This window comes from Chroicocephalus ridibundus, chromosome 1, assembly GCF_963924245.1.
Source record: "Chroicocephalus ridibundus chromosome 1, bChrRid1.1, whole genome shotgun sequence".
Lineage (NCBI taxonomy): Eukaryota > Metazoa > Chordata > Aves > Charadriiformes > Laridae > Chroicocephalus > Chroicocephalus ridibundus.
The window spans coordinates 196033232-196093168 of NC_086284.1; the positions used below are offsets into that span (position 1 = coordinate 196033232).

At 39.6% G+C, this 59937-nt stretch overlaps 1 protein-coding gene across 1 annotated transcript; it reads right to left on the minus strand.

The window, feature by feature from the left end:
- Positions 1–1826: 1826 nt before the first annotated feature.
- Positions 1827–59514, minus strand: ATP6AP1 (ATPase H+ transporting accessory protein 1). Its single transcript, XM_063323285.1, has 10 exons — positions 59178–59514; positions 51573–51699; positions 51400–51468; positions 43893–44086; positions 42811–42854; positions 37412–37497; positions 15272–15513; positions 14612–14665; positions 7783–8020; positions 1827–3149 (listed from the first exon to the last, which is right to left on the minus strand). Exons 1-10 carry the CDS (start codon positions 59306–59308, stop codon positions 2940–2942), a joined length of 1395 nt encoding a protein of 464 aa, XP_063179355.1. The 5' UTR covers positions 59309–59514; the 3' UTR covers positions 1827–2939.
- Between the last annotated feature and the right edge of the window lie 423 nt (positions 59515–59937).

A 59937-nucleotide genomic window follows, 5' to 3' on the forward strand; every position in this document is an offset into this window, starting at 1 on the left:
CTTTATTCAGCAAGGTAAACAAACACAGGCAGGTGCAAAATCCTGCTAGAATTTCCTGAGGCCCACCCCTGTTTAAAAGGAAGGAATCCAGCCCTGCTGAAGTCAGTCATCAGTTGTCTTTGTTTCTGACCTCGGGGCAGCATGATTGGCAGCTGCAGGCGTTCGAGATGGCATGGGGACTCCAGCAGCACACATGGCCCCTTGATGTGGTGTATTGGGTGTCCATGTTCAGGTGCTGGCAGGAGGGGTGGCCTCTTTGAGAAGAGGCCAGAGCTGCTGAGTAGGCGTCTGACACCCAACCGAGGTCAACCCACCACATGTGGACAAAGAGCAGTTGATCCTCTTCCAAGAGGAACCGGCTGTTGTTCCCAGAGCCCCGTCCACCCAGCCCCCAGGACGGCTAGTGCTGTGGGTAATTCCTTTTCTGCTGTTTTTCCCAGCACAGACTGCACAAGGACAACCTTGCCACATCAAGGGCTACAACACATGGCTTGAGCCTTCCATCACAGGGATATCCCAATGCACTATAGAAACAGAGTATATGCCCCTACAGGCCCTATTTGCCTTACTCATGATATCATTGTTGTGAGAGAAGGTAAAAGGAAAAAGCTTTCCCCCCAAAAAAACGCCTTCCCCTTTGCCCTGGAACGTGTAATATCAAACACAGCAAACAGTTTAGTCTGGTCTTTTTCTAAGGTCTTCAGTTTTACTGTGTCAGTGAAAAGCTAATCCAACAAACATGTCTTCCAACATCTGTTCCAGTTTGATCTCTTCTGAAAGAGGCTTATCTCTTCACCATGGTACAGCCTATATGAGACTGTTTCCTCCTCAGCAAGCAGCTGAGAAGTTCAGCCCAGGCAAGCGAGGGAGGGTACAGGTGTCCCCTGTGCCACACTACAGCCAGGACACTGTGAGCTCTAGGAGAGTCCACAGGCTGAAGGGGAGGCTGGACAAATTAATGAACTATAACTATACCCAGAGTTATTAAATAGAAAAACGCCACTTCTAAGTCTGAGGAAGTCCCTGAGCTTAACTGGTGGAGACTGGTAAAACATCTGCAGGAAGTACTACCATGTGCTTGCCATACTCATACCACTGCTGGAGATAAGATCCCGAGCTGGCCTTGTAAAGCTGTTCTTCGGTTCCTATATACCATCACTGTTGAACAAAATCTGTTCCAAATTTTGTTGAATCTAGATAAAAGTAATAAGAATGTTGTCTTCTACAAACCAAGCCCTTTGTAATAGCCTTCCTGTCTTCTAGCTATCAGTTACGTGACTGTTATATCAATTTTCAATGTCACATTCATGTAATTTGCCTTGAAGGTTGAATTAATAAAACAAGTCCAGTTGTCTTTTCTGGTGACTAGTTTTTTGCAAAGAAAATGTGCCTTTCTAACACAGCCTTTTTGTGTAGATCAAATGCCAGCATTCTTGGAGGTTTTGAAAAACATTTGGGAAAAATATTACAGCAGAGGAGTCACCTCTGCTAGTTACATGCCAGCTTTCATTTTGTTTTCCCGGTCAGGATTGAATGATTCAGGAGGAATAGCTTCAGACAGCATTTAATTTACTTCTTTGACTGCATAATAAAAATGTGACATCCAGGAATGATGGGTAGAAGCTATTGTTGGTTTAGTTAAATAGCAGATTCTAACTGTCTTTCCTCTGTATCATTGTCCTATGGCATGGATCAAGATCAGAAAAGTTAGAATTTTTCTCATGTTACAAATGTGATTTTGTCAAAATGATATTTTTTTTGTTCTTTAACTACTAATAGAACATGCACAGTCATAACAAAACATTACAGAAGAGAGAATGAAGATGTTATTTGTACCATTTTTTTACCAATTTATTATTGCTCTTTTACTATTTCCTAGCTTTTCATAAGATATAGTAAATCATTCCATAGTGAGATTGCCCAATGAGAAGATGTAGCATCTTTCATTAATCGCAAAAGAATCCAGCACACTCTGAATGTTTTCAGGCTTCTGAAATCGAGATGACAATAAACATGCTCAGACTTAAACAGTACACTATCGCAGTGCTTCTAATGACTTCATATGTTCCTTTTTTGTACAAACTTCATAACTATTCCAAAGATACCTGGAAAAGGAGGGGTGCTAAGAAAATTACCTTATCTCTGTTAAGGTGCTGTTAAGGATTTTAGGTTATGACCTTGAAAAGTTGCATTCATTGCCATGACACCAAATACAATTTTGTGATCAGTTTGGACAAGGAACTATCTTGCTTAGTAACTCCATCAGCTGTCCATGGCTAAAACAAACATAGGAGTTAGTGTTACTTAACATTATTCTCACAGGCATAAACTGACATTCAAGGGAAGGTAAACCTTAATCCATCCATTCTCATTTGTGATACCACATCTGAACAAAGTGATGTATTTTGAAAAGACTTTTCAAGACCATTTATTTAGTGACTTATACTTTGTTAGTTCTGTACTTTTCTGGGTGGTTTTCTCAAGAGAAAAAATGCCAAGACGCAGTTCAGCCTTCTTAAGATGTAGCGTCAACATGATATACTTACTAAAGAGCTGTTAGAGAGACCAGTATTTTCAATATATAGTTTCTTATCAAAGAAGTTATTCATCCTTCCCATTTATGTCTGTTGCGATATCCCTTTTTTGCCAATAATAGTTAATCTGAAGGCAGTTTGTACTGGTCTTTCTAATAGCCAGATAGAGTAATAACCTCTACAGCCTCACGTCAGATCCTTAACGGAGAGAGCTATTAACAAATGATGGCAATAACAAGCAGAATTATTATTGTTGCCAGGCATAGGTATCCTTTTTATATGCAGTTTAATTACCCCTTTCTGCTATGATATCTTTTCAGGTTACACATATTGTGAAGTAAAAGGTTGTAAAAATCATAAATATCAGAAGAGGAAAAGCTGGAGCAGCATTAAATCAGTCCATGGCTATTCTGTCTGAGGAACTGACAGAGCTGGACCTTTGGGATCATCAAATCTGCTGTTTGTTGTGAGCTGCATGATCATATGGATTCCATAGGTCAGGATCCACAGTAAAATTATAGATGTCACCAAGCCCATCCAGATTCCAGGAGAGAAGAAGCCTGTACAGTCACTTGCATAGGAAAACTGGTTGTTTTCAATGTTGAAGCCTTGAATCTGAGAATGAAGAAAAGTAGATAGATGAGTGCAATTAAACATGGAGTGGAGGCCCTACTTTCAGGATGTAATTACAAAAAGCACACCTGTCAATTATCACTCACACTCTGCCCATTAAAAAAAGAGTGGGAACAAAATCCTCTGCATAACAATTTTCCAGGTGCCCTTTTCACCCAGGAAATTAAAGATGCAGAATTAATTTGTTTGGCAAGAGGGAGGTTTCCCACTTCAGAAGTTTGCGTTACTTTTAGAAGCCCCAACGGGGACGTGTGATCAGTATAGCCCAATGACCGCTTGAGAACCAGGACACTCAAAGGCATGAGAGTTAAAGCCCCCACAGATCATGGGATTTGTTGAAATACTCTGGATTTTTAGCTAATAACCGCTTGACAAGCAGAACTCCTGAAACCTACTTTAAAATCCCTCTAATGAAGATGACCTTTTTGGCTGAGTTTTAGTGAAAGTTCAAGGAGAAAACAGTTGTGAAACCTTTCTTCCCCCCTCCTTAGACATCAGAGACTCAAAACAGGAGAAAGGGCTTCCTTTATTGAGGTGTCAGGTCTGTGTGGTCTATTAACATACGAAACCCATATAAACTTTTCCAGCAGCTAGATAAATCTGTAATGTCTCTCCTTTGACTGGATTCTGGAGGTCTGCCACTGGCTGAGCTCCTGCCATATTTTTTTCCTCAGAAAAATGGACTAATTTGGGCCTAGCCACCAATTTTGCAAAAAGTGTCAAGAAACTAAGCACCTTTGAGACCATTATCCTTCTAAAAATTCTATTAAAACCAGTCAAAGGATTAGAAAACTATGAAGAAAGGGAAGACAATCCCCCCTCTAAACCCATGCACATAATGACATATGCACTGATTCCTTCAGAAGAAAGGGAATCTGGTGGAATGAAATGAAGGAAGCAAAGAATTAATCTGATCTGCGTTTTTGAGTCTTTCTTAAATAATTTTATAAAGAAAAATGAAGACTGGGATTCTTACATATTTGCAGATTCTTTGAAATGGGTGTGTAAGGAAAGCACCAAATATCATAAATCCACCAGTAAAGAAATAAGACCTTAGAACTGACTATTTTCTATAAAATATTATAGAATAAAATAAAAAAAGGATTATTTCATTTAAATCACTTCCCTTACTAGGCAATAAGCAAGGAACCAGAAGATTGTGGATTTCTACTTTTCTGTGTTCCCACTCCATGATTACTCGATGCTTTACGATAAACTAAAAGGAAAGCTTTGTGGTGCTAAAAGGGTTTGTACTTCCTAGGAAAGGTGTTGGTACAAACATTGGAGAAATTAGCCTGTGGCTTGCATACCATGCTACTCTGGGTTTGAGTTCATTCATGGCTCAGGCACCTAAAGTTAACGTGTATGTAATATGTGTGCGAAGACCAACGTCTATACCTTCCAGGATGCTGATTAATAAAACTATTATCATATGCAGAACTATGGGCTATTTAGGTGCTGTGGAGGTGAAGACAATTTTAGCAATTCAAGCATTTCTGGGCCTTTTAGAAGAAAGTCAGATCTTTCCAAGTCAGATCATGGTACCTAACCTGCAAATGCTGCCTGTTTCACTTTAGGCAGTCAGACTTCTGATTAAAGCAGGATTAACAAAAATAAGCTTTTGGGTTAGATAACAGTTTTAGAAAATACAGGTGATTACCAAAGCCTTCGCTTGTTAAGCCACTGCTTTGACAACAGATGAGAATGTGACTAAGAGTCATGAAATGTAGTCTGAAAGATTTATTTACAACAAAAAAACGAAAGCAGGTGATGATTTATGTCATTTATGTTCAAAGAATGGATTGAAATTCTGGAAAACAATACACACTTGTTACTACATTTACAAGAACTCTCTGAAGCACTTAACAGGTATATTTGGTTTAGAAAGGCTTTACCACTTCTGATTTAGAGCCAGAAATACTTAATTTTATTATGTCAATCCTATTGGGGCTTTTTTGAAGCAGGATTATGCTTATTGAAGCTTTGAGGTGAAAGCTTTAATTGTACGTTCTTAAAAGGCTATGTCTCCTTTTAGGCCGGAGATGAAATATATGCAGGGTTCTTTTATTGTTTTCCTGAAGCTTTATCATTTCTGTGGGGGTGTTAGATTCCAGGTGGGACATAAAAATGTGACTCCTAGCAGCATTTCTACCTATAGAAAAGTTAAAAATACTTACATGCGATTTTCTAATTTTTATGAATGTAAATGCCTTTTGGGTATAGGCCTCTCTACTGCGGAAGTTTTAATTTTAGTGTTTGGACAAGCGTCATTTTGTCTTGGTTGTACTGGTCTGCATTTACTGTTAATTTTGTAAAGATTTTTTTGAATGGAGTTTTCTCATCATTTAACCTTTGACAAAGCCTTCAAGTAAAATCTGTTGTTTTCATGCTTCTAAAAGGTACACTGAGCATCTAATTTTTGAACTTAGAAGTATTTAACCACAAAAAATCCTAATATTCTTGGTTTCAAAGTTTTTGGCAGTTTTTCTTAGGAACAAAGAGGCTTCTAAACCACTATGTCACACACTAAAGAAAAGCAGCGCTTTTGTTGGCAGCCTCCTCTTTAACTTCATGGACAAACCTGAGATCCTCAAAAGGATAAAAGGTATGACGGTAGAACAACCAGAACAACCAGAGCAGTTTTGGTACTGTGTACAGCTACGAGTGGTGACATCCCAGGCTACGGGCATCCCACAGAGGTTCTTCAGGTGGCAGTGACTGAGCTATCTCCAGAACTAAAGTAAGAAACCGCATCTGTTCAGCCTTGCCTTGAAACAAGCTGTACAAGGCTTCACTGTGCAGCCACCGTGTCCTTCTAATACAGCGGTACCGTTTTCAGGTCCTAACAGAGCAAAGTGCAATTGTACCAGCTAGATTGGCATTGGATCCTGGTTTCTAATTCATTGCATAACATTGACATGAAAATCATGTTCCTCAGTTTCAGTAACAAGATTTTCTGCTGGCTGCAACCACTGAGCACATTCCATGTTCTTTTTATCACTGCGTAACAGAGCTTGGGGATTTCCAAACCTCATTCTAGAACACTACTGATATTGAGATCAGATTTCACTATCGGTGGAAGATACCTGGAAAGGTATGATCTAGTTGAGATAGAACTTAGAAACAAGCCCAGAATGGTGACTTTCTGTTTTCTCACACAACACAAAAGATCAGACCAGGACTTCTGCGGTTGTGTTCCATGCTTACAACTTGATCAGAGAAAAAGGCCTTTCCCAAGAGGAATTGGAAGTTCTGTTGTCTGAACAGTGGAAGCAGCTGCTGCTCTAAATCAATAAGGAAGGTGGGAAACCTACTTCTGCTCTTGATCCAGACCCCAGTGAAAGGTTGCCTACTAAGGATGGAGCAAAGCCTCTCTCTAAGCTTTGAGAAGGCAGCAGTATCAATGCATATAGAAATTCAAGGAAAAAATACGTTTTAAGTGGATGCTTTGTATTTTCATAGCCCATGTACTTTCATAGCCTAGTGATGCCAAAGTCTAACTTCGAAGAGTTGATGTGGTGAAGTACAGTTGCATAGACTCAGGTATCTTCAGGCTTTTCTATAAAAAGTACCATCAGGAGTAACCTTTACAACATTGGTGCGTATCACATATTGCTTCTCAAAAAAACTGTGGAACTTGATCCTGGAATTTGTGGAAAATAAATCTCAGCACCAATGCTGTTCCTTTGAGATTTCCATTGTTTAAGCAGAAATGTCAAATCTGGACTCAGACTATTGAGATTTGGTTTGTTATCAAAATCATAAATATAATTATATCAGCATTTGTCCACAGTTATCATGGGGTAGCTCATCTTTAACAAATAGAACTCAGTTTGGAATTATTCCTATCATTTCCATGATCCCTTTAATCAAAGAGGTCCCTTAGTGCAAGAGCAGTTTAAGATTTAAATGTTGATGTGTTTCTCCCAAGTCAAGATCAATGCTCAAAATAATAAAGATCCAATCATCTACACCTCACATATGCTGTACTACAACACTAAATAGACAGGAAATCTATGTCTCATTCAAGAAAAAAAAAAAAAGGCCAACTGCTTTCTTTCTGGGCCATGCGGGACTAGTATTGCTCCTGATTGAAGTCCATGGCAAACCTTCCATTAAATCTAATTGCAGCAGGCTTTGTTTCTGTCTGTAGGAGTACAGACAGTCTATGTCACTGAAAACAGTAACCGCACTAAGCTGTACTTTCCCAGGTAAACAAAGTGCAAAGAAATCAAATAAAAGCAAAGTAAGCAGCATAAAGCCACCCACCTAAGAGGCCCATGTTTCCAACAGCAGCCCAATTCATTAAACAGGCATGGGGACTTAGTCATTCTTTGCCTGATTAAGCGCATTTGGTTTTATTGGTTTTTCTCTTCTGTGGACAACTTCATAGTTTTTTGTTTTTCAAAGCTGTGCTTTCATGTTCTTATTGTTCAGCAACTGGCGTCCTTTTTACCCCTTTATTGAATAGCTCACCTAGGGGGAACGGCTTTTCTTTTACATTTTCCCTCAGGCTGAAATGAAAGTGAGGGCATTATGAATATGTGTCGTTCAACACTGACAATAACAAGTAATCATTCTTGGAATTATCTCTGAAATGTCAATGTGTACTCACTTGCAACCTGGAAATGAAAACATCCCAGTTTTTTGCCTCATTGTTGGACGGAATCAGCCTTGCAGGATAGAGATTGCTTGTTCCCACCAGCTGACAATGAAATGAATACTCTGCAGGAGCAGAGATGACAGAAACGTTAAATTTAGCAAACTTTTCTCCATCTTGTATGATCTCAACTGAATCTAAAGTGAACCAATTTCTAGCCGAGCCTCCATAGAACTTGTTGGTCATTAAAAACCTAGAAAGACAACAGAGAGAAAAAAAAGGTCAAAATGACAGAAGGAAAAAGTTAACATTCATTTGATAAAGTACTGGTGGCAGATAAAGCTTCACCACTGCTAGCTGCAAACATCACAGTTAGTATCTTAGCTTGGCCTCCCACGTCATTAGGATTCTTCATAAGTGAAGAGATACTGTGAATATGTTTTTACTACTTCTTAGAGTCTCATCTCACAAGCACAGCTTTCCATAGCTGTGGCAGGCAAGGAGCAAACGCAGTTCCATTCTTCAAGGGCCTCTGCCAGTGCCGCATTTCATCAGTTACCAACAGTTTATAATCAGCGGAGCAGAACCTGAGAGACTGTCAGTAGGCCTGCGGTGGCGCTCAAGAAATGTTTCATGGGATTTTTTTTAAAATTGCTTTTATGATAGGTACAGGCATGATAACCATTCTGATTTATCATTGCAATTCTTCCTTGGCGCAGATGCCTAAATGGCAATTTGCCTCTGCAAATGCCTGAATTTGCAGCAGAAGACAGTTTTCTCTCACTGGAGGGTGGGGAGGGGTCGTCTGCCCTAGTTTCTCAATTTGTAGCGCGTTAGGCACAAATAAATATTTTCTCATTTTGAAAAAGCCTGTGTATGTGCAGTATTGCAGCAATTTCCAGTGCTTTATAATCATGGGATTTATATATACGTTACTACCACTGCAGCCTGAACGCCTCCCAGATGTTCTGAAACACTACCACTTTTTACCCAGTTACCTTTAGGTATTCAAGTTATCTCATAAGGAAATGATAAGCATTTCTCCTTATTGTATGTTGCTTAGTACTTTAACCCTACTTGGTCTATGTATGTATTGTTCTATATAGTTTGCTGAAGACTTTTTTGGTTTTTTTGCTTATTGATAACCACAAACAATTTAGAAGTTGAATCTTTTTAGCAATAAGTGGGACTGAAACGAAACATTCTGTTTATCCACAATGGGCAACACTGTATGTGAATTTTAAAATTTGGGGTAATACTTAGATGCAATTATGACAGGTTTGAAAAATAAGCAGTCATCTATAAATGTGGCACAATATAGAATAGTTTATGATCTATAGGGTATATGTATATATAGAGAGAATATTCTCTTTTGTAAAATACTGTTTGTTCAAATCAGTTGCTTTCAGTACCATGTCATTCATACAACACTGAGTCTAAACTCAACACAAACAGTGCTCTTTAGGATTAACACGCAAAATCTGACAGGTTGGGTTGCTACAATAATTGACTAATTTTTTGTAATAATCTCTGGCTTTTGATTCATATAACTTCACAATCCTCAAGGGTTTAGAAATGCTCAGTAGGAATCCTAGAAGTCAAAGCATCATTCAGGTGAGAAAAGGATGTTTTGTCTTATGGCATTCCTTATGTTTTGAGCCTAAACAGCTCGTTCCATATGACATTCAGCTGCAAGTATTAGTGAAAAAGAAAAAAAACATTTTAATTCCATCTAGAAAGCTTTCACAAATATTTATGGAAAATATTTTATTGTTATAGTGATTAAGTTACAAAATTAAAACATGTAATAGCCTAGATATTAATTGCTTTTTCTGATCTAGAGCACAATCAGAATAGAATTTCCATGGTGTCTCAGTAGCAATGCTATAGGCACTAACTGAAGGCCAGTTATAAGCACAGAGAAGTTTACTTAAATGTTCATGCCAAGCAGAAATGCTGGGTGTGCTCTGTACTTCCACTGAGAAGATAAGAAAAGTGGTAAACAAGGAAATTCTTTGGAGACTCACCATATGAACAAACAAGTTTTATAAGACTGTGTATGTAAGTACAGTCTATGTGACCTCGGAGAGAACAGTGTCTCTTCACGTTGCACCAAAGACTAAAATCTTATGTTTCTTGCAAATGTATGAGAATTAAGATTCTAATTAGTGACCTATGGTTCACTTACTAGAGGAGCATGGTGAACTGAATAATACAGGCTTTTACCCTCAGCATTTTTCCAAACTACTGATATTGAATAGCCTTCAACAAGCACGCACTAAACTGATAACTGGTGCAACTAGAATTCATTAAATTACAAAAAAAAGACATTCAAACAACAAAAATCCATAGAATTACTTCATTTAGTTTAATATCTTCTCAGATGAGTAGATAGCAAATAGAATGAGCGCAATATAGCAATGAATGACAAGGGGAGGAGAGAGAACAAAGATTTTATCTGCAGAACTGGAAGTACCTTGGTTTTACAGAAAATGCTGTGTTCATGTTAAACATTAGAGCCAATACAGGAAGGAAACCTTCACCCGGACATTATGTACTTGATGTTTTGTGGCACAACCAATTCCTGGTCATAGGCCAGACTCCCATTGTGCTAGATAACCATATGAACTCTAAATGCCATCACCTGTTACTGATCGCCATCTCATGTGGCTATTCTTTACGAGGACAGCTGTTTCTGAAAAGGAAGCTAGCTGGAATTACTACTGTTTCAAAGACACAAAGAGAAACACAACTGTTAGGTAAAAGTTCTTGGGTCAATTCTGTTCTCTTATACGCTATAAGCAACAGCAGTCAAGCACTTACCAATGCAAGTGGCAAAAACACTAGGAAGTTTTGTCCACCTAATGCTCTGCATTTCCATCCACTTTGACACCTTTTCCCAGAGAAGACAGACAGGTGCTTGACCAGCTGGATGTCAGCAGCTGCCGAGAGAGCTGACATTATGCTTTTTCCAGCAAAAGCTACTGCCCACTGCTCCTACCCTTGGAGCAGCAGTCGTTCACTTTCCTGAAGCCAGCACAACTAGAAACACTGTACTACCACCCCCTACAGCTCACCTCTCTGTGGCAAGCACAGGAGGATCATAGAATCGCCTAGGCTGGAAGGGACCTTTCAGATCATCTAGTCCAACCATCAACCTAACTGACAAAAACCATCACTAATCTAAGCACTATGTCTACCCATCTTTTAAATACCTCCAGGATGAATGGGACTGCTGTTTTGCTGGAGGGAGGAAGAAGGAGATGGCAGCTGTTTGCATAGGATGAAGCAGCTATTGTAGCTGAAAGTAGGAGGTGGGACACGACCAGCTGCTCCACACGAGGTGGTAGACTAATGGTGGTAAGGGCAGGTTCTGGATCCAGCTCATGCTGCTGAGATTAGAGCCTCTTTTATTGAGAAATGAATTGAGCTATTTGAATGTGGTCCTCTCTAGTGTCACTTTCTGTCTTCAAGGGATGTTCTCCTACACGTAAGTAAACGGCCTTTACAGGAGGAAAAAATGCAGTCATGGCTCTAAACTCTCTTCCTTCCCATCTCTTTGCCCTGCTTGTGTCCTGTCTATTGAGGAAGACTGTAATCTTACCAAGGAGTCATCTTGATCAAGAAATGTAATCAAAGTGAACCAGAAGGGGAAAACGGAGCTTGTAATGTATCTCTGTGAATTTTAGAAGCTCTTGAGAATAGATTTGCTGAGATAAACAAGGTGAATAAAGTGTTCCTGAATGATTAAAAGATCAACGGATTGTTCTGGTTCTGTTGAGTATATCTTATTATTTGCATTATATGCCATGCAATGTTTTATTAAGGCAGCTAATAGAGGCCTAAAAATGACATGATTGTCTCTTAGATCAAGAGATAGTCCAACATAAAGTAGCACAAATAACCAGGTGCATCTTTAGCAGAAAGCTACCTTTATAAAGACTTCTGAGGTGGTGTGGGTAGATGCCAGCCAGCAGCCAAGCACCCATGCAGCTGCTTGTTCATTCCCTGTCCCCAACAGGACGGGGGGTAGAATAGAAAGAGGGAAAATAAGGAAACTTTTGGGACAAGATAAAGACAGCTTAATACGTAAAGGAAAGAGGAAAAATGGTAATGCAGAAGCAATCACTTGCTACCTCCCACAAGCAGACCAATGCACAGCGAATGCCCGAGCAGTGACTGACTACCCTGGAAGCCATTCACCCACCTTCTTCCTCTACTCCATTTTTTATTGCTAAGCATCTGTCACACATGGAAGATAATCAATTTAGGCATTTTTGTGTCTAAATGCCCCGAGAGGCTATTAAAAACCTATATCACACCTAGACCAATGGAATAAATCAAATTCTTCTGCAAAATACAGCCAGCCTATGCTACTTTAATTAATCGCTGGGCTTGACAGCACACAGGACTTCACCTACTCTCTTTTCAAGTCCTCACCTGTTGTGGAGCCTGAGTTTCTTATCCCAGCTTCAAGGGCTGTTTATGCATTTTGATATATAGTTAATAATGTATTCAAGTAGAAGCACAGGTCAAGAGAAACTTTGTGAGTATTTCTGCCTTTACTATAACAGACTTAAAGGATGTAAAAAAATATTCCAGAATAAGAGAGAAAACATGAACCATTCACCTTTTGTACTGATATTCTCCTTTAATTTACAGTCAGTCTATCTGCAGAGTTGCTCCAAATTTCATCTCTTCAGATGCACCTCAGATTCGTGACCACATTAAAGTTTTCTCCCAATAATTAAAATTATAAGATTTTAACAAGCAGATGACTAAACATAAATCTGAATAATCCTCATTAAATCCTTATGTGTGCACTAATATCACATTTGATCTTCTTATGCCTGATGCAGCAATCAAAATCTAAGATAAATATTTTAACTGCCGAAGTATTTTTTTCTATAGTAGCATCCTAAGTTTTACAATTTGCTTTTCTATAGTTGAGCAAAACCTGTTGACTACTTTAAAGAAGACAACCCCTATGAGATCTATCAATTAACTTGGTAGCTCGTTTTGCAACACAGTGTCACGCTCCACAGGATTTTCAAGTGCTTTATGATTCATATTATTTTCTTGGAACTGCAATTTTACTAGAAAGCATGGTATTATGTGGAGGATGGTCATATTCAGGACAAATGTAGAAATCAACCAGATTCATTCATACAGAAAGAGATTATGGGAGAGCAGATAAGACCTGCACCGGTATGAGCAAAGACGCAGAATGAGAATCCAGGGAACTGCTTTGGTGGGTCTGTCTGTACGAGATGGAGACAGGAACAACAGACAACGGAAGACAAGGAAGCACCAGGGAAGCATCAAAGAAAGCGATTATTTTGTGACTTGGAGTAAAAATAAGTTACAACTTGGGCAGAGTCTTGGTTTGAGAACAATATTTTTGGAATAGGATCCGAGGAAAATGTTTCCTTAATTCCCCGTGGTGCTTAGGGAAATGCGCGCACCTTTGATAATTTAAAGTAGCGAAGACGAGAAATGCTTGACGCCATCACTAAGGACAACAGTCTCAAGGATCTCATACAAAGCTAACTACAACAGTCAAAAAGTAAAAATACTATACTAACAGCAATCTTATCCATACATTACATTCTTTCCCAAAGCCCTAGATGCTTGGGAAGGGAGGGGAGATGTTAAATAACAAAGCATGTTTGGTTTTTTGCCACCTATCATGGTCTCTCATGATGACTGAAAGTGTCTCTATGCTCTCCAAATACAACTCCAAACACATCACTGACTTTGTTCAACACAAGTACTTCTGGGGCTCCATTTCCCTGAATGTAGAACGTCCTTCTATCTTACTGTAAATAATGCTATTTACTCATTCGTGCTTATCATCTTGGCACCCTGTGCCTCTTTTACTCTCCTACCAAAATGTTGTTCAAGCTCTGATTGTCTCCTGCATTATTACTTTAAACTACTTCTTTTTGGTCCTTGGATTTCAATTTCCCTTATTCAAGACCTCAAAAGCATTTGAGATGGACAAAGCCATTTGTCCTTCTGCTGCCGAAGCAAACATCCAGTTCATCCTCTGACATATGCAAATTTAATTCAGTGCAAGTTCCCCGGCCCAAGTCCTTCCCAAATAAATTTAAGCCATTGGCTGAGGTACCTAAATGAAAAGAGCAGGCCACATTATTCTAGCCAGAGCTTAAGAAAATAATTTTAACTGCTGTTCCTGCTGCTGAGGGAAGAACTGAGGTTTGTGGACCAGCAGCTGTATGGCAGCCCTCAAACAGTAGCAGATGCTTTCCCCATCCCCAGAACCCACTAGCAAAAGCAACAGCAGCAGGTTCTCCCTTTAACTTTTCATCCCAAGTCTTCCCATTCCCTAACTTTTCTTCCCTTTTCTCATGGTAGAGAAATGTAGTCTTGTCACCATCCATGGAGCAGAAAAAGTACGAGTTTTTGCACCCCTCATTAGCCACAAGCTAGCTCTGACAGACTACGCTGGTAACCCACACAAGGACTAAATACAACCCCGGCCATGCAGGTAGACTTCAGCCCCTAAAACTGATCACAGTTAGGTTTCCCTGAGATGCAATTATAGTCTGATCCTGTTAGCAAAACAGGATGTTTCATATACCAGTACCTTACAGTATAGTTGTTTGCCTATACCACTTTCTCAGAAATCTACCTGAGCGTATTTATATATTCTCTATATAAAGGCTGTATTATCATTCTCCTGTATAGTAACTCCTCAGGACAGAAATCAACCCATAATTTCAAAAACATTTTCACTTAACTCCTCCTCTTTTTTTAGTCCTAATTTACAAACAGGCTTTGTAAATCACAAAGGTATATTTAAAAATAAATCATGACTTACCTTATCTCTAGGCTGCTGATTTTATTCACTGGCTCTGTGTATTTTAATGACAGTCTAAGAATAAGAAACAGATTTTTAATGTTAGAGTAGTCAGTTTTAATTAGATCACTGTGACATTTCAATCGGAGGGAATATTCTAAATCAATACGCAATTACAAAAGTCATATAGCAAAGGTTCAGTACACAGAAAAATATGACAAAATATTTATATAATTTTTTTTACCCAAGAGCAGGTGCTTCAAAGTAAAGGAAAGCAGAGATCATGTTTCATTAATATATTTCCAGCTGAATTACTACCTAGTAACTGGCAATACTTTCCTTCAAGGGAATTTTACAATGAAATTATGATCTCATTAATGCCAGTGGAGATGTCTGTGATTGTAAGATCGGGCACAGGGAAACCTGTTTGGACCAAATATAAGCAAACAAGGAAGTAAGGAATGTAAGAGGAAAAAAATTTTGACAAGAAGAGCGTGCATCTGAACAATTTCTGTGGTCTTGACTCAATCTCTTTCCTCTAAGAATACCCAATTTAGTATTTTTTTATTTTGGATGCTTTAGAAAAAGAAAATTAAAACAGCATTAACTTGAAATTGTACCATTTCTGAGTAGCTTTCAGAATCACACGTACTATAATATGAAATTTCTTGTGCTACTCACGTTCTGTTGAAGTCTGAGCACGTAGAGGAAGAAGTATCCACAGTTTGGGTTACAAATGTTGCATTTGTCAAATCTATAAGAACTGAACTGTTGGCGTTGAGGCTGAAATTACTAGCATAAAAAAGGATGCATGTTCCATTTCCAGTGGTCACATTCAGAGGAGGATATGATAAATTGTCTTCTTCCTCAGTGGCCATTAATTGCCGCCTTAATTCCCACACCACATCTGTTCTTCTTGAAATCTGGAATAACAGCATAGTAACAACTCATCCCTTTTGCAAGAGATAATATCGGTTGAACACAGACCTTCACCATTCTGTACTATGAGCATCCGTCCTTCTTAAATCCTCAGGCAACCTCAATATTTATTATTGTCTGTCTGTTTAATTGGCAGTGTGGAGGCAAAGGTTAACCGAGGTTCCAATGGTCAGGTGTCCACAGGTGAAAACAAGTATCACTGACATTGGGCAAATGAATGGAAAATCACGTTGTTAATGCTGCCTTAAGATAGTAGCACCAGTGCTATCAAGTAAAAGAATTTATTTCTTTTTACAGAATATACTGAAAGAAATTAACTTTTTTTCTGTGATAAAATCACAAGAAAACTTCAACTTGCCAGTTCAGTGACCACCCCCCTTAGTCACAATAACAGATTTTCCGCTCTTCCTTTTAACAGACATAGAAAGCAGGCTACTTAACTACAGCAGCAGTGTTATGTTTAGACTCTCCTGATGGCTTCTGGAAAAAGAAGATCTATGCTTATTTGTCTGATATGGTGAACTCCCACAAGAGACTTCACTGCATAGACACATTTTCTTTTAGGAGGTTTCCAGGAATTCCCTTTAATAGGTAACACCTTTTTACAAATGCGCCCAGGGCACCCTTGGTAAAACAGCCGATATCAATGTTAAAAGCTAGCTGATCTTATCAGACAAGAACTTAATCCTGTTGTTCATATCTTACTCTTCACTTCTTACTCTGTTCACATCTGGGCTAGTCCATCTATTTTTAAGACCCATGTCAATTTTACAACTTTGTATTCTACAAGCGGCCTCTGCCCTTGGATAACTTTTGGATACAAGACATGAGAGGCATCACAGGGCATACACAGAACTGTAATTATGTGGAGCTATTGCCTGGAACCACTTTTAACAGGTTTAAAGACAAGCAAGGACCATTTTCCAGTCTGGAACAAAGGCTATAATATCGCTTTATAACCTGCCTGTGGAGAGGAGCCCCAGAAGATTTTGTCACCTTAACCGCTGCTCTCTAAACGCTATGGGCCATCTGTTATTTACGGGTCTTTGCAGCTACCTCATTCTACGAACAAAGCAGAATGGACTGAGTTAAAAAACTGACTAAACGCCCGAATGAAGATTGCGATCTTCCTCTCCCATACATGCATACTTTATGAATTTCTTTTTAATTCAGAGTAGTGCCTTTTCAAATACATCAGAACATGAATTATTTTAAATGAATACCATTTTCTTTAAAAGAAGAGTGTACAACAAAAGAAAATATTCAACTTTCGATATAAAACTTTTAATCTTCCCTTAGGCTCTCCTGAAATGTAATCATTTTATTTCGAACTGAGAGGAAGAGCTGAAGTCTAAATTATATCCTGTCTAACAATTGACTTCACTATGTGGGCCCCGCGTATCGTCTAAAGAGGGCTTTAAAAACCACCTGCTAATAGCTGAAAACAATGCTACATTGGAGACTGTGATTGGGCTAACTTGGGGGATTAGGTTTAAGTATCTTAAAATAAAAAGAAAGCTATTAGAAGATAATCATGAGACTACAGCTTTATTTCTCTTGCTCTGCTGCCAGTACTTTGCTGAGAGGCTCTCACATAAAGATTCCCTTTTGTCTCTGAAAAAGCATATGAACCGAAAGAGCATTTGCCTGTGAAGAAGGGGTGTCAGGGACTAAGAAATCGACTAGTTTCCCGTGATTAAACTTGTTTGAAAAAGTTTACCCATGCTGAAGAAGGGAGGCAACACAGCTTGCCAAAAACATTTATAAAAGTGGGCTTTGTTTTGGTCATACTGTTACAATGAGGGACTGAGAGTCTGGTAAATTGGTAAATGGAACTCCTTGTGAAGAACAAACAGAGAAGAATACCACATCCTCGAAGAGGCTGGAGGAACCGATAAGAAGCTTGCAAAATAAATGGGGGAGTTGCAACAGCTTCTGCATTTATCTTCCCTAATCCACACAAAGAGATCCCTCTATTATCAGCTCAAACCAGCCACTGTACACCACTACAAACCACCCAAAACCTACCATGAAGACCCTAACAGACTTAACGCGCATGTGCCAAGGTGATGAGAATATGGAAACGAGTTCTGGAAATGTAAAGAATATGGAAATGAGTTCTGGAAATGTAATGAATATGGCAGTGAGTGCTGGGAAATGTAATGACCATGCGTATTCTGTATGGATATAAGTCTCTGTGAATCTTGCATTCAGTGGACGTGTTAGGTGGAGAGATCCCCCATGTCCCCGGCGCTGAATAAAAGAATTCCTACTTCTTAAGACTACGTTGGTGTTAAGAAGTTCATTCCCGATTTCAGTGACAATATTTGTGGCTGAAAATACAGGCAGTCATGCTATAGGCAGCTATAGGCAGCAGGATGGCTGCACCAGGCACCACGTCTATAAGAAAGCTGGGGAGGGACTGTTTGCAAGGGCATGTAGCTATAGGACGAGGGGCAATGGCTTTAAACTAGAGCAGGGTAGGTTTAGATCAGACATTAGGAAGAAGCTCTTTACAATGAGGGTGGTGAGACACTGGAACAGGTTGCCCAGAGAGGTGGTGGAGGCCCCATCCCTGGAGACATTCAAGGCCAGGCTGGATGAGGCTCTGAGCAACCTGATCTAGTTGAAGATGTCCCTGCTTACTGCAGGGGAGTTGGACTAGATGATCTTTAAAGGTCCTTTCCAACCCAACACATTCTATGATTCTATATTCATCCTTTCAGCCTGGAGATGCATTTCTCTGACTTACCTGTGAGTAACACAGAGATTCAAGAAAATTTAGTCTCAAGGATGGAAAGAGGACACCCCAGCCTGGGACCCACCGGGGACCTGAAAACAGCAGTCGCTCCTTCCAGCTGACCTGCAGCGGGACGCAGAGAGCTCCCCCCGTACATCCCCGCCTCTTCGTTTCTGGCACATTTTCTTTTTCTTTTGTTGCTGCACAAACATGAGCTTACTGAATTAAAATCTTTCTCCCCATGCCCTATATTTCATGCTAAACTATAAATGACAAGACACTTCCTTGAGAAAAGGATTATATTTACACTGAATTCTTGTAAATCAAATTAGATTACTTAGGAACAAACTATGGTGGCATGTTTGTCAATCACTAAACCATATTTTATTCTGTTAATTAATGCCCCCTTTGCCCTTACCTAACCTGAACCATGGGATCTGTGAGTCACTGCCTTATTCCTCTGGATTTATCAATGACATTTTTGATCTCAGATACACAGTGAACAATCACAAGACCTGATGAAATGAGATACAGAAAAGAAAGGGTGCCACTTACATTGTCCTAGACCAGAATTGAACTCTGTAATTACTAACTGAACCTGTAATAGAAGTAGCCTGGACAAAATTCTTCCCTTTGGTCTGTTCCACAAGCCTCCTAATTCAGAATCATCTCTCTTGGAAAGGAGAAAGACAGCTGATCTGGCAACATTTTGATGCACCAACATACCAATCTTTTTCAAAGCAAACAGACCTTACGTCCAAAATCATTCATTTGTTTTGTTGTTGTCTCTGGGCTTTTGTTGGCTGTTCTAAAATAGAATGGCTAGAGACAAGAAAAAAGATTCGGGGCCCATTTATATGTTTGAAATTACAAACAAATATAAATCGAATGGTAGCAAACACATATCAGAAAAATACAAAATACTGGGAAAATAAAATTTTCATTGGCTGAAATGACGAATGGTAATGAACCACAGAAACAGGCTACATTTCACACTAGTTTCAACGTGGGAATTTTGGATATCAGTTCAACAGATGGTTCTGCCTTCTTTTTCAGTCCTGTACTTCTTGACTTTTTTAGTGCTATGTTTAGGTGTGCACATCAAGAATAAGAAAACTGTTCTGGTGGTGCTTGTGGCTCCTTTTCCTTTCTAACAGTACGGGTCTATGACCACGTCCTCTCTGCGGAGCTGTTGCTCTTCTTGCAACAGCTCGGGCAAGGGAAGGTCTTTCTGTACTTTCAAGGAGGGAGACCAGGAGGAAGAGGGGTCCACTCCCTTTCTCTTTTTAGGTCGTCTCTTAGCCTAGTCCCTGCCTCCATGCTGTACTGTGCACATTACAGTGCATTCCCTGTATATACCCTACATAGATGGCAATTGGTAATTTTTCCAGATTTAGTCATAACGTGATCAAACCAGTTGTTGGAATCGCAAAACTACATGGAAACCTTAGCTTCTAGATACTTCTTAATAGGATCAAACTTCACAAATGCAGAAAAGAGACTGAAAATATTTATGGCATGCAGGTATAGACAAAAGTTCAAAATGCATTTTGAAATGGGAAGCCAAAGAATCCTTTTGGGTCGCTTACGATGGCTTGAGGTGTAACATCCAATGAAGGGACAGCAGGCACTGCAGCTGCTACCATGGCACCCCAAAGATAAATACCTGCTGTCTCAACCAGGTTTTGGTTTGGGTAGCTTGAACTGCATCTACCATACTGTACCATCAGTAATTCTTTTGACAGGATACCAAGTTGCACGCTTGCATTTTCTTAATTCGCTTTACAGTCTTTTTTTTTTTGCAAGATAGCGCTTCAAAAATGACACCAGGAGGCTGCTGTGTGCTGAGTGCAGCGGGGGCTACCCCCACCAGAACGGCAGATCATGCTGCTTGCTGGGGTTTGGCTGCGGCACATCAGAAGCCACTCAGCATTCACATCCCAGACAAGCGGCAGCACATTTCAAATCCTTTATCTGAAATAACCATTTCAGTTTCCTTCCCACACAAACAGGTCCGTTTTCCTCCATGTTTTCTAACTGGTGTAGCATCATGGCCTTGCTATGGACAGCACCACCCCCCCTGCTAATACGTCTGTTTTTCTGAAAGATACTGTACCACAATCTGTGATGCAGGCAATGGCTGTTTGTATCTCACTGATAAAGGCCAAAAATTCGAAAAGCAAGCACTAGAATTTGGTATAACCACAAAGACGTTCTTTGCAGTGTAAAGCTTATAAAATCACACATGTAGCAAGCAGAAAGAATGTATTTGATTACACTTATTTCATTCATCTGTCAGTGCAAGACTACAGCAAAACAGTGCTTTGAGCTGTTAAAACCTAGAACATTAAGCAAAGAGTTACCAATTATCTCTATTTTTGAGAGCTTGAACTGTTTATATTTTTATCATTTCTAACATTTTGTGGGGTTTGAATTTTGCTTCCCCTCTAGGCTACCTTAAAATATAATTTCAATTTTGGGCCTAGATTTGGTGAATCTTGCATTCCATATAAACTTTAAGCTCTCTCCCTCTGTATTTATTCCTCTTGGATTCATCCTCTGATACACCAGAGGGTTGTGCTGCCATCCAGAGGGACCTCCACAGGCTGAAGAAATGGGCTGACAGGGACCTCATGAGGTTCAACAAGGGGAAGTGCAAAGTCTTGCACCTGAGCAGGAACAACCCCAGGCACCAATACACACTGGGGGCCAACTGCTGGAAAGCGGCTTTGAAGAAAAGGACCTGGAGATCCTGGTGCACGCTAAACTGAACATGAGCCAGCAATGTGACAAAGGGGCTAATGGTATCCTGAGCTGCATTAGACAAAGTATTGCCAGTAGGTCAAAAGTGGGTGATCCTTCCCCTCTACTCAGCACTGGTGAGGCCACACCTGGAGTGCTGGGCCCAGTGGTGGGCTCCTCAGTACAAGAGGGACACGGACATACTGGAGAGAGTCTAACGAAGGGCCACAAGGATAAAGAAGGGTCTGGAGCATCTCTCCTATGTGGAAAAGCTGAGAGAGCTGGGACTGCTTAGCCTGGAGAAGAGAAGGCTCAAGAGGGGGATCTCAAGAATGTGTGTAATTACCAGAAGGGAGATTGCAAAGAAGATGGAGCCAGACTCTTTTCAGTGGTGCCCAGTGACAGGACTGGAGGCAATGGACACAAACTGAAACACAGGAGATTCCATCTGAAGAAACACTTTTTTTACTGTGAGGTGACTGAGCACTGGCACAGGTTGCCCAAGGAAGTTGCGGAGTCTCCATCCTCGGACACGTTCAAAATCCAGCTGGACTTGGTACTGGGCAACTGGCTCTAAGTGGCCCTGCTTGAGCAGAAAGGTCGGACTAGATGACCTCCAGAGGTCACTTCCAACCTCAATTATTCTATGATTCTGTGTGATGCTATCCTAAATCATCTACAGATCTAGACCTCAGCATGACCTTAGTAGGATGCAAAATAAGGAAGGCTTCTTCATCACAATGGTCAAAGCTTAGATTCCCAGTTTTCAAAAGATACAGAAGCCCAGTCATGTTAGCATGTATTTTCCTGCCTACTAAGTGAAGAACACATATTTTACCTACTACTTTTTCCAAGTTCTATTGTTTGAATTAAGTTATCAGTACAAAATATGAACCATGAGATACTGTCTGTCCATCACCTACAAAGATATGAAATTAGGGATATTTGCTGGTTTTGTCTGGGACAGAGTTAATTTTCTTCACAGTAGCTACTATGTGGCTGTGTTTTGGATTTTGCTGAAAACAGTGTTGATAATACAGAGGTGTTTTCATTATTGCTGAGCAGTGCTTACATAGAGTCAAGGCCTTTTCTGCTTCTCAAACCGTCCCACCAGCGAGTAGGCTGGGAGTGCACAAAAAGTTGGGAGCTGGGACAGCTGACCTCATCTGGCCAAAGGGATGTTCCATGCCTGTGAAGTCACAGTCGGCATATAAAGCTGGGGGAAACAGAAGGAAGGGGTGCATGTTTGGAGTTATGGCATTTGTTTTGCACCCCAGATGGGACTTGAACCCACCATTCCTGTCTTACTGGACACATGATGGAGCCCTCCTTTCCTGGAGATGGCTGAACACCTGCCTGCTGATGGGAAGTGGTGAATGAAATCCTTGTTTTGCTTTGTTTGCATGTGTGGCTTTTGCTTTACCTATTAAACTGTCTTTATCTCAACACACGAGTTTTCTCACTTTCACTTTTCCGATTCTCTCCGCCATCTCGCCGCAGGGAGTGAGCGAGTGGCTGCGTGGTGCTTAGCTGCTGGATGGAGTTAAACCACGACAGCACAGTACTGAAAAAACTCACTGGTTTGGAACAGCACAAAATCTCGAGTAAGTTCAAATTCAAATGCAGGCTTTGATGCGGCAACTACGGTCTTTTGTGCTCTGCTGCAAAGGATCTTCCCCCCCTGCAACTAATTTTGACTTTCATTCTTTATCATGAAAACTGACAGAAGCAAAATTTCTGCTCTGCTGCAAGTGAACCCAGAGGATGTTTAAACTGCATTTTCCACCAGGAATGTTTGTAGGGTGACCTAGTTATACTCAGAATCCACCAAACGTTCCTAGTGGAGATGTTTAGCTTATCAGGAATTACCAGAAGCTCATTTGAATACACCTTTCTTGCCCATTTATCTATCTCATTCAAGGTGGTAGGTTATCACTACTTCAAGGTAGTTTTTCAAATTTGAAAATTCTGTTCATATTAAATCACCTGAAATTTTACAATTTGCATATAATACAGTAAACCATACATATCTAAAGACTGCACAAATCCCGAGTAATTGCACTTGCGGGTGTTATCAGAACCAGACTACCATTTCTGAAGTTGTTCTTTCCTTCCACATTAATTCTCTTCAGTGCAAACAGCATGAGGTAAAGCTACAATACAGCTTTCAAGGGAAACAAAGCAGGTAAAAGTGTGCATTGTGTAGATTCAGGAAAATTTAGAAACCTCATTTAGAAAAATCAATTTTTGTATACATGCATAAGCTGCAGTAAGCCCCTTCGACTGCGAGAGCCAAGCCCTTACATTTTCTACTCAGTCATATTTCCTGTCAACGTTAATGAATTTTTTTCTAGGTAGAAACTTTAAACTGAGAAGAATCAGCAGACTGTGCGGAAAAAGCAAGCAGGTATGCAATGTGCTTCTCTTCAGTGAAACACAAAATAGAAGATTTGTTGTAAGTTATAAGCAAAGAGAGAAACTCGCTTTAAAGTAAAGATAATCTAAATCAAAATCCATACATAATTGAACTATGACAATACTTGGCATAAGTATGGACTTGGATACCTGTATTGCCCACATACGTATGTGCATTCAGACATACAGAGATACAGAAAGAGTAGAAATATACTCAGAAGCAGAGAATTTCTCAGAAATCCCGTTCTTTTCCCTGCTGACTGCGTGGATCTACAGGCAGATCCAGACGGAGAATGCAGATCTGAGGGCATTTACAAGAGGATCGAGAGGAGGAGCTTAAAGTGGTCACACTTAAAAGCACACACAAAGAAAAATGTTTTCAAAGCAGGATTAAGTTTGGATTGCCGAAACTGGAATGGACTCCTCACAAAAAATTGAAATTAAACTTCCAGAAAATGGTCTCCTTCTTAATGCTGTACTTTCTCCTTTTCACTTCCAGTTCAGCAGCTGGTAGGGAATCATTAGGCTACTGCTTGCTATCACACTGAAGTGAATTCTATGCTATTTCACGTGTTTGTGAAGCAACTCTGAGCCTAACCAAGACATCAGAATAAGTGTCAGTGGCATGGCATTTTGCCCAGAGGAATCCTTCGCCTCTTTTTCCCTTCTTTATTAATATTCTGATAAAGCAGGGGAAAAAGAATGCACAGAAATGAGGTACATTATAGCAATAGCAATCATTTATTAACAATGATTACTGTCATTTTAGTGCCCTGCGGGATACATGACCGAGCTTACGGGCTCACATCATCGTCTGATGGCTCCCCTGTCCAACCGTGTGTACTTCTACCAGCAAGTCAAATGGCTCAGGGACTGTGACATTCAGGTCCTACCTGGGGTTCTGCTTCTCCTGGGGTTTTTCACAAAAGCAAGGCTGGGACACGAATGTTAAAGTCAAAATACACGTCTCACTGTAAGAGATAATGATCTCACTGTAAGAGATAATGTTCTCTTTTATAATTGATAGTACTGTTATGACTTGTGGGAAGCACCCAAGTCATGACCGAGCACTTGAAGATCTTCTGTTAGAAGGGGCAATAAAACTGCAATATTTATTACAGTGCTCATTTCAGTGGCCTGTGTAAACACAAACTGCAGTGTCAGCTCGTATGTTTATGACTAGATGTGTTTCTTCACAGGCCTGTCCTTTTGCAGCACCGGGCTGTATAAGAGACCTCTCCACTGTCATCTCCAGACAATGTGAGAGCTCTGTGCGACAGTGCGGTGCAGAGAGGAGGGAGTCAGCAGGGACCGTGCAAGGGACAGAACCCAGAGCAGAGGAAGGCGCTGTGACGCCGCACTTGTGATAATCATTCTGCTTGAAAGGTCTTAAAATGCGGCTAGGAATTTTTGCGTGTATGGGACATACAAGCACATCCATAATCGCCACAGCAGTCTCAGTTTTCTGAAGAAAATGGTGATACTTCCTGTTATTTTCTCGCTCCGACTTTTAACAGATTCTTTATACCAAACTTTTTCAGCTAACTTCAGAAAGAGCGGGAATTGGCCTATAAAAAGATCTAATTTTTAGAAAGTAAAAGAAAATATGTATAAACTGGAGTAGCAGTGGAAGGAGATGCTACACTTAATTCTCCACCTTAAATTTCACTTAGGACAAATAACCTAAATACAATTATTCCAATGCAAACAATCTAACAGACTGTTAAAATGCATTTACATCCTTTTAGCTAACCAGATTTTTCAATCTAATACACGAAAGAAAAAAAATAAATGTATTAACAGCTTGCACTGTAAACCAGAATTAATCCTGAAAGGAATCTACCAGATGTATCATCGAAGGAGTATCCACTGATGCCAATCTCCCCAGGTTTAACACTAGATTTTGGGACCTCTTTCAGGCAATTCTGCCATAAAGATAAAAGAAGGCACAGATTTTACATCATTTTTAGACTGCTAAGGGGAATACCCACTCCAACTGGTTGTTTTCCCTGCCTTCTTCTGTCCGTATGTGGAATCCAAGTTGCCATGGGAGGTGTGAAAAAGGATGAGGAGCCCCTGCTGCAATAAGAGGGAATGGCTACGTAGTGAGGGTTGGACTGAGGTTAGACATGGGTCTGGTGGGTTACCTAGTTGAAAAATGCAGACAGAGCCCAAAATGTGTTCCTCACAGTGCCGGGAGAGCTGCCAGCACTGTTTGTCCCAGATGTAGGCTAGTCACGGGGAAATTAAAAATCCGAAGATCCATAAAAGTCTCCCTCCCTCCACTGAATATTTTGATCTTGCAGCACTGTGGAGGACTAATCTGCAAAATCAGGGAGCCCGTCTCCCTATTTATCCTAACTTGAAGAAAGAGGTGTGGACAGGATGATAGCATTACATGTTACATTTTGAATTTTTATTGAGAATTCAGGGAAATTAAATTTTATCTTTAAAAAGTTACATGCCATTGTTACAATTCCTCAGGTCTGTCTGTAATAAATTACAGTCTAAATGCCAGTATGTTTCTCAGATGGTCAGATTCTTTCTGTAAAAATACTGTGCTCAATGTGACTAGACCATTCTTTGCTTTCGGCATCTCCATCAGTGTGTGACAACTCTTTTGGAGACAACAGAGGAAGCCAGAACTTGCATGGCAGGAACTTGTGAGGGGAGTTTGGCTCTGTCTTCCTAGTTTTGCTGAATCAAAATGGAAGGCAAATAATTCCAGCAAACTGGATCCCTTTGACAGGGAAGTTAAAATAAGCATTTTTTTTTCACAGAAAATCAATAAAAAGCTGCTTACCTTCTACTCTGCTTTCTTGCTGTCAGTATCCACTTATTTTTTTCTGACAGTAGTGCATGTAAGCTAGAAGGTATATATGTATAAATGAAACCCACATCAGAAAGTCTAGACAAAGCTAATCTTAGAAATAACATCCATGCTTTTTTGAAGGAGATTACCGTGCTTTCTTTTCTCTTAATAAACTCTTTTTCCTCTTCCAAGTTTGTCTCAAATTAGACCTATTTCCACCAGAGCCTAGTTAACCCTTCCAGTTACCACATCTCAGTCAATGTCATCAATCTCAATTTCATAATTTCCTTCATCTCCTTCCAGTCTCTAGCCCATCAGCTGAAACAAAATGAGACCAAGGCATGCAACCTTTGCCAGCAGGTACGTGTAACAGCCACCTCGCTGGCTGGTAGTCATGATGCTTCGATATTAAACTTCGGAAAACTGAACTTTATAGCGTTAGGGGTATTAGAAAACAAAGACCAACTTCCTTCCATCACTCCTGTGGGATTGCTTTAGCAGCTTGATGCCTGCTGCTGTTCCTACACCATAGCTAAGCTTCACTGCCAGGTAATGGCAAGGCTGGCTGGGGATTTGGTTCAACCACAATCAGTTGCTCCTGCTGGCAGTTCAGAATCTGAGAAAAACTGTGGAGCAGTAGCAAAGAATATTGTTAGAGTCATAAGGGTATAGCGGAGGAGGAAGGGGTTTTCGACAGTGAGGAGGCAAAGTGGGATCCAACATTCACCCTGCAATAGTTCTGCTTAACATAAGGCAAGAAACCCTCCTTATTCTGCTCCAGGATTTTGGAAGTGATTTGACTGAAAGCCCATCTAGCTGTTAGAATACTCGGGGTTTAACTTTCATACTGTCGTGCGCTAAAATGTAGAATGATACTTTTTATGCTTCATTAAATATCTGTCTGTGAAGTCACACAATCATTTGAGCTAAACCGGAAATCCCATCAGAGAAGAACAGCTGCAATGTTTCAATAAAATTGTAAACACTAAAGTTTTAGTAAAATGAAAAGGACAGAACAAGAACAAAATATGCCATGTAATATAAAATTTGATGTCAGGCACCACTTTGTGTATGGCTTTTACAGCAATGCTTCCATTAACAAATTAAATAAGAGGCCTGTGGCATTTTGGCAGGAAAAGGATGAGTTTCTTGCCTTTTTTTTTTTTTTTTTACGAGTGACACTAAGGACATATGTCATACAACAATAACAGAGATTCCCATGCAAGGTTGGAGTGAGCTGATAAGCCCACATGGATCAATACAGTGCTACAATACTAGGTTGGATCCCAGAAGAAACAAAGACTGGCCAACTTCATGCTGGGCAAATTTGCCTCTTCTCTTACAGCATCCCCCGCCAACAGTCCAGGGCTCCACTGGGAAGTCCCAGAGCCCTCCCACCGTGGCCTCTGGGTCTGCTGTAGTTGGGCTAGTGGTAACACAGGTGACTGCACAGGGGTCTGACCATACAGGGCTATTTCCCCAAAAGATATTAGCACCATGAGTTTCTGTAATCAGTTAATATTCTAATTAGACAACTTTCTAAAAAGAAAGATACCATATATTAGGTGACTGAAATCTGATTCGATTTCAAGTGGTTAGCTACAAGGGATGGGGTAATAAGGTTCTCAGACAGAAATAAGATCTGTATTTCAATACACAAACACTGCCGTAACAGTCTGTCAACATTATATTAACACCCTGGCCTAGTTCTTAGCTTTGTCTGCTAAAACTCTAATGTGCAAACTTTGTGAATAGAGGCTTGCATCCAATTCCAGGTTCACATATTTTTATGGAAAAGCCCGTAGGATTTAATGAAAGTAACTTTTAGAGAGAACATTTCAACAGAACTATCCATCACTAAAGCAAGGATATATTTCTCTGTTAAAGTCATAAATATGCTTGAAAATTGCACAAAAAAATTATCATCCTCTATCCTATTTTTAGAGGCATGTATGTCGTACTTAGGAGCTTAATGGCTGCATAGGCACAATGGCTATGTATGAATAATGATGGCCTCTCTGTTCTGTTTCAAATGACAGAAAATCATTAGCTGATGGCTTTCAAAAGAGTCTAATACTTCAGGGGATCGCAGGCAGGGCAAGAGTTAGAAAGCAGAGAAAAACACAACCACTACATGCATAAACATAGCAGATCTAGAACTGGGCAACAAGATGTCTTCCTACCACAAAATGTTGAATTTCTAAAATTGAAACATTCTGTGGCACTATGTGAAGTGAATGAATTCTTTTCTAAAGTGAAAAGAAAGATAGGATATGATATGCCAGCTCCAACTAAAACTAAATAATCCAGGTTTCTTCTAACTAGTCTTAACTGCGTTATAGATTGGATGGACTAAAACTTAGGGGTTTGTTATTCTGCCATCAGATCACACACACTTCCCAGGATCAGGGGTCTGCATTTTAACAATTATTGGCGATTTTTTTTTGTGTGTTGGCAAAGTGTGTATTTGTTCCTCTAACAGCTATTCCTTTAGCACAGGCACCAGAGGCTGCAATAGAAATCAAATGGTGCAGGATACAAATGCTTTTGCCAGTGCACGGGGTACCCCAGTGGTTGCACCAGCTGGTTCTTTTACCAGCCCCATTCATTTAATTTCCTACAAAGGGAAGGAAGACAAGGAGCACTTCAGGTAGATGTCTGGGGCAAGGCTGCTCTGACCACATGCAGGAGTGACCCTAGCCACACAGCTCCGAGCTTCTGGCTCTTCAGCCCTAGGAACATGTTGGGAGGAGACACAGAATCACACAGAATCACAGAATGGTAGGGGTTGGAAGGGACCTCTGGAGATCATCTAGTCCAACCCCCCTGCCAGAGCAGGGTCACCTAAAGCAGATTGCACAGGAACGCGTCCAGGCGGGTTTTGAATGTCTCCAGAGATGGAGACTCCACCATACACTGTGATCCTACGAGCAGATGGTCTGACCCTTTGCTTCTCAAAAATGGGAATGTATTTCTGCCTCTGAAAAAGGTCATGCCCATGGGCTTTGGTGTCTGGAGAAGGTGCTGAAGACACAAGTCTGTGCTCACCAGTAGCAATGAATGGGGAAAGGATTCAGAGTTCCCAGAGGCAACTTGCAGATCCTCAATCGCAAGGAATTTGAGAATCGAACCCGTTTCACTGCACCGGAAGTAGGGGAAACTGCACCAAGCTCAGGGTGCTGCCTACCAGATTTCCAGATGATACCATCATTTCTTGTTATGGATTTCCTGGTTGCCATCAGAACAATGATTTACATGCAGCAGGCATTTTTTTTGATGCAGCAATGATTTTCATTTTTGAAAGTGGCAATTCTACAACGATGAGCACAAGCGGGAAAGTCCGTGAGCTTCCTTTAGTGGAGCTTTGTATAGTTTGTAGGCTGCCTTTTCTGGCTCATGGCCTTTAGTTAAATAAGTTACGTATTACCTTTCACATTCCTGTCCCAGAGAAATGCTATGTCAATATCCCAGCCTCCCACTGCCAAGACACGAGACCGGCTGAACTGTGTCAGACCAAAGGTCCACCTAGCTGACTGCCAGTGCTACTGATAGTAACTGGCAGCTAAAAATAAGAAAAGGGTAAACACAAACAATACTTGTCCCAGGGTACCCTCCTTGATTTCTATAAACATTGGGTTAGAAACCTTCAGAGCTGGAGGTTACATTCAAATGAACACATGTAATAGGATCTTCCTTCCTTCCTTCCATCCATCCATCCATCCATCCATCCATCCATCCATCCATCCATTCTTCCTATCTTTCTTCCATTAGTTCACAAAATCACTGAAATCTATGTACTTTTGTCACCCAAAAATAGTTTCTTTTGTTTCTTTGGTGCTCCTGAATTCCTGCATTATGTTCTATGAGCAGTGATAATCGTGAATATTGGCCAGAGAAAGTGAGTAATTATTTCCTGTTTAGCCCATCCATGTCATTGGTGGGCTTATTCAATATTTCCTTCTTGAATTACCACTTTTCCCAGCTAAAATATTTTAATCTTGTAGCTCTACTGTATCCCTTTAAAGATGGGGTGGCCAGAATCACCCACGCTATTCCTCTGGCAGACTTGCACTCACCAAAGGTTTAGTGAACTAATTGGTCCTTGCTGCTTTGCCCCCTTCCTTTCCAAAGGATTGGTAACACTCTGCTTGCTCTTCATCTCACTGCGGACTGCTGGGATGTCCCAAGGGATCTACCCACACTCTCGCATTGTAATCCCTCTTCTGAGGAACAGCAGCCACTCACCACAGTGTAATACGCATATTGAAGGTTTCCCTTATGTGTGTTACCTTCCCTCACACTGGGTTTCATCTGTCATTTTACCACCCAGTAATGCAGTGCTCTGAGGGGTTTCTCCTTGTCAGTGCATCAGCAAACTTTGGCACCTTCGGATTTCCACCCCTTCCCATACTAACAACGACTCTGTCGAACAACACAGGCATCAACATCAGTCCCCACAGAATCCCACTGGTAAATTACTCCCCACTGTAAACATCAGTTCTTTAGTTTTATCCTTTGCTTCCTACCTTTAAATTCTTTATTTCTGCACCAAAATAATTTCACTTCTTTATCATTTTTAGTGCAGCAACAGGATCACTTTTACTAACACATTTTATGCCTCTCAGAGAATACCTACTCCATATTATATTTTCTTCATATATCCACATATTTACTACTTTAGTTTCAAGCAATTTCTTCAGCCCAGAAGGTAAGTTTCCTGGTTGCATTCCTCCAGAGACATGGAGCCTCTTTTCAAACCCCATGTCACACTTGACATTTCCTGCTCCTCTGGGATTAAGGTTGAACGAATTTATAATTTTTACATATATATATAAAATATAAATTATAATTTAAGTTGTACATTAGAAATCATGGCAATGGATAGTTTGGCAGTATCTTGTCTTATTCTAGTTAAAACTTAGGTGAAAATTTTTCTGACCTTGGTGATGTGATACTATTCATTTTATTGATGTATTCAGAAATCTCTTCTACTACAGTAACCCGCAAAAGTTTTTGAGGCTCAATCATTACTGAAAAAATCTTTGAAGCGAGACCTTCTCTGTGTTCCACCACAGAGATGATCAACACACAAACTCATTTGGCTTTGTGCTGTCTCTCGTTTTTCACAGTTCCTCTTTTTTATTAGATCCAATGCTCTCTGGAAGAATTCCTGCTTAATGTGTTTTTATTAATAGTTTTTATGTCGTTTGCACATTATTACTCTGAATCTTTTTAAGTCTGCCATATGAATTTGCACTAAAATTGCGAGAATTTATATTCTTTTTAATTTTCTGTCTGCATACAGGACTTTGATTTTTGAAGCATGGCTTTATTACCTTTCATAGCTTCCCTCTTTCACTCTGCTGTTTAGTTATGACACAGTTTGGGATGTTTCCATGTGGGGAGGAGGGTGAGAGGAAAGAAGCAGTCTTTCAAAAATGCTTTTTGACATAAAATTTGAGCTTTTAATATGTTGTGTTCAAACAGTTTGCACTCCATCTACAAACATTTCCGGTTAACATAATTAGTGGAGCTTACCAGGCAATTCACCAATTCACAGATACGCGGGTCACTTCAATCTTCAGGTTAAGCTCATATCGCTCGGATACTATGTTGGCCCTCAGTCTTCGAAGACTGTTCTTATAATAGGACTCTAGAATTCCCAGAATACTTATCTTTGTCTCCTTGAATCCAAAATTCCTTTAAGATACCACAGCAGTCCTTTACAGATCTGTTCTGTCATTCTAATAAATTTTTCACCTTGGCATTTTTCTTCCAGAAAGTTTTGAGCATGCCTACCGACATGCCATACCAATGTATTCGTTTACAATTACACATTCCATTTATTCTCTCCTATTTTAGTCTTATATCTTAATTTTATTCTGAATTACTATGTTCGTGGCCTCTGACAATATATGACTGTATTTTTAAGACTATTCATTGCAATTTTTATGCCTGCATTTTGCCAGTTTCTGTTTTTTCCCTAAGACAGAATTCATCCTCCCCTATGACCTTCTCCACCATCCCACACCAGCTTTCCTGGTCCTTAGTTTTAAATGCTGAATAAATGCAATTTTCTAATTTGGTGCATATGGAACACCTGTACAGGCTTCATCTATGCCTTAAAAGGTTAGTTAACAACTGGAAATAAAAAAAAAATATGTTCTGATCAGATAAAAATAATAGTTTAGTTTTGTGCTGCCCTCATTTCCCAGTGAAGTCAATAAGCATATATATAAAAATCTAAAAATGTGAATATAAAATGAAAGCTAAAGCTGCAAAAATGTTTAAAGTAACTGAATCTTAAAGCCCTAGTACAAAGTCTAGAGTTAAACGTAAAACACCAGTTTTCAGTTATTTCCCTGAATTCCCCACTAACACATGGAATGAATCATACAGAATTGCTAACGAGCATTTCTCACATTCTTAGCATTCATTTTCCAAGCTAATTTGCCTAAGTGTTTGTTCACTTTTTTTCTTCTAGAGTGACAACTAACTGGCTTCAACCAGACTTAAGCAGTTCTTTTGTAATTATTTAAAAAGGCTCTACCTCTATTAAGTAAAAAAAAAACAAACCAAAAAACAACTGAGTTAGCTGGGAAATAATTAAGTGCATATTCTTCATCTACAAGTTAAAGTTTATTTTTTATTATAATGAATTCTTTAAGTGGAGAGAGGAGAGGACTAAGGATGTCCAGGAATTCCTGCAGTTTCTTCTTTTAGGTTGGAGGCACTGATGCTTTATTATGCTATGTGAAACTATGATTGCTCCTTCGAATGTGAAAAATACAAAAGTAAATTAATAAAGCAATTCCTATATTCAAGGATGCATAAGGGCATTAATCCTACAAGCCCAACTCCTGGAAATGGCATTAATAAGCATTTTTCTAACATTTTGTTAATGGGAAAACTCCCGTTATGTAATGTTTGAGTATATTAAATGTTGAAAAGCATTCCATTAATCAGATGCTGTGAAGTCAGTGGGGTCGCTGTTACAAAGTTTAGTCTGCTCAAAGCAGGGAACTGAATAGTCAACAGAAAAGAGAGGAGTTGGATGTAAGAGGAAGATGCAGCACTGCAAATTGTAATGCAATTTTACAAATTTACAATTTTAAAAATTGCATTAGGTAGAAAGCAGAAACGAATAAAATGCAACCACAAACACCTGTCAAAGAAGATGAAAGCTTTTCGTGCTCTTCAGCTGGGGTGCACATGAATAGCACCTGAGGATACCTTCAAAAAACACTTTTTAAGACTCAAATGCAACTACTTGCGTTGCAGATGTTCACGTTACTTAGGCTGAGTAAAGTTCCTGTAACTCATATCTTGGCTCTGAGTAGGATCAAAGACTCAACACACTAAAACGCCAACTAGAGCAGACTGCTTGTAGAACGAAGCAGTCAAAAGCCCACGGTAGGTGAAGCTCTCTGAAAATGTGGAGGCAGTAGAGAAGGTTTAAACAGCACTTCACGATGCATGTGTAAAAAGCGGAGTCAGCAAAATGAATATCTGCTGGGAAGTAGCCACAAATCTCCTTTTTGCAATATGTGATTCCTCGGCATTCAATCTAACTGGGAAGAGAGAACAACTATAAAACTCTCTTGCAGAACTTTCAGAAGCAAACTTGTAAAAATGTGACGTGGGCACCACAAGGATCTGAAGGATGGGAAACACGATGAGACGTGTGATTTGAAGCATATCTATCTTTCAGGCGTTGCAGTCTTTCACCTCTCCAATTACAACACCACAGGTAAAATATTGCATTAGAACCACAAGTCAAAAAAACTAACTAGCAGCAAGCACAAGCAGAGAGATGACTTTGATGATAGTCCCCAAGAACACAGAAATTCATACATTCACGAGAGCTCCTGATGCAAGAGTGGAACAAGGATTGCAGAGGGGTGTGATTCTCCTGAAGAAAAATAAGCTATTGAATTAGTTTCAAAGGGAAGAAAAGTCTTGGGGCAGGATTATCCTCAATTCTTGGGATAAGTTTCTGGGTTTTAACGGAAAAGAAGATGAGAAATGTTGAATGAGAATTGTCTGAGTAAATGTGTATGTCAAGAACTGACCTAAGCATGAGAACTGCCTTTATGGTTGTCAGAGACAAAGGAGATTATGAAGGGTGAGTTTCACCTCATCCTGCAGCAGTCCCCTACAAATCAGGTCAGAAGGATCATACCCTAAAAAGTCTTTGATTGTAAAAAGAATCCTGGCTGATGACCTCATATGTGTACATTTACACTTTCCTTGCCCAGAATTAGATGATACAAATCATTCTTTCAATGCCTGCATAACTCAAGGCCTTAAAGGCAAAGCAATTTAGAGCAAGAGTCACAAGATGTGTCGTTTGCCTTGGAGGAAGGCAGCTCCTTTGTGACGTGATGCGACATTCTCTAGAGGAATCATCAACTACTTAGTGAAACCACTTCATATAGGTCACCAAACAGGTTCTTTTTCAGGGTCTTAATTTTGTCTTCCAGCTTCAAATGCTGAAACTGGAACAGAACAAGAACCAGCCTGAATAAATCTCCATCATGCATTGGGGTGATTAACTGATAACTATGGTAGCCCAATGGGAACTGTGGTTGCACTGACTAAACTAAAGAGCTCTTTCTCACCAAATCAGAAAAGAGACTCAGTCATAGGGCAGTTTTGCTTCCTGTCTCATTAATTCACTTTCTGTGAAGCCAATAGCAGTTTGGAATCTTTTCTGATATGTGCATTTCTCACATTTATTTTTCTCTGCTTGAGGGAACAGAAGAACGAGCAAATGTAACATGATGATGCTATGAAGCCATTAACTGCCCAACACCAAGGACGTAGAGCTATTGGGACACAAGTATCTCATAGCCCCAGTTTTTGGGAGCTTCATTGCATAAAATTAATTTACCTGATCAGGAGCTGTCCTTTTTTTTTTTTTTTAAAGTGTCATGCTTAAAGCTCATTTCCTTCATCAACGAGAAAAAGCCAACTCAGTAAATGTAAATCTTTCATATTGAATGATGGCTATTGATTTTCAAATGTGCTAAGTAATGTAAACTCTTTTCTCATATGATCAAAGCCTTTAACTTCTCATATATAGTGATCTTGGTTATCACTGGGGAGTGACCCTGTGAGTTCTAGATCACGGAATACAATCCCTATAGCTTAAGCAAAGGGGTTAGTCCTTTAGCTTAAGGTTACGAAAGAGTTCACGTCTTCTGCAGTTCAAGAAGAGCTAAGGATATGCAATACATACTAAGAAGAGGTTACATGCAAATGTACAGACCCATGAACCCTCAAAGGTACTTTCTCTTTTGCCTTTTCTAGCTCTTTACAGAAGCTGATAATCTTGAATGCACTGAAATAGCTGAAAGTTATGGTGGTGGTGGGGGAAATACACTTCAAATGGTTTTATATGGTATTGAATTTACAGAATTAAGAAAAGTTTAAATTGCTTATTTTTTTTAAAATGCAGAATGTCTTAAAATACATTGTTTTAATTATTTAAAAGTGCTCCAGTTGCTCAAACTAAGTCACTTTAATTTAGAAAGCCAGTTGAAATATGAATAGCTTTAAAATTCAACAAACTTTAAAAATTGCTCATAAAATTCTTTCTCTTGACACCAATTCTTTCATTAATTAAAAGTATTTTTCATTCCAATTGTTCTAAGTGCAATTTTCAGCTAAGAATGCCCGTGTACCTTTAGTTTCAACCAGTAAAGAGCTACAATAACTAAATAATTTGCATTTTTATTTTGGATCTTTGTTAAGAAAATTTACAAAAAAGGCAGACCAAAAGTCCTGGACTCATGTCCTGTCCTTTACCACAAAAACATAGAGCACAGAGAATATCAATGTGAGCTTCCTTCCTTGTGCTGCTTTGTCTTTGTATTCTAAGTCCGGTCTTCAAAACCCAGTCTCTGGAAATGAATTTCACAGGTTGGATTGCTGAAGAAAGTTCTTGTTTTTCTCAGTAGAACTAGCCTTTTTCCTAGAGTCTGAAGGTACTATTGTGATCATCTTGTTGGATAGTTCAAGACCCTACTCCCTGAAAAATCCCAGATTATTTCTGATCAAACACAGAAAACCTTTGGGGGGCTCATCCACTTTTGCTTTAAAGAACACTTATGAAGTACAGTCAAGTTGCCTCGTACTCTTCTTTTGGATCAGCTAAAGGGACTTCACTCCATACCCATTTAAAACAGGTTTTCTAGGTTTTGTTCTTGTGTTAAGAACAGTTATGAATTTTTCATAGTGTTCCCTCCTGAAAACGCTCCAGCTTCTCAAGACCCTGTCAGCGGTGCTCATGCTAGATCTAGATAATCCCACCAATGGCTTTCCTGCCTCCTAAACTGAGGAAATTATGTCTTCTGTATTCTCAAATGACATTGTCTTGAGTTTGAATTAAATTTCAAATTAAACTAAGCATCATATTAGGAGCTCAGATGTGCTACCACTGGAACAGATACGTATGTTCCTTTCAAAGCTGCTGATTTTCAGCATACAGCCCATCCCTCATATGCCTCTCTTCTTAGTGAGAACTGTATTCTGATTTCCTCAATGCATGACTGTCTTCCATTTAATCGCATTAAAATTAAAATTTGAATATTTCTTGATTACAACCTGTATGTCATACAAAAGAGACAACTCCATAAATAACTATTCTGCATTGTTACATGCTGCTGATATAATATGAAGTGATCTATAAATGATGTTCTGGCTATCAGCAAGGGTGAAAACTACCTTCCTGTTGTAAATACCAAGTATTCACTAAAAGGAATGAAACCAGTTAATTTAAAAATTGATATATTAGTAGCCTTCAGTTAATTAACAACATTCTGTCTTTACTGACCAGCCACACTAGGAAGCTCAATAAGCTTCCGCGTAGAACTTATTACAAAACCATTAGAGTTAAATGGACAAAAAATCTAAAATTACAGTCCTTAAAAATAATAATAAGTTCTAAAGACAATGGCAGATTTATGGCCTCCAAGAACAGTAAAATTTCAATAGTTATGTGATATAGCTATCCTACACGAAAATTCATGCATTCAGTTCTGGACAAAACCTCATATAATACAGATTGCTTGCTTGTGTAATCTTGAAAATCATCTACAGCATTCCTCTGTAAACATTAAGTTGTTAGATGCCAAAAATCTGACAGTTCTAGGCACTGAAGATTACTCACCCTTGAAGGTCTCACTGCAGTATAAATTACTGAAAAATGAATCCCTCGTTCCTGCAGATCCATGGTCAGTCTTCCAATTATTTTGTCTATAAATAGAAACATGTATAATTTAACAAACTCTGTAAGCTGAGAAAGCTAAAATCCTACAGTAGTTGGAGAAGTAATGAGCTAAATGTTTAAGATTATTTAGTTTATTTGAGAAATTTAGGTGCTCATAGAATTTATATGTCAATAGGTACAAATGGGATAAGACATGTTCAGTGTCTTGAAAAATGCACGATTTCAATGAGACAATACAAAGGAAATAAATTGCAACCGTTCAGAGAAGGGGGTGATTTTGAGACTGAAAAGTAAAGACCGTAGAAACCTGAAAGGTTGAACTTTGGGTAATTAAAAGAAAGAGCAGAAAAAATCACCTAAGTGATGAAAGCAGGATGCATATACTGTTAGTCAAGTGACCAGTTAATAAATAAATAATGAAGCTTAAGTGGTATTATTCTGTGAATTACAAAGTACAGAGAACCAATAACTGAAAAACAATACTCAAAACGTAGTGCTTAGTTTGGCGCATGATACGCATCATATTGGCAGAAAGATTCCTTGGGACTTAAAGCCTGATTCTACACCCTCAACAGGATATGGAAAATTTTGCTGTTGACTGCAATGGAGGCCAAAGGAGAAATACGGTGGAATATTTCTGAAAAAGGAAGGAAAAGTTGAATAAGGAAGAGGTCCACAGACGGCTCTACAGAAGATCCTCCTTTAGTTCTGAAACCACAAATACTGTTACAAATATGTGACAAATACTTACAACTGATAAATGTTTTCAAGCTGTACGCAGAAATATTAACATCTGCTTATGACAAGGAGCATAATAGCTATGAATCAAGAATTATTATTAGTGCTGTTATTGGGACCGATAGAGAAATAAGCAAGCAGACTCACTTTTACTGTTTCAGTACCTTCCCGCTTCTCATCCATTTACCACTCTGGTGAACAGATATTTTATAGCCTGGACATACAGGTTTCTCAGATTTCAAGGTTATACTTTACAGAAATTGTATTTCATTTTCATGTACTGGAAATGGAGCTTATATTATTATCATCCTTTTTAACATCTTCTACTTACAGTAATTATGGTCTCCTAGCTGAGTAAAACGTTTAGCTTTTGTAAAAATGCAAGCATTGCTTTTTCTGCAGGGTTTTAACCAAACTGATTTTGTCATATCAGTCAAGAATCATAGCTGTGTAAATTTTCCTTCTAGAAAATTATTTGTAAAAAGATCCACTATAAGAAACAGACTTACTCAGAAAAACAACTGCTCATATACCACTAGTGTAATTATATTGGGCATGGAGGTCCATAGGCGCTACATAACGCAGATTTTGTATTTTATATGCACAGAGTGCATCTCACTGCAAATACTCAGCAGCCTCAGCTAAAGTTTGCGGAAGCAAAAATAATACACAGAAAATTGCATAGATCGCCTTTGTTTTTTCTTTCATTAAAGCAACCGATTGCTTTCTGAAATAACATGTTATTTGCATTTCGTTTCAGTAAGGAGCTACATGTAACTATAGTTACCAGTAACATCTATAACTCTTGCCTTTGGGAAGATTCTAGAGGCAATTCCTTCATTCAGAGAAGCTGCTGTGAATATCTTTATGACAATAGAGTTGACACAGACCTTTGTCTGTGATCAAAACTCTACCTTGCTTATGAAGTGCTTGCAAATTCTCCAAGTAAAAGGGCCAGATTGCCCACCATATTTTAAAGCACCTAAATTACATGCCTACATGGGAACGTTAGTCACCCCAGGCTCTTTCCTTAATGGAACAAGAGGCATCTCCAGATGGTGATATTGATGTTAGAGTGATTTTAGAGATGTTCTAGTGAAGGTTGTGGGGTTTTTTTATTTTAGATAGCATGGATCAAGGAAACACTACATAGCTGTATGAATGTAAAACAGTTTGTCTAGGATAACACCTTCCAGTTAGCATAACTGCCTGCATCTATGCCCTGGTGAAAGGGTTAAGCCTTTCTAACTCATTGAAGATACATCCCTTGAATTTCAACAGGGAGTGCAGGATTAGTGCTATTATTAATTTCTAATCTACTTTAATTTCTTTGCATGGTGTTACACATGGATGGAAGGGATGGAAGAAATGAACTGAGAAGAAATGTTCTGAAAGGGGAAAAGTGAAAAGGGAGCAAGAGTATAAACTATGAACAAAAGAGAAATAACAGAACAAAACAAGATGAGACAGGGGGGAAATGGGAAAGAAGAGAAAGAGCAGAAAGAGGAACACGCTGAGAATCAGAGTGGAAAAAGGAATACACATGTGTCATGGTTTAACCCTGACTGGCAACCAGGACCACACAGCCATTTGGTCACTCCCCACCCCAGTGGGACAGGGGAGGAGAATCGGAAAAAAAAGGAAACATTGTGTGTTGAGATAAGGACAGTTTAATAGAACTGTAACAGAAGAGGAAAATAATAATAATAATTAATAATAATGGTAAAAGACTATGCAAAATAAAGTAATACAACACAAGTCGCTCTCACCACCCAATGGTCAGTTGCCCAGTCCGTCCCAAGCAGTGATTGCAGACTCCTGCCCCTCAGTCAACCCCCATTTATATACTGAGCATGATGTCTATGGTATAGAATATTCTTTTGGCCACCTTGTCCTGTCTATGCTCCCTCTCTGCTACTATGGGAAGCTGAAAAATTCTTGACTTAATATAAGCATTACTTAGCAAAAACTAAAAACCGTATGTGTCACCAACATTCTCATACTAAATCCAAAACACAATTACCAGGAAGAAAATTAACTCTATCCCAGCTGAAGCCAGGGAAATGCAATAGCAACTAAAGGGCCTCATCTTATGCAGATGGAGTCACAGGCATTTTTGCCTTTGATTTTGAGATATGCTGGATCCAGCAGGTGAGACTGACATGACAGAATGCAGCCTTCTCCTGAGCATAGAATCACAGAATCACAGAATGGTTCGGGTTAGAAGGGACCTTAAAGATCATCCAGTTCCAACCCCCCTGCCCTGGGCAGGGACACCTCCCACCAAACCAGGTTGCTCAAAGCCTCATCCAGCCTGGCCTTGAACACTTCCAGGGATGGGGCATGTTTAGGAAATATTTAGGAAAACTGGCAAAAACTGAGTAATAACATCAAACTGAACCTCATGCAAAAGAAAGAAAGAAAACATACTGAGAAGAAGCCTAAAGAAAACAGTAAGTATGAATCCCTTGAAACTTGAGCAGATTTGGATTCTGAATTCTATTTTGGATTTCGTAAAGTGCCTCATTTTAATAACACGCTAAAAACTTCTGCTTACTCCAGCTTCTCGATATTTCAGAACAGCACATTTCCCTTGGGCAGAATCTGAGCCCATTTGTTCTGTCTTACAGAGCTTCCTGTCTGCAGTGAGTAAAACAGCAGGAGAGATTTCTCTGACATTTTATTATATCAAATTTTAAAACCCTCTACAGCGGAAAGGAAAGAAATTGTTGTGACAAACCTAAGAGGCTTTGTGAACTTCTAGGCAACCTACTACAGGTCTGCAGTGATTTTCTGTGGGTTAACAGTTGATACTGCGAAACAAAATTTACAAGCAACGTTTATGGGTTAACAATTCTCTTGTCACGTGGCAGGTATGTGACAAGTAGCATTTTTTGTTGCTTACCCAGGTAGGATCTAGCTGCAGTCCCTCTGTAACACCAATAACTCACGACCTTGCAAGCAGTTCTGAATTTGAAGGGTCTCCTGACAGCAGTATTTGGTAAATGATTGTGGTTGTGCTGCAAACAGTACCTAGACCTGCTGGAGCTCAGATTGCAGGACTTGGAAGATGTGTTTGGGACACTTATCTCCTACTTTTGTAATGACTCTCTTCAGACTCTCTCCCATCTGCTGCACAGGCCTCCGGTGAGATAATTTTAAAGAAATGTGGCTCAGTAACTTTCATTTGAATTAAAACGTCCTGATGACGTTATTTCAAATTTTTATTCAGCAATGCATTGAGTGGCTGCTTTGGCAAATAAACTAGAAAGGGAGGATCCAGCCCACGCTCCCACTTGTCCGGAGCACAGCCGAGACACAGAGTGCTAAGTGCAGATTTTGCACTTGGCCATACAAAGTGGCACGTCTTCCCTGATCCCACACCTTTTTCCTGATAACAGCTACTTGACACAAACAGGAAAGTTGGTATAGCCTGTTCCTCCATCATCCGCAGGTCCCCTGTTAACTTTGCTGTTCCAAAACAAAGTGGCCTGAAGCAGGGTTTGGGAAGCTTATTCTTGACTTTGTGCAGCTGATGAAAGAAATGTCCCATAAAGCTAATGTTTAGCCAAGGCTTTTCCTATCTAGTATGCTCTGGGGACAAGAAAAAAGAATTAAATAGCTCTTCTGCAGTTCAGAGATGGAAATCCAGCTGCTTATTGGAGTACAAAAATCACACTCACTTTGGAGTAGTGCAAAAACAAAGAGAAAGGACACACCACTGATGTATTTTCCCCTGATTTTCAAATCTGCTTCTGATTTTACACCCACAGCTCTGGGCAGAAATAGTCATAGGCATTAGGGACACTGTTTAATTATCAGCCCCTTACACTAGACTAGACTACAGTAGACTACATGACATTACACTACACTGCACTACACTGGGTGTCCCTGGAACTACTACTACAGTGATCTGCAGACTTTATAAGTCGATCTCTAATTTAGAGTAGTAAGCAAAAGCCCTGCAAAAAACAGATGCCTCTCAGTGCCTCTTTGGTGCACGGCACCTCTTTTTCAGACAGATGCTAGTCAAGAAAAGTTTTATTATAGTGTTATATGGAGAGATTCAACTTTAAGAAGTAGTCTCTAATACCTGTAAAACCAATTAAAGACTCTAAAATCAAAGGCTGTGAAGGGCATCAATACTGTTTTGCAAAGATTAGAAAAACACTTCCTATTCACTCAGATATCCTCTGTTGAGATCAAGACCTTCAAACTGCTGGACGGGCCTGACACCTCCAGCTGCTGGTGTGCAAGGAGAGATCCAAGGAGGCAGCCCGAGCTGCACGGAGCTGCAGGGTTCGTACTCTGAGCTGGGAGGATCTCAGAGCACGAGCAAAGGCCCATGCCTGAAGCAGGGGTGAACTGTCATTACATTTCAGGTCACAGAGCTGTATCCATTTCAGTAGATTTTGAATTAGACACTCAGTACTTCAACACTATGATAATTGACTGCTTATAAGTACTGTAGATGGGGGGAAAGAAAACCTTTAAATAGTAGCATTACAGCAAAACCCAGGAACTAGAGAATACAATCTGGTCAAGTGAAAACACAGACTTAAATGATGAAATGTTAGTTATATCTTGGTCATACTGCTTACCATTTTCAGCAATTGCTTCCAGGGTGGAAATCTCATTTAAACCACTAGAAAAAGAGTGGGAGAAAAATAATTAAAAATCTTTTCTAGGCAAGAACAACGTGAACGAGAAATGTACAAATATACTGACTAGTTAAAATGATTACTGTGTCAGTCCCTCCATCATTCTCTCATTTCCTCCTTATGTCCCTTTTCTTCTACAAAGACATTAATAGTACAAGGAGCACATCTTCAGATGATTTCTCAAACCCTTCAAACTACCTTAGCTGCAGAGAAGGCAAACTACTGATTTTCTTTTCATTTGGAGTTGGCCCCTTTTCTAATATTTGTACATGAGCTCCTTAAAATGGTTATCATCTTTTCTTTGGTGTAGTGACGCACAGCTATAGCTGCACTTTCTTAGCACCCACTGACACACGCACCGTCTACCGACACGTACAAATGCCCAAGTAATAGGGCTAGGAAGAAGAAAGAGCAGAAGATGAGCAGAGGGACCCAATACACCCACACCTCATATTTTCTAAATATACGTTCCCCTGAAGGAACAGTCTCTCTCTACCTCTTAGACCTCTTAGATCAGTTGTCATAGGCCTGGAAACATGAAGAATTATAGCCCTCCTATTCCTTCTAGAGTGATGAAAACCAGTCTCTTTATTCATACTAACTTCGGCCTTCTCTGTATGTTTATTTGCTTGTTTATTTATCCTGCCAGTTTTTTTGACTCCTGGAATGCCCTCTAGCAATTAATTCTGCAGGTTAATCATGTGTTGCATAAAATAATTCAGCCTTTCTGCTAAAAGTGTGTTGCCATTTAGTTTTAATAGTTGTCCCTTTGTTCTCATATAATGAGGCAGACAAAATAGGAATGCCTGACTGACTTTTTCAACATGATTCCTCTATTACACCTGGTAAGCTCATTAGGGGGCTTTAAAAAACACCAAATTCACCTTTGCAAGAAAAGTAACTTTGCTAACTCTGTGAGCTTCCATTTTGGTTTTAAAATTTCCTGAATACAAGTGACATTTTCAAAACCTTTAAAAATCATGCACGTGTGTGGGTCACTTTTGTTTGTGACAAGCTCCTACCTGACAAGTGGTCGTAGCTGAACCACCACTAAGTTTGGTTTAGATGTATTCACTTCCAGATGAGAGACATCGAGATCAGTTACGTTTGTTAACTTCCAATCTTCTGATGCCTGAAGGAAGCTCAGAAGATCCCTGGTAGCTTTGCAGTCAACAGCTGGCAAAACTAAAGATGAAGGAGAAGACTGAAGAATTTCCTGTAATAAATTTATGAACAGTTTATTTACTTGCTTAATAACTAAACACAAACCTTTTTTTTTTAATGTATCCTTAATTTAATATTCAAGGTGCGGAACAACCATGGTAAACACTACGTGAGTTCTCACCAGCCTGATGCTGGCTGCAGGTTGCTCCTGGAAAGGGGCAGTGAAGGGACACGCATTGTTCTTATTCCTACACCTTCTTGGGGCAAGCTTAAGGCACTCAGGGACACCAGATTCCTACTGTCCTCTCCACAGGTGTGGTGGGAGAGGAGCGACGGATCATAGAATCACAGAATGGTTTGGGTTGGAAGGGACCTTAAAGATCATCTAGTTCCAACCCCTCTGCCATGGGCAGGGACACCTCCCACTAGACCAGGCTGCTCAAAGCCCCATCCAGCCTGGCCTTGAACACTTCCAGGGATGGGGCAGCCACAACCTCCCTGGGCAACCTGTGCCAGTGCCTCACCACCCTCACAGTAAAGAATTTCTTCCCAATATCTAATATAAATCTCCCCTCTTTCAGTTTAAAACCATTACCCCTCGTCCTATGTAGTTCTCTATATAGATGATGTAGTTCTCAAGCTAAGAATCTATTGGAGAGACAGGTTATGAACGCTGCCAGAAGCAAAGCTCATCAGACAACCCTCTAACTAAATGTCCTCAGAGATGACAAGGATCAATGTCAGACACCTCAAGTTCCCCCAGCTCCATTCAGTACGGCGTCATACTTTGCAAAATAAATACCCTTCCTTTGTTTACATCCTGGTGGTACAGCACACAGTACAGACAAGCACCTAATTTGTAACTGTTAATTAAAGAAAGCTACACGTTTCAGGATCTACAGAGCCTCCAGACACACATAAACAAACTTAATGTCATGTACTTTCTGTCTTTCTACTCAAAATACAAATTATAAAGCTCAGGCTGAACTGGTTCAGATAATCACACATCAAGTTATCTATCACTTTATTTATAATTCTCATAGTGGAGTTTCTGCATTTGAAAACATTCTCATTCTATGAATTTGAAACCTGCATAGTCAAAAAAGTTCCTTTCCGAGGGCTTTTCTTGGTAATAAAATTAACTTGAAATATTCAGGGAAAGAAAATGCAAGATGGAGACTTGAGAAAGATCAAAATTAATGTACCCCAAATTTAAGATCGATATTTGAAGATACTTTTTCGTTGAGTCCTAGTTTACAACTTGTTAACTTTGCTTTCCCATTTTCTATATTTAAGTCTAGATTGAGTCTCTCACTTGATCCAACATTCAGATATTTGAGTTGTTATAGACTCTCCCTCCCCCTCTAACTGATGCAATTGTTGTAGTGTTGCTAACACTTTTCTCCTCCTACTCTTCTTCCTTTTTGTCTGTTCTCTGACTGCCTACCACTTTTCTGACCTGCTCTGGTTCTTTCTAATTGCTCACATGTTTTCCTTCCTAGGCAAAGGCTAGTTATTTTCGCATTTCTATAGATGCTCATAAGGGAATATTGTGCAGTATCGTCTGATTTGCCAGACTGATAGAAAAATAACTGCAGAAATTAAAATAGAGCAGAAAGCACTGATTTGGTTCAGAGGTCTTTGAGTGGTGTTTTTAGCACCGCCTGGAAGGAAAGGATGATACATTTCATAAAATCATAGAATCATAAAATCGTTAGGCTTGCAAAGGACCTTAGAGATCATCTAGTTCCCACCCCGCTGCCATGGGCAGGGACACCTCCCACTAGACCAGGCTGCTCAAAGCCCCATCCAGCCTGGCCTTGAACACTTCCAGGGATGGGGCATCCACAGCTTCTCTGGCCAACCTGTTCCAGTGTCTCACCACTCTCATAGTGAAGAATTTCTTCCTTATATCTGATCTAAATCTACTCTGTTTCAGTTTAAAACTATTACTGCTTGTCCTATCACTACATGCCCTTGTAAAAAGTCTCTCTCTAGCTTTATGTAGGCCCCCTTTAGGTACTGGAAGGCTGCTTTTTTCATTTTGGTTTCTTCGCACATATGAATTTAGAGCTAAAATTCTGAGCAATAGTCAATTATTTTGTTTTATTTTCAATATTTTAATTCCTTGCCCCCTAGCAGCAGCCAGAATGGCAGCAGCCACTTCTTCCAAGGATATATATTAAGCAGATTACTCATTTATTGTAGAATAAGATATAAAATGCATCATTACTGAGTAATATCTGAATTGTGCCTCTGCTCCTAACCAATCCTGCACTGCCATCTGTCTCAGCTTCCAGCCACTGGTATTCAACTGTCTGCCATCTGAAGGGCAGACACAGCTGGATATCCACTCATCAGCCTCAGCCAGCCATTCTGATCCCATGCCTCTTGTTTGTCCTTCTTGACATTTGGCCATTGCACAATTCTCTTTGCAATACCCTTACGTTGCTTTATGCATTTTAGGATTTCAACTACCATGTATGTTCCAAACACGAGAAGTCAAAAAGAGGGCAAAGAGCAAAGAGGACTACTGAGAAACACCTGATTTTGCATTCTGCTGAAGGACTAAACAAAGAGGTACAACCACAGAGTAGCTGGGAGAGGGAGAGGGAGAGGGAGATGGAAAGGGAAAGGGAAAGGGAAAGGGAAAGGGAAAGGGAAAGGGAAAGGGAAAGGGAAAGGGAAAGGGAAAGGGAAAGGGAAAGGGAAGAAAACCTCCTATGGAGTTGTTGGGGTGACAGCAGAGCTTTCTACATTAAATGCCAGAACCTATAACCTGTCTATAGGCAGCTTATTCTGATTATGAGTTCATTTACCTTCCTTAGTGTCCCCTGAAGCATCTCTCCTGAGTGAAATCATAGAATCATAGAATGTGTTGGGTTGGAAGGGACCTTTAAAAGTCATCTAGTCCAACCCCCCAAGTTGAAAGAAACTTCACTCTTGGATTGCATATATCACCATGCAGGTTTTTTTGAAGGTAGGTGTGGGATGACTCTGTCCACATTTCTAGCCGTCCTGAAGCCAAGTAGCTGCACTATGATAAAGCTGTGCTTGGACTTACTTGCCCAGTTCTGGTTTAAGTGTTACGTTAACTGGACTGACATTACACCTAAGCAATTTGAAGCTGGAATGGAATAAATTTAGGTCTATCATTAAAAACCTATTGTTAGAATCTTTGTTAAAGACTTATGCATCCTTCTATAAAGGATCGTTGTTCTGAACTAGTTTATGTTTGGCACAAAAGCCGATAGACAGTACTATAATAAAAATATTAGTTAGGAAAAAGTCTCTGTGTTGGCTCTGAAAATATCCAAGAACCTACACCCAAAGTAGGGAAGCTCTTCCATGTAAAAGAGATCTTTTAAATCTTTACCTTCTACCTGTGAATATGTCATTTAAAATATTAAAGTATTGTATTTATTTTCCACAGCATGGGTCAATGGGTTGTCTATAAAAAAGAAAAATCTATTCAGACTTGGAGGTGCATCTGTTTCTACACACAGTGAGAACTGCAAAAAAATTATAATTGTTGTATTTTAACTCTCCAATTACTATTAATCTTACAGACTTTTACACTGTACCTGTGTTCTCCAAATGTATGCATAAAGCTGTATATTATGATTTTAATGAAAATTGATCTGCAGCTACAGAAAGTATTGTTGAACAAGCCTCCATACCACTGTACTATATGGTGGCAAACATGACACCAGATTTTCTTTCAAGGGTTACAGACAGATCCAAGGAACTATAGAGAGGCAAACCTGAAGCCCGAGAACAGGAGGAACTATTTCAAAGAATAAATACAGACTATAACAACAAGGAAGGGGTATATTGGGAAAAAGCTGACATGGTTTTTGCAAAAAAAGAAGTTGTGCCTCACAATTCTTCTGAAAATCTCCAAAGGAGTCCATAGGCACGTACACCAAGGAGCTCTAGCTGACACAGTGTACTTGGATCCACAAAATGCACTTGGCAGAGCCTTGGCCTTGAAGCAAAGACTCCTAAAGAAACGAAGCAGCTTCAGCGTGAGAGAGGCAGGCTTCACATGGAGGTAGGTAAAGGATAGCTAAAGACTAGGTAAAGAGATAGCAAGCAAGGAGTAGAAAAACGTATCTGTTCCTGCACTAGGGTCTGTTCTGTTCCATATCTTCATAAATTATCTGTTAAAAAGGCATAACTACTGAGTTAATGAAATGTGCTGATTACACTGCATTATTCAAGATAGTAAAGGCAAAGGCTGACAAATTGCAGAAGCAACTTCTGGTACAACCTCTTGGACAACAAAGTAACTGATGAGATTCAATGTGAATTGATTTTAGCAGAGCACAGGGTGAGAAAAAAAACAACACTAATTTTACGTACACAATAACACATAATAGGCTCAGAACTGAGTGTTACCCTTCAGTAATGAAACCTTAAGAGGCACAACAGCTCTTTCAAAATGTCAATTCAGTGGCTGACAATGATCAGAATTGAAAAATCAAATATTTGTAGTGTTTTCAAAAAGACTAGAGAACAAAATACCATCATGTCACTAAATAAATCTATGATGAACTTATATCTTGATTATTATGTAGTTCTGCATGCCCCTTTGTCAAAAATAATATAATAAAACTAAAAGAGGCAAAGAGAAAGGGAACAAAGACAATCAAAACTATAGTAAGACCTCTGTATCACACGTGACTAAGTAGTACTCCTCAGTCTATGACCACTGAGTGAGGATACGATGGAGATACAGAATCACAAATAGCAATGACTTACAATAATAATTATGCAGCTGCACAGCTGGCCGTTAATTGGAGTGTGTTACCACACACTGCAGTTCTACGGAGCCGAGCATTCTGGGGGCAAACCCAAAGCTAATATTAAAGAAAAATAGTTCGTAGGGTAGGTGACTACTTGACAAAAAAGTTCCCCAAGTGCTAATCTTTGTATTTTATTATTTAATTTAAAAGCTCTTTGAATGTTTAAGATGAATGATCTACCTATAAGATTCCTTTTGTGTTAAATGGAAATAGAATTCTTTTATTGCATACAAACCCATTGATCCCAAAAGCTCAAAACAGCTGCTAATGTAGCTGAACAAACCTAATATCTGCAAATGTCCCTGTGGTTTACAAGCCTATAACTCTTTTACAAATAACACTTCCTTCCTGTAGTACACATGCTGCTACATGCACATATACATTCTAAATATGATCTCCAGTTTAGGTTTGTGAATAAATTTGCATTTCTGAAGTTCAAAAGGAGGATACTCGAGTGACATGGAACATTTATTGTAACTTAATGAATCACTCGTGTAATATAGAGTGTGAAGGTATAAAAATTTGTGATTATGCAACATCAAAGATTCTAATTTCCCCAGAGAGAAAACTCAGACCTGACCTTCACTTTGTCCTTTGTTCTGTGAATATTATAACAGAGTCTTTCATAGCATGATTAAGAATGGATTTCTTTCCCAAAGTAGCTCAAGTGGAGTGCAACTGAGGCAACAGCAACCGAGCAAATTTTTGTAGCCTCTGTCACATTCAAGATGGAACCGGATGTTTATAAAGATCCTTTCTGGCCCTAAAAGCTACAAGTCTGTGCAAGAGATATTGACAAAATTCTCCATATGGGCACCTAAGCAAAAAAGAAATATTTAGTTTATATGTCTCATTTTCCTTCACTCAAGTTTCAGCACCTCACTCCCACAAAACTATGCTAGAAAAGTATTAAGATTGCCAAGTCTAACAGAACCGATCTAGGAAGTTCTGGTGAGCAACCCAGGAGTTAAGGTGAGCAATATGTCAAAAGAAACTTTTCAGTTTTAAAGAAGCTGTAATGACAAAAAGTTTCTCAGCTCCAAGACAGAAAGGGAACAGAGGCAAGGTTAGAAAGCAAACAAACTGTTACTGACACTAATTCAGCTTGTTGAAAACCTGGGTTTAAATCTTTGCTGGGCCAGATTGTCCTGCTGTGAGGACAAAAGATTTACTTACTGGGTTCCCGGTCCACTCAGTATACCACCTGATTTCTCAACCCATCAGTCTCTGGACTCATCTCTACCCTCAGCTCTACCTACAGGTCTGGTGTAGTCCTGCTTACAAGGCAAAAGAAGAAAGTTTTAAATACTTTAATATCTGTCCTTTTAGATATCCAGGGCCTACTTAAATAAGACCACGACATCATCAGGAGCTTGCAGTGTCACGTGTGCATTTCACACAGCTTCTAAAATCAAACCAGCTTTGCAGTCAGGCAGCAACAAAACTTGCTCCAGACACAGCCTTGCACAGATTTTAAACCCAGAGAAGATAAGGCACACCAGAGAAGTACCACAGTACCTCTGCCTGTGGGCGCAACCGCTGATCCTTGCACTACAAATGATTATTACTCCCATTCGTTCCTCAGAAAACCCATGTACGTACTCTGAATAGCTGTTTTTGTTCCAGCATCAGTGTTAAAACGCTGTTAAAGAGACGAAGATCTCCAGTATCCTTGACACAAGGAAGACGTGAGGTTCTTAGTACAGATGTAGACACAGGTAATATGTGAATATTTATGTATTTAATTACACATACAGCTTGCCGTGTGGTGCTTGGGAATGCACACTTCCTCATGTGCTCTGCTAGCAGTTACATTACTAATGGCTGCGTTCACGCTGCTCTGCCTACGGGAATGCCTTATGACTTCCACATGTCAACACTTCCTTTGTCTAATTACAGTTCAGTAAACTGTCATGCAAGTATAACATGCACAAAATCTCTAAACCTCCTGATTGAGAAGGTAAGTTGAAGTTGCTGACCGGCTCAGGAGGACTCTGTCTTGCATTCTGTGCCTGGAGTTAATTTCAAATTTCAAAGTAGCATGGCTTATTTTCATGAAGATTAAAGCAATCTAGTATCTAGTCATATATTAACCACATGAAAATATAAAAGTTAATTCTCTGCATGAGTTAAGAGAGCTTCAATTTTTATGAAAATAAAATAGATGTTCAGTTCTGAAAATTGGGAATAAATAATTGATTCCTACAACTTCTTTTCTTCTAACAGCTTCAAAACAGAATTTTGGGGTGCCAGTCTGGAAGTTTATATTGTTTTTTAGAATAGAAAATTGCAGCATGTTTAGGAACAATTTTGTCAGTTATGATGACTTCTGAAAACTTGATCTTCAGAAATAAAATAGCTACAAAACAATTCTACAAACTCAGTTGATTTCCTTTAACCCATTTGCTTAAACTGAAATAATCTCAATAAATGATTTAAATAGGAAAAATGCTGTGATTCAGTTTAATTTTTCCCAATTATTGCTCGTTTGCATCTTTCTTATACCTTTTTTAATATTAAATACTGCATATAAAGAAATAAAAAAAGAAATGCTTGCCTGAACATTTTGAAATGGATTCTTGTTACCGTAGGATTCGCTGAGGTATGTGAAATCATCTACGCTAAGCTGAAAAACAAAGAGAGAGATTGGTGAGAAGGAGCCACGGCGTTTCCTTTAGGTACAGACTTGCACTCGGCATTGGTGAGAGAAGGGGAATTAATGTCACATACTGTATCTTGCAGGAACAAGATGAGGTTTCTGGAATTCTGGGTAAAAACAGGTTGCAAGAGTACGGTCAGCTCCTGTGCTGAGACAACGTGTCCTTCGTGCAAAGCAGTGTCTGGATTCCACTGTGATCTACAAAGAAAAAAATTTTTATCCGTAAAATTTGCTGCAATGATGACACCGCTTCTTTCTTTAAATGTGCAGCAGCAGGTAACGATATAATCACCTTTGGATTAAGATCAGGTTTACAGTTCAGTTTACTTTCATTCTACTCAAGAGGAAAAGAACTTGCCCGTTTATGCCCATACCACATTAACTGTGTTACAGCAGGAATGAAATTGGTCCAATCAAGGTAACTGTCTCTCTCTAATTTCTTGTTTGTGTACAACAGCACAGTTGCATCTTCCAAAAAATTAGCTACTAAGTGGAATGAAGAAGAATACGTTGAAAATCTTCAGAGAGAATTCCCAAGGTGAATCCTGTCAGACATCTCGGTGGCCAGAGAGGAGAACTCGGGCTAGACCACAAGTTATCATAAATCAGTATTTTTTCATAAACATTTTCTTAAGTAAAAGTGGCTTTTCAGTGTTATTGTAAACAATATGTTCTCTCCTAAGGTTTTCATGATGAAGGAGCTGCTCTGCAGAAGCAGCTCAGAAAAGCCACCTTTCCAGAAGCAGGAGCTCTTCTGAGCAGAGCAGCTCAAGACACCAAGAGAAGCTTACGATTCTTCTGCCAACCTGTCATTGTGAGGACTGGACAGAGAAATAACTCATCGATGTAGTTTTACTACCACCAAAACCAGTTATGGGCAAAACAAGAGGTGGCACTATCCTTTCTACATCTGAACGGGATTTTAACAGTATGCAACATGGGTCTAAAGCGATGAAATTAATTATGAAATTTTTGGTCCTAGGAGCCTTGGCTAAGGTAATATTGTCATTCTGTAAAAAACACGGAGCTTGAAGCTTATTGTCCCACCTTCCCCAAACCCACGTCAGTTGCTTAGGCCTGAGAAACAGGGTATTCCAAACTCTCTAAATTATTCTAATTACCAAGAATAGTATAAAGAGAATTGCGGTGCTCTGTAGCATTAGCTATTATACGATTGCAATTTGGTGAAGTTGAGATGCTTATTAAATTTTCTAACCCAAAGCATTTCGAAAATGCCCCTTGTACAGCAAGCTTTTATGAATAAAAACAACCTTTGCAGTCTCTTAAGATGGAGGCAGAACAGGGGTAACGAACACACAGAGGCGGTTTCAATGTTGTTTCTCAGATAAGGAAAATCTATATTTCACTTCAAGACTTCCCCGTAATTCCAACGAAGACCGCTGAGGGTGAATCGAAAGTGTCCAACTGCACCCGTAACGGCAGAGGTAAAAGCAGAGCGGTCCTGCAGTCCCAGATACCTCGCTCCCTTCAGAGTCTGGGGTTTCAGAGAGCGTTAGAGCAAACAGAACACATGGAAGGCTCATGCCTTCAGGACAACGTGCTGCAGATGTTAAAATTAAATTCTAGTTGATCTTCTGTCTGTCGCTTTTCAAGCTTTAGAAGTAAACCTTGCTGTGCAGGAAAGAAATTTTTTCTATTTGATAGAAATTATCATTTGATATTTTCTTAGTTTTGCTCAGCACCTTCATTTCTTTGTCATTTGTGTTTCAAAACCCTTATTTGTACTTATGAAGCCAAACAACTTAGAAATTGTAACAGACATGCCTCAATTTTTCAGAAAAGTCAAACCTCACGATCTCAAATATTTACGTATAATCTTCAATAATAAGATATTTGAAAACACAAAAACTCCCAAAGATCTGAAGGACTATTCAGGAACTGACTTTCATATTGACTTTATGCATTGCGTGGCCGCACCAAAATACTAATAATATTAAAGGAAAATAAGATAGATTAGATTAAGAGATGTTAAAAAATGGCTTCTGTGAAAGAAAATGATAGCAAATATCTTGGTATGCTTATTTAAAAAACTAACTAAATAAATCTATTTCATGCCTAGTGTTAGAAAAAAAAAGAATATTTGGACAGCTTTTGGGACTTGCAATTAAGAATAAAAGATCACAGAAAGCACATGAAACAACACAATGCTTTTTGCAGCAGCACCATAGCAAAGACTTTTGTCGTGAACTCAAAACTTCAGAAATTTAATGATCCTGTTTTAAAGCATACTTGGTTCTAAGGTTTTCCCTGTTCCTTCAAGCAGCTCTCGTTAGCTATCTAACCTTGAAGAGCACCTTTTGTGAGACTTTTTAGCTTCCAAGCAGGCAACTTTAGTAACTCCAGCATCATCGTTAGAAAAATAAATCTACATCAGTTAGCTAATAATCCTATTACAATGCAGCATTTGCCTAATACTTATTCCACCATATTACACACACATTTAATTTGCTTCTTCTAAATAGTTTGCTGAGCGCTATGCATGGCGGTAGGCGAGGCTACACCCCCTCGTTGCACGGGCTGCTACTGTCAGCTGGATGCAACGATATTCCCACCACAGTTCCGGCGGGAAATGTCGGCATGTTTTACTAGCTGGTTTACCGGGAACCGCAGAGTGAAATGGAGATACGCGACTGCCACAGACAGCGCACCGTGGCTAAGCTGAAAGTATGCTTCACTGAATGCAAGGAACCGGTCCATCCCTTTGACCTCTTCACCTCAAGCAGGCAGCAAGGGATCAGTGAGGGATGGCATAGGATGAAACAGGCAGAAGGCCGACACACATATTGATTGCTGCTATTGATTGCTCACGTAAAATTTTGCTTCCAAAGAGGCACAGGCCTGTGCAGTCATCTGTGTGCCCAGCACATCAGGCCTAACCTCCCCACCGCAGAGCCGTCCTGGGTCCTCAGCCGCGGGGGCTCATACCGACGAGCTCTGCTAACGTATGCGCTTTTCTGCTGGCTAAAAAGGAGGAAACGTAAAACTTAACTGCTCTCTCTTTCCTCCGATAGCCAGAAAACGGGCTACAGAACGAGAAGAAAGAAAGTTCAGCTTGGTATTTTGCTTCTTGCTTGTCCCTGACTGCTCTGACATGACAACAAGTTTGAGCATACAGATTTTCCTCTGACCAGAGCTCTGTCTAGGTAGAACTGGGATTTGAACGCTTACTTATTTATGATGGAAGCAAAGATGTCAAGGTTTGTTGTATCTGGACCTCCCAGAAGGGCTACGGTAAGATAACAGCGCTTCTATCACTCTGACTTGTGAGTTTACATTCTTGCTTTGTAGCTGGCTTCTCAACTCCTTCCTACAAGTTATTCTTGTCAGTTTTCTCTTTCAGTCACCTCATGATTACAGTACAAGAAATAATATTTTCTCCTGCACAGCAGAAGCAAACAAGCTAATTAAAAAAAAATGGAAATTACCTTCAAATACCACTTTTACTCGCAAAGGTCACATGTCACCATTACTACTAGTGGCAGTGGAATGAAAACTCATCATCATGTAAAAAAAATAGATCAAAAAGCTACTCAAGCCCGTTAGCACTCATTATCTCCACAGAAGTCCAATAAAATTGCAGCTAAAACAATTTTCTGTTTCCACTGTATCCTTTTCATTTCCACCTTCTTTCAGCAGATTTTTTCAGCAAATTCCCTGCAGTTTTAAGAAATCCTGCAAATTTACTATTTGGCATGAATGCCTTCTCAAAGTCACTTATAATCTGGATTTAGAATCACAGAATCATAGCATGGTTAGAGTTGGAAGGGACCTTAAAGATCATCCAGTTCCAGCCCCCCGGCCATGGGCAGGGACACCTCCCACTAGACCAGGCTGCTCAAAGCCCCATCCAGCCTGGGCCTAAAGAGATTTGCCAGAACAGGATTCATTTACCAACGTAAGCGTAACATAAATGAAGGTAGTAACATATTTTCAGTGACTGTATGCAAAAAATCATTCCTAAAACAAACACATGAGGGGGCAATCACAAAAGCTAATTTTAATGAATTTATTTCCTGAGGCTCCCTCTCTATGGAGGAAAAGAAATTCTTTTGAATATTGGTTCAAAATGGCTAAGTCAAGTTTCATCTGTGAATCATATCCAAGAGAAACCTCTCCATCTTTACTGCTTTGAAAAGCAACCAGGAGATATTAGTTTAAAGGCTAATTTAAGATAAAGGTTAATTTTTCCATGCCAAAGTTATTTGGAGAATGTCCACTGATATCTTAGTATTACTTTGTGAAAAGCAGGACACTGTGACCTACTGGGTTACTCCCATTTCTTCTTTTTCCTGAGCTTAATGGAGAAAAACTGTTGTTTGGTAGAAAGTCCTTATTTTTCTCAAAGTACAGATCTGCATTTTTCTTTCTAGAGGAAAGAGGTATTTGATTTACTAATGTCCCTGTAAGGATTTAATATCATACTTCTTTTATGCTTTGCACGCTGCATGTGTTTTTCAGCTGCAGATTTCATCTGTGTCTGACATCTAACATCATCTTTAATAGCACGATTACAGTACAATAATAATGCATAAAAGAGAGACTTTAAAGTGTTACATTTTTCTAATACAGCTGTTCTGACATAAGACTTTACAAACACTGGCCAGTTCTAAAGAAGAGCAAAATGTATTGTCCTTCAACTATTCAATATCATATCCTACCAGATAAGCTGGGAGAGGGTGATGGAATAGATCAGTGAATCTGAGCTTCTGTTGATCAATGAATCACTGAAGCTTTAAACTGGAGGGACATGTTTCCACAAGGCAAATAGAAATCCTTTGATAATTGCTGCACTTCTTTAGTTACCCTTCCCAAAACTCTTAATAGTAGTTTTCAGATTTCATAAGCCTGTAGGTCACACACTGCAAACTTTGCATCACTGCAAAGTACCAAGATGTAAAGCATGGAGTAAAGGGTTAGCAAACAAAAGTTAATGTTTCTTTATTTTGTAAAATAACATAAGTCTCCTTTCCCATTGCTTCATTGACTTTCACCAGAACTAATTTCTGCCCCACACGAACTTCATCTTTCAAAAATGCAAAGGTCACGGTAAGAGGAACAATTCTTCCAGAAAATGTTCTATTCCTGGAAACATGATACTGGTTTAATCAGTCCACTATCCTGATTCTTCTTGCTCTAGATCTGTATAAGCCTGAACAAACTGCAGTAGAGCAAGTTGTTAATTACATCTTGGTGGAAAGTTTGCTGTTATGACCACCTTGGATTAACTGATAAGATTTTGCTTATATTGACAACAGGCGTGTTATTTACGTAAACTAGGAAGTAGGACAAAGGAAGCACTGATTTTTGCTTAGACTCTTAGGAGCATTTTTATCCTAAGAACAACTCTTTGCGACGTTTACTTTGCTTTTAAATACAGGTTAGTACTCATACATATGCCTGTGTTGTGTAAAGGTGAACAGATTAAGTATTTTGAATATAAAAAAGCCATGATGTTGAGACATCCGTTTATTTCTTTCAGGTAAAAAAAAAAAAAAAAGAAAAAGTCAAAATTACCTGATCAAACTTTATCAGATTTTGCAGATTCCTATACATTGTGGGTCCCCAGGGACCAGAGGTTCCATTTCTGGAAATGCTTAAGAGATGGGTAGACATATGCCAAAGCTGGTATTAATTACTGCTGGGAAAAGGATGCAGCGTCCAGGATACATATGAAAGAAACACAACCGACACCTCCTACACATCAGTTTTCTGTGGCCCTCAGCGTTACAGCATCACATACGAAAAACCAGAAAAGTAGCATGCTTCTCTATATGGCACTGTATCTGGAGAAATATCTCCTGAACAACTGAATCAATCATTCCTAATGTTTATAAAAATTCTGAATCCTCCTATTGCTGCCTTAAAATTACCACACTGAGAAGCAACTGAAAAAAAGAAAAAAAAAATATTAACAAGATTTAGCTCTCAGATTTTTAATAATTTTAATAAATTTGCCTAAAGACAAAGGATTTACACTAGGATAAATGATAGCAGAATTTAGTCCGATTCTTTTACTAGCGAGATAATGCACTTAATTTGAGTGTCTCAAATATGTTGAAGAATGGCTCAAAGCCTCATGAAAGGTCGAGTGAATCCAGCGCAACCAGCTGAAAGGATAATTACCTCCCAAGAAACCATCGGTTTCGTTTCTTTCCCAGTTTACAGAAGAGTAAATCACAAGTAATACTTTGGGAATTCACATAAATCACAAGTAACACTCTGGGAATTCACACAACAATAAAAATACAAAAGAATCAAATCCCATGAGTTCAGACCTGACAAGAGTTGATGACCAAAGGAGTTCAGAAGCACAACTCCCCCTGCCCAGGCACACACAGCTTGGTCGCGCCAGCAAAGGGACCCAACAGGAATCCCCATCACCGCAGCCCCTTCCGCAGCTCCTTACAGCAAAAGTGAGGGTCATCCTGTGCACCAAGGTTATGTCGTGGTACGGGAAAGCATTTTATGGTTATGAACTCACCCAGCTGGATTGTGACAAATTCAAAATACTGTTGGTGTTATGGTTTATTTGCATTAGAGAAATGAGATCAGGCTGAGATCAGGCCTGTTGACCTAGGTATAACACATATGTGTTTGCTGAGAGTACGAGATGAACTCCCCACGAGAGGGTTTACAATTCAGACAAACCAGGTTAAGAATGTGGAGGATTTAGGAATTAGGAGAGAGTCAAGTGATTTACTCGGGCCAAAACACGCCTTAGGCAAACATAGAGTACAGCAGATCCGTTGTCGCCTTCCTACCCAGAGCAGGACTTTGCCCTTACTCCATCCATTCAGTCCTGTGATCCCATAAGCCCCTCAGGAGTCTTTTCATACAAATCTCTGACATCAGCTTACTGTATTTTGGGGCAGTACTTCCTAGACAACACCAACGTGCATGCCCTGCAGAGGCAGCCGTGTGAATAAGCGGCGCAGAGTCCGCTGTCAGCTTTGCATATCCAGTACCCCAGCGGAAGCCACTGCATTGCCCAAGCTGCTGTATTTCTGGAAATCCCAAGTAATTATATAAAATCCTTAAAGTCTGCATGAGTAAAATTCCTGGTTGGAAAAAAAAAGAGGTCTATATCTGGCTCTTTCAAGACAGGTTCAAAATCTTATTTCATAAGTATATGCAAACCCCTGAATTCCACGTGTCTTTTCGTGTCTGTCAAGTCTCTGTAGCTGTTTCTAACAACTGGTGTTCATGCGTATAGCAGTGTTAAAAAACCTGCATTAAAAAGAACATTAAAGTGAAAAAATCAGGATCCAGGAGTTAGGAAATGCGAGGATTAAGGTTGCCCACACAGTTTTTGGTCAGGTCCTTTTTGTGAGACTGCCTTATGTTGTGCCTTTAAGTCGTGACAACTCTAACAGTGGAGTTCAAGGTTGCCTTAGGGTGAATAAAGCCTATTTACTTCAGACTTGAAGAATATGGGTTTTATTTACTTCTTACTGCCCATCTCAGAACACTAAAATTATAAACAAAAATGGGTAAATTAATCTGTTAGGTTGTTCGACTGCCTAGGGCCAAATTTATTTATTGGGTAATTTTATTGTCTAGAGGTTATTTACCACAACCGATGATATACAACATACTCTGCACACAAACACAGAGCAATAGCATAAGCAGAGATACTTTTTCATTAGATTTCTTACCTCTGAGTTGACCAAAGCAGCATCGGTACATGGTCCGCCGAGAGAGACGTTTGGAAGAGCAGGGCGAGGGCACAGAGCAGCGGGGCTGGAGCCGCAGCGCACAGCTGCGTCATGACTCCGGGCAAGTTCATACGGAACTGGCCAGCTGCAGAGGAAAGTCCCAGCGTACCCACGGCTGCACTTTCCGGTTCAGTTGCAGCTATCCGGATTCAGCCGGGCTGCTGGGTGAGGTTGCTCTGTAACGACAGCGGGGGATTTCCAAAACACGGACCTCCTTAGTTTGAAGTCAGGAGTTATATATATATTTTTTAATAACTTTCAGTTTGGTGATTTAAGCAGCTCATAAAACTCTCCGCAGCATAAGCACAGGCAGATTCCTCTGACTTTCTAGGACAACGGAGAGTTATGAAGTCCAAACTCCTGTCCTACTGTTCTCTAACTCCCTGATAACTGCAGGCTGATAACAGAGTTGCTCAATTTTAAAATGGAGTTTATAGAAAAGTTTTCTGTACTGCACAAAATGTATTCTGCAGAACTTTTATCTTCTTCCCCTGCTACATATTACCACGTCCCTCAGCTTAGCTCTTTCACATGTATTGAGAGCTGGTGTCACACATTCGGGTGTTGACAGGTTTGAAATCTGCAGTAAATCTATCTATTGCAGATTCCAGCAAGAAGGAAGAGAGTGAGAAAATGGTACTTTTGGACCGTATCCACTGAAACATGGAATTGTTCAGCTGCCTTTGGCACGGAGCGAAGC

Coding starts and splice junctions, on each gene's coding strand:
- ATP6AP1 (XM_063323285.1), bottom strand. CDS start 59,308: ATGAACTTGCCCGGAGTCATGACGCAGCTGTGCGCTGCGGCTCCAGCC. Junction 37,498..42,810: donor GGAAGCAATTGCTGAAAATG/GTAAGCAGTATG, acceptor TTCTATTTATAG/ACAAAATAATTGGAAGACTG. Junction 15,514..37,411: donor CTGCAGTGAGACCTTCAAGG/GTGAGTAATCTT, acceptor CTGTTATTCCAG/ATTTCAAGAAGAACAGATGT.